General features: G+C 39.0%; 3 protein-coding genes across 14 annotated transcripts; 1 reads left to right on the top strand and 2 right to left on the bottom strand.

Annotated features, from left to right (window-relative positions):
- Nucleotides 1-27,473: 27,473 nt before the first annotated feature.
- Nucleotides 27,474-46,296, bottom strand: LOC110894576 (capping protein inhibiting regulator of actin dynamics-like). 12 transcript variants are annotated; one of them, XM_035975639.1, is made up of 10 exons: nucleotides 45,806-46,296; nucleotides 45,463-45,671; nucleotides 45,364-45,389; nucleotides 45,224-45,268; nucleotides 45,063-45,147; nucleotides 44,833-44,966; nucleotides 43,904-44,034; nucleotides 43,587-43,788; nucleotides 31,198-36,115; nucleotides 30,274-30,496 (listed from the first exon to the last, which is right to left on the bottom strand). In XM_035975639.1, exon 9 carries the CDS (start codon nucleotides 32,368-32,370, stop codon nucleotides 31,333-31,335), a length of 1,038 nt encoding a protein of 345 aa, XP_035831532.1. In that variant the 5' UTR covers nucleotides 32,371-36,115; nucleotides 43,587-43,788; nucleotides 43,904-44,034; nucleotides 44,833-44,966; nucleotides 45,063-45,147; nucleotides 45,224-45,268; nucleotides 45,364-45,389; nucleotides 45,463-45,671; nucleotides 45,806-46,296; the 3' UTR covers nucleotides 30,274-30,496; nucleotides 31,198-31,332. The 12 variants fall into 12 exon arrangements, 7 of the variants coding, with proteins under 7 accessions (XP_035831532.1, XP_035831530.1, XP_035831531.1 ...); XM_035975637.1 differs by lacking the exon at nucleotides 45,364-45,389 and adding an exon at nucleotides 44,632-44,759 and having other exon boundaries at nucleotides 43,904-44,040; nucleotides 45,806-46,295; XM_035975638.1 differs by lacking the exon at nucleotides 45,364-45,389 and adding an exon at nucleotides 44,632-44,759 and having other exon boundaries at nucleotides 45,806-46,295.
- A 6,672-nt stretch (nucleotides 46,297-52,968) lies between these two features.
- Nucleotides 52,969-54,884, top strand: LOC110894577 (F-box/LRR-repeat protein At3g58980). The gene is made up of 3 exons (XM_022141801.2): nucleotides 52,969-54,154; nucleotides 54,247-54,444; nucleotides 54,570-54,884. Exons 1-3 carry the CDS (start codon nucleotides 53,003-53,005, stop codon nucleotides 54,744-54,746), a joined length of 1,527 nt encoding a protein of 508 aa, XP_021997493.1. The 5' UTR covers nucleotides 52,969-53,002; the 3' UTR covers nucleotides 54,747-54,884.
- A 10,917-nt stretch (nucleotides 54,885-65,801) lies between these two features.
- Nucleotides 65,802-66,446, bottom strand: LOC118480208. Its single transcript, XM_035974932.1, has one exon. It carries the CDS (start codon nucleotides 66,444-66,446, stop codon nucleotides 65,802-65,804), a length of 645 nt encoding a protein of 214 aa, XP_035830825.1.
- Between the last annotated feature and the right edge of the window lie 5,643 nt (nucleotides 66,447-72,089).

The following is a 72,089-nucleotide window of genomic DNA, read 5'->3' as shown; positions in this document are numbered from 1 at the left end:
GGAATCAAGATATGAGCCACCACCTTCATAATTATGAGGAACCATGGTGTGAACAACCCACCTCATATGAGTACTATGAAGAACAAAATTACGACCCTTATCCATCATATGTTTACAATGAGGAACAATGGTACGAACCATCTACTTCATATGAGTACTATGAGGAACCAAGGATCGAACAACCGGATTCAAGCTTTGAGGATCTCGATCCTTTTTCTATCACCGAAGTGACCAACAGGATATTAGAAAAACTTAAAACTATCGAGCGATACATAAAAGAATCTCACGCAAGGGAAGATGATTCCCGTGCAAGAGAAGAATTAAATAAAGAAATGATAGTTGAAGAGTAAAAAATGGAAGAACAAATAAGTGAAAAACCGACACATGAGTTAAACAACGAAAGGGGTAAGGACGATAGCGTTAAAATTTAAGAAGAGTCTAATTTTGAAGAAATTAATCTCTTGTCACCTTCTTTTGAAAATCATTGTTTAGTTCCAACTCATGCTAAGTTTTTAAAAGAGTTAAACACTAACACTAAAATTGAAGAAATGGTAAGTATTAAGTTAACTAATGATCAAACATCGCTAATAAAAGAAGACCCTTTTGAAATTAACATTACACCGGTTCCATGTTTCTTTCAAAATTCATTTATTAGTAACGTCACAGTTGATAAAGACCTTTGTGTTAACATAATGCCTAATTACATTTTCAAAAATTAAGTATTAGTGATTTTTCTCCACTTCAAATACGCATTTTTCTATCCAATCGGAAAATAATAAAATCAATCGGTGTAGTTGAGGATGTCTTGGTTCAAAAAAAAAAATGGTAATCCCAACCGAATTTGTCATCCTTGATGACGCTCCTCTAATATTGGGACGACCTTTTGTAAAAACTCACGAAGCTTTGAAAAACCGGAAATTCAACAATCTACCTCTTCAATTGTCACACCCTGTCTTTTGCGGAAGCGTATGATGTGTGACTAGTTTGTTATCATTGCATTCAATCATAATAAACAACTACATGATTAAAACGATGTTCATCCATTCAGAAAATCTTGGGTTTTACAACACTTAATTACTTAAGTTTTAAAACAAAACCTTCATCTAGGTTACAATTCAACAAAAGTGGATGACATCTAAGCTTGTAGTCTACTTCTAGTTACGACACTTGCGCCCAAGATCCATCCTGTCACCTGAAATACATGTAATTTTGGAAAAACATCAACATAAAGTTGAGCGAGTTCATGCATTTTGCATACCATGTATGAAAACAGGGTATGTATCTTGTTTAAATAAAGTATTCTTGTATAAATCAAGTTTTCTTGTGTACACCACGTACTAATTGAATGTTTGTACAAAGACATTAAGGCATGTGAGGATATATGGAGCATTAGTGTTGGCTCTTTTAAGGCATGTGAGGACTTATGGAGCATTAGTGTTGGCTCCTTTACTGTGTCGATTACCCTCGACTGTGTCGATTAACCTCGACTGTGTCGATTACCCTCGACTGTGTCGATTTCCTTTGACTGTGTCGATTTCCCTCGACTGTGTCGATTAACCTCGACTGTGTCGATTACCCTCGACTGTGTCGATTACCCTCGACTGGGACTCCGAAGCACTACCAGGTACTAGTTTTGACCATGAGTTTCGGCTGTACCTGTTAGATCTAACCCTCGTCCTTAATTAATGAATGTTTTTAATGGCTTGGTACTAGTTTTCACCAAGACTTTATGGCATTTTTAGTATTAAGTCTATGCTCACATGATCTAGTATTTTCTAGGCATTTCTTAAAGCACATCATACTCGGTTCTCGTTCTCACCAAGTGTGCTTCTCGTATTTTTGTATTCTCAATTCGTATTGCACTCGGTACTCGTTCTCACCAAGAGTGCTTCTTGTATTTTTACCACTTAATATTTGTAACATGTATTTCACCCCCGAGAGTTATAAAACCAAAAACAGTTAGAGAAAAGGGGGAGCATGAACTCACAACTTTGCGTTCCTTGCGTCGTAAACTTCACCGGATTTTGCTTAGCTAGCATCGTGACCTAAACGTGTTTTATTAATGTTAGTCACTAGACTTGTGTCGCACAAGTACAATCACTATCTTTTGTATGTGTGTTCTTGTGTTAAAAATATTTTATATTTTTAACTATGTATCTTACTTATATTATTTTCTCAAAAATAAATATAAGTATCTTGTATTTTGCACTTTGCACCCGAATTATGTATTTTGTCTAAATATGTTGTATATGTATTTGCAAGTCCTAATATACTAGCACGTATTATACATACCACATACATTTAGCACAAGGTTTAGTAATCAAGAAATATATATATTTTTCCTCAGATAACATACTCGACATTTAGACACGCAAATTACAACTTACGTCATTTCAACTTAAATATCCAAAACTGGGCTGTTTTTGGGCATTTTAATAAAATAGTTAACTTATTCCAAAAATTTCCAAATTTTTACATAATATCTTAAACGATCAAACTTTTATTGTGTAAAAATATCGGGGTCCAGTTCATTGCCAATATTTTATAAAAAATCATTTTCCGGACTGCAAACAGATTCATTATTTTCTGACTGCAGCCCACGGAATAATTCACTAAAAATTCATTGTAAGTCGGATTGACGAAATTCTAGTGGGACAATTACTACGACATCAGTATCCATTTACAGTACCAGTTTCATGATCTAACTCTACACAGAACTCAAGTTATGACAGAAAACAGAACGTATATTTTCAGCAGAAAAACGCAGCTCTAGTTGCTGTTACAGAATGATACTTTAAAAATAGTAAACGAAGTCAAAAAATTATGATTCCAGTGCCATTAGAACCGTATTTCATAATACATAAATCTAGGCTTCAGAAAATACATTTTTCGTTGAGTTATGGTCCTGTTACAGCCAGTTAAAGTCGGCTGAAAATACAACTCAGCATGCTGTTTTTAGTTTAAAGGTTACTAAAACGCACGCATACGATCACCATTTGTCCTAATAACGATTTATATCGTAACATATATTATTTACAGCAGATTAGTGTTTGTATTACTCAGATTTATCATGTTATACACATATATCTTCTCTTCATCCACCTTTTAACACATCATGTTCAACATTTGTTCATGATCTTTAAAGTTTCTTAACTTTTATCATTCTTATCATCTATTAACCACCAAAGACAAGAACAAGATGAAGATTTAGAACACTTACTACTAGCTCAAGGCTAGGGGAGTTTCGAAGCGTAAAAGTGGTGGATAAAAGAAAATGAGAGTGGTCCTTCAACTTCCGAACGCACCAAGCTTGCTTGCATGAACTCTTACACCCTTGGATGCCTTTAGAATGGATGATGAGGCTTGTATGATGGTGGTGAGGGTGGTGCTTGGCTTCGGCCGAACTAGAGAAAGGAGGGAGAGAGAGTTGGTTGTTGAGTGTGAAGTGTAAAATGAAGATGGTGATCTAAAGGATTGTTTTTATAACCACCAACATAAGTTTGTCCAAGGGATCTTATGCTTCATTTGTACAAGACATAATCTAATATAAAAATCAAAGAATCATGTTGGTGAGTCCCCATGTTGTAACCGGCCCAACATAAGGGGGGGGGGGGTGCTAGTTGAGTTTTAACTTCAAGTTACAATTCTAGTTAGTTAAACTAGTTACATGTTAAGTGTTAATTTTAGTGTTAAGTGTGTTACTAATTATATTGTGTGTTAGGGTGTTTGGGGACCCTAACTAGCTCAGAAAAATAAAAGTAATGCTTCTAGCATTATTTTGGTGTTTCGGGTGATGTCCGGTTGTTCGGTTAGATTCCGGTTCGTTAAAGTGCTAAATTGCACCTTTTAGTGTCTTCTAAGTATCCTTTTGTAACACTTTCAATCCCCGACACTTAGGGAAGTATTCTAGATGATAAAACGTAAATTCTGCATAATATTTATGTGTTAAATGCTGATTTATTGTTGAATTAAATAAAATTCTGTACTTAAAGTGCGTTTCGGGTGCTTTTTAGTGCTTATTCTAGCTTCCGGAATGTTTATATGTTAACCCTTGTATGTACTTCTTGGGTTTTAGTGCATTCTTGACGTTGGACCTACACCTAGGCTCCAATTCTAATGTCTGACTGCTTTTGGCAGTTCTGTTGACATGATGTGTCTTACCGGTGAGTTTACTAATATTTTTGACGCAACGCTATCATAAGGTAATTCTTGTAGCATATATCATGCATGAATTCACTTGTATGGAATTCAGAAATTTATTTGTCTGGTAAACCAGATCATGCACAGTCATTTAAGCACAAATTACTGTTCATTTCGTGTATGGAATGTACGGAAAAGTGACGGTTGTCATAGTCTCCCCCCGTTAAAAGAATTTCGTCCCGAAATTCAAGCGATGCCATCGGTCGCAGGGGAGTTGGGAAACCAATATGGTCACTTAGATTCATGATTTGTCTTTATGTTCCCATGAAATCTCTGGGTCATGTCATGAATTATATCATACTCAATTAAATCTTCATGTCTTTTCTGTGTCTTGTGGACTCTTGGTCCAGAACCTCAACAGGTTTCTATAGTATTACGGACTCTTGGTCCAAAACCTCAACAAGTTTCTATAGTATTGTGGACTCTTGGTCCAAAACCTCAACAGGTTTCTATAGTATTGTGGACTCTTGGTCCAAAACCTCAACAGGTTTCTATAGTATTGTGGACTCTTGGTCCAAAACCTCAACAGGTTTCTGTCGTTTGTCATTGAGTGAATCTTATTTGTGGGAACAACGATTGTTCCTTGAGTCAGACTCCTTTAAAGACTAGACACATGAATGTGTCGCGATCACTACTAATCTTATCTGGGAGCTTCATCTTGTGAACAATGGTTCTGATCCCTACACCGGGGATTCAACCTTTTCATTTTCCAAATCACACTACGCCTTCTCTAGGCGAGGCTCTCGTTTTAGCCACACTTCTTGTCTCAAAATCTTACGATTTCCGCCGCTCATCGGCGTAATTTTTCTGTATCTTACGGGCTGTCTCGATATGATCACATATCTGAATGACCTTGCCTCTAGATTTTCCTGAACTAACGCGGGTCAGTAGATTGTTTATCTCCGGTCTCCGTCCAACATGACGGGGATTAACTTATTACGTTCCATCTAAAGCTTCACATGAAGCGGTTTAGACGTCGGTGTGATAAATACTGTTGTAGGAAGACTCCACTAAGGGTAAGTGAGTGTTTCCAACTTTTTATTGAAGTTTATCACAGAAGCACGTATCGTGTTCATACAGTCTGCATCGTTCAACAGCTCAGTTCATATTCGAGTTCTTACGATCATTGGTGTGCTGCATTCCTTGTGATCAGTAAAGATCGTGCAGCGTTTTCTTTCAAGTAATAACGTCCAGTTTGCGGCGCGCAATTACTGTATCTATCTCAAGGTCTCTTATCATGATTCCTTAGTCAATGTGTCGTGTATGCAATGTCATGGTCTTGTTGTATTGATGCGCAACCGAGACTTTGTCGAGAAACGTCACGTAATTGCTACTCTAGCTCCTTAGCTCTTGGTTGCAGGGTTGGCATGAATTTCGTTCTCCTCCACCACGTATCTTAAAGTTCTCACTTCGCGAATTTGAAATCCGCTTTTCGTCATCATGGCGCTTAATTGTTCTTTCTCTAAGAGTTGCAAGGTGTCACACCCCGATTTCCACGTGTCTCACCGGTGGGCCCGGTGGGGGATTACCGTGACGATGTTGGCAACAATATAGTCAAACCACACAATTATATAATGCACAGCGGAAGCATAAAATAAATATATAAACTTCAACCTTTGATCGTAATATCAAAATGTATTACAAGGGTTGAATATATCCACAGTGGATCGTAAATAATTATAAAGTATTGTTCCATCAGATACTGCAATCAAGCTTGCGAGGCTTATCCCGACGCTAGGGAGCTAATACCAGCCAATTACGTTTAGGTACCTGCACTTAATCTTTTTGGGGAAAATACGTCAGTTTACACTGGTAAATACATTCAACTGACACATTTGAAAATGTTTATTAAAATTGATTTGAATGCACAAGGCACAAACTCTTTTATAACTTGGGAAAATTATAATAATCTTGTGAACGTTTTACATGTTCTTTTATGCGTTCAGTAGCCCGGGTCGTGCCGGGTTAAAGATTTATAGACACACCACGTTCGCGTAAAACCGTAGTACAGAAACCAACGGCTACGTCTTTTAGTTTTAATGTCGACACTTTATACCGGGTGTACGCCTACACCGGGATGTCGATGGTCGTGGCCATTTCGTAAAATGATGCCGAGGATATCCGGGACAACGGTCATTAAACCCCCCAAAGGCTTTTAAGCAACAAAACTGTTTAAATGAGCCGATCATATTATTTAATTATCCACCTAAGCGATGGATGAATATAATGCTCAATCAAGCGGTATTAATATACCGTAACCCAAGCCCATATAGGGGAAATAAGTCAAAAGTATTTACCTTTGCAAGTATTAATCCTTAATTTAGATCAAGTCACCGATAGCTTTTACTGGGGCTCCTAATCTGGAACGAAGGTTTTAATTAACCTCTTAGAATCCTAACGGTCCTTGTATTAGCCGTAGCTTAAACCGGTTGATTCCGATATATAGATATGGTTAATTCGCACGAAAAGGCGAAAACCGAGAACGGAGTATGATTTGGACCCAACAAGTTTAGTGACTTGTTTTATATGGGTTTATAGTTCATACTCTGGATTTTGGGGTTCAAATAATATAATTTGACCCATATCGGCTATTGCACGAAAACTAGTTCCATGAGCCGTACCGTGTGCGCAAATAGGCGAAACGGTTAACTATGAGAGTCGTACGCTTATTTCCTAAGTCAATATGCCTTAAAAGTATTTTGGTATCAGTAGGATACCTTCCGTAATGCCCGTAACGAGTTTAGGTTTATATTATGCCCCGTAGGGGCTTTTCGGTCATTTTAAAGACTTTAAAAAGAGCTTTTCGAGTTCTACAGGAAATCTGAGTTTCCCGAACAGCTTATAAAGCTTAAAATACTTTATTTATTATTTAAAACCAGTGGCAATTGGAATCGGGTCAAAAGACCTTGTAGAACTCCCGTTTTGGCCAAAAAGGGCATATTCGGTATTTACCGAACCGTAGCCATAACTGCAGGTTATGAGCAAGGTAAAAATTATTAAAAATCTTTAAAATTCCCAAAATATTATTTTACCACAGTGGGTAAAAGTTTTGGTGACGAAAACTTGGGTTAGATGGGCGTTATGCTAATTGCGCCGTTAATTACAAAACTTTCTTAAAAGTGCGCCTTTTAGCATAACTCTCATTCTAGACCTCGGATTGACGTGAAACTTTAAGGACATGCTTATAATTTAATAAGAAAAGTTTTGGTCCGTTCACGTGTCCGAAATACTCGTTTTAATTTTAAAAGGCCGTTACGGTCAAATTTTAGGCGAATGACGGAATTGCGCAAAAGACTCGGATAACTCATGAACCGACCACAGAGGTTTATACCAACATGTGACCTGGTCCTAAGAGAGTCCTAAGGTATCTTTATACCTCACTAAAACGGGTCAGAACTGAAGTCAAAGCAAAAGTCAAACTTTTGCGACTTTCGGCTCCGAACCGGTTCTATATAGTAAATGATCGATTCAAACGAGCGCAAACAGGTTTATATACTTATTATCATGTTTTATGATTTTCAAAACAGGTTCCATAACATATACATTACAGATTATGCATAAATCGCTAAAATAGCTTTCTGTTGACTTTTTAACCGCGCGTTTGACTCGATATTTGACATAGTTAGAGTGGTGATCAGGGGGAACCATTTTAGAGGTTTATTGCCCACATAAATACCAACTCATAACCATTTTTGATTCGTCATAAGACTGAACCATTTGCAAGATATTGCAATGACAACCGTTAGTTACGACGGTTGCGTTTATGAGCTATAACTATGGAAATGTGAAACCAAAATGGTTATGAATGACTTACAGAAGTTGCTTCTTGCTTATAGAGCAGAAGAGAATGCTTGGGAGCACTTAGAATGATCAGTAGTTGTGTGTTTTGATGTTGTGAATGATATGAGCCAATGTAGCTTATTTATAGTGCTTAAGAGCCTTCAAGATCATTACACAACAAGCTACAATTGATCATGGATCATGGGCAGGTGTCCCTAAGTGGTATGGGTCGTGTAGGGGGCACCCATGCTCAATTAAATGGTTGTTTGATCGTTCAAAAGCTCCAAAAGCCAAGTAGTTACAACCATTCTGCATCTGGGCACTTTACGCGGCCCGCATGGGAGTTTCCATGCTTTTTAACGCGGGTCGCCTAAAGGTGAAGAAATCAGGCGAATTAGTGAGGAGGCTCGCGGCCCGCCTCAACTAATCCTTAACCTTCACGCGGGTCGCCTAAGGTTAAGAAATCAGGATTTTTAAATCTTTTTGTAATTATTACAGAATCTGGCCATTAATAACGAAATCTTTCGTAATGATTCGCCTGACCTTTCGGTTTTGAAGGGGTAACTTTGCGGTTTGGCCCTCGGTTATTTACCGATAGGGGCCTCGTGTTAATTACCCGCATTATTAAGTCCCCGGTTTATTTATTAATTATATTGGAAAGCCTTAACTTTCACTGTTGACGCTTTTAACCCTTCTTCTACGAATTCGATCGTAACTTTCTCGTTTCATATCGAAACTTCGCGAAATTCATATATATTATTTTACTGAGGGTATAATACCGTTACAAAGTCTTGGGAACGTTAAAGGGTCACTCAGAGGTGTTATTAAACATGTTGACACAGTTAACCCCTGTAGTTTGTAATCTCTCACTTTCTTCCGCGTTTTATTTTTGTACGATCTTTAATTTATTCGTTTGAAGGTTTAAGCATTATTTAGGGATACTATACAGTATATTTACCCTTGTTGACATTTATAACCCTCGAATTTATATACTTTCAAGGTTTGTCAAAATTAGTCCTTTATTTATTATAAATGCCACGTGTAAACAAATGACACGTGTTAACACATCATTGGACACAAAAATTCGAGGTGTTACACAAGGTAAATTGCAGCTGTTGCTCACGACCTTCCTTGGTTGTTGGCCATATGAGAACGTAGTCAATAAGTATATGGCTTATCTAGGTATGGCTTACGCGTTCGATTCATGAGGTCCATGAATATTGTTGATGCATGTGTTAAGCCAAATGGTACGACAAGGAACTCGTAACGTTCGAAGCGAGTCCTAAAGGTCGTTTTAGGGATATTTCCTTCTGGTATTCGCAGTTGAGGACATCCTGTCCTCAGGTTGATCCTTGAGTGGCAACTAGGATCTTACGATTTTGTCTGTTTCATGTCATCAGTCCTTGGCAAAGGATTCTGATTCTCAATTCTCTGGAATTTATGCAAAATGGAGTCTATCAACTTTCTCCTTGTGCCCTCAACTAAGGATGTTATGTCCTTAATTTCCTCTATCTAGCAGCTCTTGCAGTTATATCAGAGGTTCATGCTTCGCGGGTGAAGCTAGTCGGTATGGCGTCATTCGGCACTGGTGCTGCTCCTGGCACGCGATTTATCCTAAACACCTCTTGTCGCTACGGAGGGGCGGCAAGTCTTCTGAAAAGGCTACTAGGACTTCTTCCGTCACGGGGATGTTCTCAGGCTCTGCAGTCTACTCGGAGGCGTTTCTATGCCTCTTCGACCAATGAAGGATGTCGTAGATCTGCCGCCTTATGGGGTCTAGCATCCTTGCGCCTATTGCAGGAAAGTTGGGTTTCATCATTCGCAAGAGGGATGTGTCTGATTTCTCATATCGAACGACTTTAGCTGTATACCTGGATTTTCGATCCATGCTGACTATCATATTATGACTTCGCGAGTCAATGGTAACAGAAAGTTCCGGCCTTCTGAGTCCCTAAATACAATCCTTGATTGCTTTGACTGTTTAAACTAGCCTTCTATATGCCCATTTCTAAAGAATACAGGACGTGTATTTTACTCGAAACTAGGCCAAGCAGTTTCTTAAGTTCTAAGCATGCATGGTTAAAGTTGATGCCAGTGTTAATTAAAATTAGATGCATTAGGTTGGTTAATAGGGAACGTACCCGTAACCGCATCTGGATCCTAGTGTGCTTCACGAGTTTCAATCGTGAAAACCCTTCCTTGCTTGTTTCTTCTTTGGGCAATCTTTCCTATAATGCCTGCTTCACCACATTTGTAGCAACCGGGTATTCTCTTATTTCTTCCATCTGGGTCCTTCGCCCAACAGGCGTCCTTACTGTGCCCTTCTTTTCCACACTTTCCACACCTAGGCTTCAGACATCGACCTTTATGGTGAAAAGTGCATTCCTCGCACCTCGGCTTAGTTCCCGAGTAAATCTTATCACCAACCTTATTAGTGGTTCCAAAAGCTTTCCTGTCATGTGGCGGGTTCACTTTCTTTCTTTTGTTTGCTTTAGAGCTTCCATAGCTGACTTGGGTGCTCATCTTTAGATTTGAGGACTTCCTCTTCTTGTTGCCTGATGCCTCCACATGAGTCTCTTTCTTGTTACCCTCAGATTCTGAAAATTTTCCCGCACGTAGAGCCTCTTCAGTAAGCGTAACGCTTAAATCGATAGCCTCTGCGATGGTTGGAGGCCTTGAGGTAGTAACCAAGCTCCTAATTTTAGGTGCAAGTCCCCAAATGAATCGTTCAATCCTTTTGAATTCTGGTTTGACTAAGTAGGGGACGACCCTAGACAAGTCGTGAAATCGCTGGACATATTTAGAAATCTTCGGTCCGTCCATTTTCAAATTCCTGAACTCCACCTCAAGTTTCTGGATTTCAACCCTAGAACAGTATTTCTTCGCCATCATTTCTTTGAGCTCGTCCCAGCTCAGTGCATAAGCAGCATCTGCACCAAGGGTCTGAACCTGAAGGTTCCACCAGGAGAGTGCGCCATCTAGAAATAACCCTGAGATATAGGTAACACTCTGTTGGGGTGAACAGTTACTCATTCTTAGAACTGATTCAGTCTTCTCTGCCCAACGAACAAATGCAACGACACCTTCTGTGCCATCAAAATTCAAAGGCTTGCAGTCCAGGAACTGTTTATAGGTGCAGCCAGTTGAAGGGTTATTTCCAGTAGTGCCATTGCTGTGCTTAGAGCGAAGGGCTTCATGTCGTGCAATTGCCTGTGAGATGCGTTCTTGCAGCTCGACTTCTGTTCTTGGTAGCGTACTGGTGTTTGTGTCTCGCCTGGGCGGCATTCTCTTCTGCCAACATGGTATGAAGGAGGTTAGACAACATTCCGATTGTCTATGAGGTACATAGCACCATAAGCCAATAATGTAATCACCCAATTTCACATGTATATATAATCAATGTATGAGTGGGGAAACAATTATTGAGCCTTCACATAGTCTTGCCAACTTGGCTTATTGTTTGTAATAAAATGAACTTGAGGCTACATTGCCTTGCTCATTCAAGTTTTAGTTATTTCCTGCTACATTGGTTTTCTTAGGTCTTTAGCTTTACTGGTGCGTATATTTTCCCTTAGAGGGGGTTGCTCGTGTAGGTAGAAGTGTCAGTCACGAAGTAGGCTGAGACAGGCTTCCTACTTTCTAATGTGCTACAACACTGATCTATGTGTTGTTCTACCAGATGAAGGTGAGGACACCTATAGATTAATTTTGTGTGGTTTTCTTAGCCCGACACGCAGAGTCCACCAGGATTTCTGTGCACTACAAGTCGTTATTACGTGGGCCCCTGTAATAATAAATTGTCTAGCACAGTTACCCCAATTTTCTCTCGTCCAAGCAGATGATCGACCTAGGAGGGGACACTACTGTCCTTATACCTCTATCAGGGAATGGGACCATTGCGGTGGTCCACGCGCTAACACTCATTATCGTTACGCGCGTATAGGCACGATGATTAGATGGAATAGGAATAGAGAGGATTCCTAGTAGTTGGAGGGGTACCTTCGTGATGAATACTTCATCTTCCTTTTCTGGTCAAGTATGTCGTCAATCTTGCTTCACATAAGCCGCGGGGATCTCGTCCCGTTGATTAAGAATTCGTTCAAGGTTGCCGCCTTTGCCTCGTCATCATCACCGTAGTTAGGCACCTTCACGATCGAGAGGGAAGAGCAGCCATCTCCTACGGAAGCAAGCTCAGAATCTTGTTTGGTAATCACTCTAGCTATGAGCTTTGCAATGAACGCGAGGTCGGTAGCTTCATCGTGCGAGTTACGTATAGTAATAGGAGTCGGAGTCGAAAGTATCTTATTCACGTCAATAATCATTCCGTACACTTATTTGTATGTATGCATATCAATAACACATATGCTACATAGCATAATCAGGCAATTTAATGTATCATATCACGTATAACTCTCGTTTTTTTTTTGGGGGGGGGGGTCATTTTGTCTTTGGCAAGTCTAACTCGTGTAGACTATGCCTTAATTGGCATCTTATTTTAAGGGTATTCCTCACTAATATCCTTGCCTTGTCTCTTTTTGAAAAGTGTTTGACTCGTGGATCTAGACGCTTTCGTGAATGCAATGAAAACCTTTTTGTAAAACGTTTTCGTGAGAGAACTCTAGTGATTGTAGTCTAGACTCGAGAAAGAATCCTAGTTCACTACAATCGAAGCTCTGATACCAAACTGTCACACCCTGTCTTTTGCAGAAGCGTATGATGTGTGACTAGTTTGTTATCATTGCATTCAATCATAATAAACAACTACATGATTAAAACAATGTTCATCCATTCAGAAAATCTTGGGTTTTACAACACTTAATTACTTAAGTTTTAAAACAAAACCTTCATCTAGGTTACAATTCAACAAAAGTGGATGACATCTAAGCTTGTAGTCTACTTCTAGTTACGACACTTGCGCCCAAGATCCATCCTGTCACCTGAAATACATGTAATTTTGGAAAAACATCAACATAAAGTTGAGCGAGTTCATGCATTTTGCATACCATGTATGAAAACAGGGTACGTATCTTGTTTAAATAAAGTATTCTTGTATAAATAAAGTTTTCTTGTGTACACCACGTACTAATTGAATGTTTGTACAAAGACATTAAGGCATGTGAGGACATATGGAGCATTAGTGTTGGCTCCTTTAAGGTATGTGAGGACTTATGGAGCATTAGTGTTGGCTCCTTTACTATATCGATTACCCTCGACTGTGTCGATTAACCTCGACTGTGTCGATTACCCTCGACTGTGTCGATTAACCTCGACTGTGTCGATTACCCTCGACTGGGACTCCGAAGCACTACTAGGTACTAGTTTTGACCATGAGTGGGGTTCGGCCGTACCCGTTAGATCTAACCCTCGTCCCTAATTAATGAATGTTTTTAATGGCTTGGTACTAGTTTTCACCAAGACTTTATGGCATTTTTAGTATTAAATCTATGCTCACATGATCTAGTATTTTCTAGGCATTTCTTTAAGCACATCATACTCGGTTCTCGTTCTCACCAAGTGTGCTTCTCGTATTTTTGTATTCTCAATTCGTATTGCACTCGGTACTCGTTCTCACCAAGAGTGCTTCTTGTATTTTTACCACTTGTAAAAGTTGTAATATTTGTAACATGTATTTCACCCCCGAGAGTTATAAAACAAAAAACAGTTATAGAAAAGGGGGAGCATGAACTCACAACTTTGCGTTCCTTGCGTCGTAAACTTCACCAGATTTTGCTTAGCTAGCGTCGTGACCTAAACGTGTTTTTTATTAACGTTAGTCACTAGACTTGTGTCGCACAAGTACAGTCACTATCTTTTGTATGTGTGTTCTTGTGTTAAAAATATTTTATATTTTTAACTATGTATCTTACTTATATTATTTTCTCAAAAATAAATATAAGTATCTTGTATTTTGCACTTTGCACCCGAATTATGTATTTTGTCTAAATATGTTGTATATGTATTTGCAAGTCCTAATATACTAGCACGTATTATACATACCACATACATTTAGCACAAGGTTTAGTAATCAAGAAATATATATATTTTTCCTCAGATAACATACTCGACATTTAGACACGCAAATTACAACTTATGTCATTTCAACTTAAATATCCACAACTGGGCTGTTTTCGAGCATTTTAATAAAATAGTTAACTTATTCCAAAAATTTCCAAATTTTTACAGAATATCTTAAACGATCTATCTTTTATTGTGTAAAAATATCGGGGTCCAGTTCATTGCCAATATTTTATAAAAAATCATTTTCCGGACTGCAAACAGATTCATTATTTTCTGACTGCAGCCCACGGAATAATTCACTAAAAATTCATTGTAAGTCGGATTGACGAAATTCCAGTGGGAAAATTACTACGACATCAGTATCCATCTACAGTACCAGTTTCATGATCTAACTCTACACAGAACTCAAGTTATGATAGAAAACAGAACGTATATTTTCAGCAGAAAAACGCAGCTCTAGCTACTGTTACAGAATGATACTTTAAAAATATTAAACGAAGTCCAAAAATTATGATTCCAGTGCCATTAGAACCGTATTTCATAATACATAAATCTAGGCTTCAGAAAATACATTTTTCATTGAGTTATGGTCATGTTACAACCAGTTAAAGTCGGCTGAAAATACAACTCAGCATGCTGGTTTTAGTTTAAAGGTTACTAAAACGCACGCATACGATCACCATTTGTCCTAATAACGATTTATATCATAACATATATTATTTACAGCAGATTAGTGTTTGTATTACTCAGATTTATCATGTTTTACACATATATCTTCTCTTCATCCACCTTTTAACACATCATGTTCAACATTTGTTCATGATCTTTAAAGTTTCTTAACTTTTATCATTCTTATCATCTATTAACCACCAAAGACAAGAACAAGATGAAGATTTAGAACACTTACTACTAGCTCAAGGCTAGGGGAGTTTCGAAGTGTAAAAGTGGTGGATAAAAGAAAATGAGAGTGGTCCTTCAACTTCCGAATGCACCAAGCTTGCTTGCATGAACTCTTACACCCTTGGATGCCTTTAGAATGGATGATGAGGCTTGTATGATGGTGGTGAGAGTGGTGCTTGGCTTCGGCCGAACTAGAGAAAGGAGGGAGAGAGAGTTGGTTGTTGAGTATGAAGTGTAAAATGAAGATGGTGATCTAAAGGATTGTTTTTATAACCACCAACATAAGTTTGTCCAAGGGATCTTACGCTTCATTTGTACAAGACATAATCTAATATAAAAATCAAAGAATCATGTTAGTGACTCCCTATGTTGTAACCGGCCCAACATAAGGGGGGGGGGGTGCTAGTTGAGTTTTAACCTCAAGTTACAATTCTAGTTAGTTAAACTAGTTACATGTTAAGTGTTAATTTTAGTGTTAAGTGTGTTACTAATTATATAGTGTGTTAGGGTGTTTGGGGACCCTAACTAGCTCAGAAAAATAAAAGTAATGCTTCTAGCATTATTTTGGTGTTCTGGGTGATGTCCGGTTGTTCGGTTAGATATCAGTTCGTTAAAGTGCTAAATTGCACCTTTTAGTGTCTTTTAAGTATCCTTTTGTAACACTTTCAATCCCTGACACTTAGCGAAGTATTCTAGATGATAAAACGTAAATTCTGCATAATATTTATGTGTTAAATGCTGATTTATTGCTGAATTAAATAAAATTCTGCACTTAAAGTGCGTTTCGGGTGCTTTTTAGTGCTTATTCTAGCTACCGGAATGTTTATATGTTAACCCTTGTATGTACTTCTTGGGTTTTAGTGCATTCTTGACGTTGGACCTACACCTAGGCTCCAATTCTAATGTCTGACTGGTTTCGGCAGTTCTGTTGACATGATGTGTCTTACCGGTGAGTTTACTAATATTTTTGACGCAACGCTATCATAAGGTAATTCTTGTAGCATATATCATGCATGAATTCACTTGTATGGAATTCAGAAATTTATTTGTCTGGTAAACCAGATCATGCACAGTCATTTAAGCACAAATTATTGTTCATTTCATGTACGGAATGTACGGAAAAGTGACGGTTGTCACATCAATTAGGGGCATTCAAAAGGAGCATAGATCTTGAGCACTCAACGAAATATCCTTTTGGCAACAATGACCCCCTAATTGAAGATGAGGATGAGCCACCCGATACAAGTGAAAAGATTGACCACTTTGTTGAAGAAGAGGTCGCCATAGAACAAACTTTTAAGGTTCTTGATCAAAATGAGCAACCTAATAAGGAGTCTCCTAAAGAACCACCCCTTGAGCTCAAAGAACTTCCGAAAGGTTTAGAATATGCTTTTCTAGACAAAGATGGTAAATCACCTGTAATTATTTCGTCTAAATTAAGTAGTTTAGAAAAAGAAAAATTAATTAAACTTTTGAAAAAACACAAAAATGCGATTGCTTGGAAGGTTGTAGATGTTAAAGGAATAAGTCCTTCCATGTGCACGCACAAAATTCTAATGAACGATGACTACAAATCGGTAATACAACCAAAACGAAGAGTAAATCCAAATGTCCAAGAAGTGGTTAAAAAACGAGGTCATCAAATTACTTGACGCCGGATTTATTTATCCTATCTCCGATAGTCCCTGGGTAAGTCCCGTCCAAGTAGTTCCAAAGAAAGGAGGTATGACGGTAATAACTAATGAAAAGAATGAATTAATACCAACGAGAACCGTCACAGGATGGAGAGTATGTATAGACTATAGACGATTAAATGAAGCAACAAGGAAAGATCACTTTCCTTTGCCCTTCATTGATCAAATGTTAGTAAGATTATCCGGTCATAAATTTTATTGTTTCTTGGATGGTTTTTCAGGTTACTTTCAAATCCCGATAGCACCCGAAGACCAAGAAAAGACAACTTTCACATGTCCCTATGGAACTTTTGCTTATCGATGCATGCCATTTGGTCTATGCAATGCCCCCACAACATTCCAACGTTGCATGGTGGCCATCTTCCATAACATGATAGAAAAGCCAATGGAAGTCTTCATGGACGACTTTTCTATCTTTGGAGATTCATACGACCAATGCCTCGATAATCTTGAACGAATGCTATCCCAATGTGAGGAAACTAACCTTGCCCTTAATTGGGAAAAATGCCATTTCATGGTAACAGAGGGAATAGTACTCGGTCACAAAATCTCAAGCGAAGGAATGGAAGTTGATCGAGCAAAAATAGACACTATTTCTCGATTACCTCCACCATCCTCCGTTAGAGCAATCAGAAGTTTCTTAGGGCATGCCGGATTTTATAGACGGTTTATCAAAGACTTTTCAAAAATTTCAAGACCTCTAATAAAATTACTTGAAAAAGATGCGCCTTTCATCTTTGACAAGGATTGCAATCAAGCATTTCTTACACTCAAGAAAATGCTAGTCAATGCACCTATCATGATAGCACCTGATTGGAAATTACCTTTCGAAATCATGTGTGATGCAAGTGACTTTGCAGTTGGAGCAGTCTTGGGACAAAGAAAAGAAAAGCATTTTCACCCAATTTATTATGCTAGTAAAACACTTAACGATGCACAAGAGAATTACACAACAACTGAAAAAGAATTACTAGCTGTGATATTTGCTTTTGATAAATTTCGTTCTTATCTTGTTCTTTCTAAAACAATAGTCTATACAGATCATGTAGCCATTCGATACCTTTTCAAGTAACAAGACGCAAAACCCCGTTTGATCAGATGGATTCTACTCCTCCAAGAATTTGATATTGAAATCAAAGACACAAGAGGAGCATAAAACACAGCAGCAAATCATCTTTCGCGCTTAGAAGACCTAGCTTTGGAGGCAACTAGGGACGAGCAAATCAACGAAAAATTTCCAACTGAGTCCCTAGAAATGGTGGAATACAAGGAAGAACCATGGTATGCGGACTATGCTAATTACCTAGCTAGCGGTATAGTCGCAAAAGGATCGCCACATCACCAAAGAAAAAAGTTCTTTGCTAATGTAAAGCACTACTTTTGGGAAGATCCTTATCTTTTCAAAATGTGTGCCGACCAACTCATCTGAAGGTGCGTACATGGTAGTGAAGCAAGGAGGATTCTCCGCCATTGTCATGAAGGTCCATACGGAGGACATCATGGTGCCGCTAGTACCGCACGAAAGGTATTCGATTCAGGATTTTATTGGCCGACCATTTACAAAGACGCGCAAAGTCTTGTCAAGACATGTGATGCTTGCCAACGAGCATGTAATATTTCTTCCAAAAACGAAATGCCACAAAACGGCATTCTCGTTTGTGAAAATTTTGATGTGTGAGGACTCGACTTTATGGGACCTTTCCCGCCGTCAAAAGGAAACAAATATATACTTGTGGCAGTAGATTACTTGTCTAAATGGGCCGAGGCCAAGGCACTTCCAACAAATGATGGAAGAGTCGTGGTAAGATTTCTGAAAAAATTATTCTCTCATTTTGGAACACCTAAAGCATTAATAAGTGATAGAGGTACCCATTTTTGTAATCATCAACTTGAAAAAATCTTTACAAGATATGGGGTTTATCACCGGGTCTCAACAGCATATCACCCTCAAACAAACGGACAAGGCGAAGTGACTAATAGAGGTTTAAAACGAATACTTGAGAAAACCGTAGGATTAAATAAAAAGGAATGGGCTGATAAATTAGATGATGCTTTATGGGCTTTTCGAACTGCTTATAAAACAACAATAGGCACAACCCCATATAAGCTCGTCTATGGAAAAAAGTTGTCATTTGCCAGTAGAAATAGCTCACAAGGCCTACTGGGCAATAAAAAATGTAAACTTAGATTTAGAATTTGCCGGTAAAAATCGATTTTGTCAAATAAATGAATTAGACGAACTAAGGAATTATGCATATTCTAACTCCGAAATTTATAAGGAAAGAATGAAACAATTTGCATGACAAACACATTAAACCTAATGAATTTCGAGTAGGAGATCAAGTTCTATTGTTTAATTCACGACTTCGATTATTTCCGGGTAAACTAAAATCTAGGTGGTCAGGACCTTTTTCCATCACCCATATTTTTTCCTCACGGTGCAGTAGAAATTAAATCTCGGAATGGAATTCCATTCAAAGTCAATGGCCAACGGCTGAAACTCTATCAAGGATTCATTGAGGATGGGGAGGAAGAGATCTCGCTTCAAACGGTCGACGAGTAAAGGCATCAACATCATACCTGGTAAGTTACGAACAAGCGGATGAACATCGAAATTGGTAAGTCTTCTAACCAAGTTTTGGGAAAACAGGGCACTCACACGAGCACTAAAAAAAAACTTTGCTCGGCATGGGGCCATGTCCGTGCAACTGTCGGGATAAAACCCCTTTTTCATAACAGTTACATCATTCCACACGCCCCGTTTCCCCGCAAAACGCTCTGGTCCAGGCGATTTTCCGCAGATTTTCGACGTCTCCTCTCATTCTAACAACATCAAGGTATGATTCTATCATCATTAGTAGTTAGATTAGTTACTTGCATGTAGTTAAAACATCAAAAATTTGGGGAAAAATCTAGGGTTCTTGAAGTTCATCCGGATCGAACCTCAAATTTTTGCATGAATCTGTTAGCACTAGTATAGATTAGTGTTATGGAAAGTAAACCCACTTGTATTGTTGATAGATTTGCCCGATTTCTCACAAAAACCCCAAACCCTTGTTTTTGAACCGAAAAAGATAAAATCGAAGGGGTAAACGGGTTATTTTGGGAAAAACGGCACTTGGGGTTTCATTTTCGGGGGAAACCGCACATACTTGACAAAAAATTTTCAAGTTTTCGGGACCGGGTCGAAAAATGGAATTTTTGAGTAACAGATGCCTGGACACGGGGTCGTGCCCGCTGAGCACGGGGCCGTGTCCAGCCCACTGTTTTCAGTTTTCTCCGAAAAATTTCATTATTTCGTGCTAACTTTTGGTGTATTCTTTCAGATGTCGAAGAAGTTCACAAGATTCAACGCAAATGAGCTCGATGCTAGGGCCAGATATGGCATACTTCAAACAAGACCAAAAGAATACCCAAGACAAGTGTGCACGGATCTCTTAGCAATGGTGAACCAACTTGACCGGTTTAACAACCTCGTTACCGGCCCAATAAGGATTGCCCTAACCACTAGACTTCGTTCCGTCCATGAGTGCACTATGGAGTTCTATAGGACCTTCACTTTCAATTCAAGGTGCGACCCTTTCGACAATGATGGGGTGGCATTTCGATGTGGTGGAACGAAGTACTCGATCTCAATGGCACAATTCGGGGCAATAGTTGGGCTGTATACGGAGGAAGATTCGGGGAGTGAAGAGAACATAGGAGGGGTGCGAGATTTGGATGAGAACGAGCGCCAAGCCGCGTGGGCTCAGATCGATGAAGGGCACTACAACCCAAGCAGCACAAAAAGTACCAAGTTAAGGGACCCACTCTACCGATACATCCATAGGGTCCTCGGTTACTCTCTAAGCCAAAGGCATGATAGTGGTGGCGTTGTTGGGTTAAGAGATTTGATAGTTCTTCACTGCATTCATACCCGAAGGCACCTCGATGTTCCATTTCTCCTGCTCCGAAACATGCATCTGAACCGGCTAGCTCATGCACCAACCACTATCTTCTTCAGGGGGTGGGTGTACCGTCTCTTCAAGCACTTCGTGAACATACCTAGGTCTTTCGAAAGGAGCCCATGGTCGGGAAGAGTCGATGTACACATCTGCCGCTCCATGAACCTAATCTATGAGGCGGAAGACGGGTCAGTTAGCTTTCAGAGGATGCAAGGGCATGCATGGAACCCGCAAGAGGCGCTAGTCCTTCACGCTCCACAGTTTCAACAACCTCCCCACTACCAGTACCACCCTCACGGTGATCCGGGCCAATCCTCCTCACAAGGAGGTGGTTTTCCTAACTTTCAGAGTTTACATGATCTTTTGCAGGAAAACCTTATGTGCACCAGGAACACCTACAACCTCGCCAACAACACTTACAACCGGGTCGGAGCCATTGAAAGAAACATCTCCGATATCCAAGATGATATTGGAAGCATCCGGGAGTACATGGCGGGGCATGGAGGAGGAGGTGATGACGAGGGCAGTGATGAAGACATGGACTAGGCGGGTGAAGTAGGAGCAGGAGCAGGTGGTTGTTGATCCCACAGGTTAAACCCCCTTTTTCTATCAAACAATTTCTGGCCTGCGTGCCGAGTGTTAAACAATTTACTTTCCCTAACTTCTTTTTATTTTATTTTTAACTTGGTGGTTTGGATGTTGAACTTGGTAATCTAGGATGTTTGGTATTGTTTGGTGTGGTGTTTAATTGATAAAACAGGTACATACGAGGCTTAGAGTACTAAACTTTAGTACTACTAAAGCCAGGACAGGAAAACCGGAGCTAGAAACCTGTTTTTCAATCTTGCAGACTGTCTACACGGGGTCGTGTCCGGCCGACACGCCCCCGTGCCCACCTCCCAAACCTGCTGTTTGTTTAATTTCTGCAGATTTTTGCCAGACACGGGGTCGTGTCCAGCCAACACGCCCCCGTGTCCACCTTCTGTAAGTTTTCGTTACTGGCACCTAAACACGGGGTCGTGTCTATCCAACACGGGGTCGTGTCCAGGCCCCCAGTAACACAAAATTTTGCTTTTAACACCCTTTTACACATTCAATCAACTTAAAAATTTATTTTTGGGACACATTGAGGACAATTTGTAATTTAAGTGTGGGGGGGGGGATGCTAAAACCTTGAATCTTGCAAGTCCTAATTAACAAGCCTTACACAAAACTCTATTGGAACCGCTAATCACCCCAAATTTTTTCCAAAATTTTTTCATTTTCTTTTTACTTGTCTAGGTTTAAGTTGGGAATTTCAAGTTCTAACAAGGTTATATTTTTACAAATTTACAACCGATAGCGTCGTGATAAAAAGAACCAACATAAGAAAATTATGAAACGGCATGACAAGCTTAGTTAAAATTTGATTATATATACTTGATCACATAAAAACCCATTCCCACAAAAGTGAGTTTTGAGCCTTTATTGAGCATACAAATACATATCTTTACTCTAAATGCTCATTTTTCGTTTCTTGTGTGAATAGCCGCTTGGTTCTTACGACTCTAGAACTTGCCACAACAATGCATTCCCGGTCCTTACCAACTTAAACCCGAGTAAGTAAATGATGGAGGCATTAGGACTAACCCTTTTTCTTTCTACACCATTATTTTTCATTTTTTTTACCACCTACCCAAAAATCCCCCTAGTTAACCCCTTTGAGCTTAAACCTTTTCATTTCTTAACCCAAAAACAAACACCGTTTTAGTAATAAAGCTCGGTTTTTCTTATGACTTAAAAAAATGATGAAACCAAATAAACAAGCAAGTTCATCAAAATAAAATAAATTGTCAAAAATAAAAAGTCTTTCAAAAACCGATGCTTTTTACGCTTTTCGCCCTTTTACTAACCACTAACCCAACCACCCACCTTTAGCCCAAGCCTAAGCCTTCATCCAAAAAGTCCTCTTGATATTTACAAAGGTATATAGTTAAAAAGGAGGAGGATTGATTGCTTGGCAAGCTTATGGTAGGAGTAAGTTCCATGCCGTTCTCGAGTGATTCACTAAAAATACACCTTCGGCCGAGTATTGAGCGATCCCCCGTGAGGTATGTGAACTTGTATATAAATGGAATTTTAAAAGGCATGTTATGCCCTAATAAGTAATTTATCTTATGAAATGTTTTTAATAAATCATGACGAATAGGATTGTAAATAAATAAAAATAAAACTTAATAAAGAATCTTAGAAATCCCGACACTCTATGACAAGCCCAAAAACCTTCTCTTCTACCCATTCCATTTGGGAGTGAAAAAACCACATTATAAAGAGTTTTGCTTGAGGACAAGCAAAGATTCAAGTGTGGGGGTATTTGATGTGCACAAAATGCAACATATAAATTACATCAATTGTGGCATAAAACTAACCCTTTTTAGTAATAATGTTGGAAAAAGTGTGCTTTTGTCTTCCTTTTGTATTTTCAGGATTAAATGAGCACAAATGAACAAAAGAAGCAAAAAGGCAACTAAATCTAACACAAATACAAGAAAAGGAACAAACGTGGCATGCCCGACCTCCCGACAGCATCTTCCCAAGCAAAATAAGAAGACAGAAGACTGGACACGCCCCGTGCTCAGTGAGCATGGGGGCGTGCCCAAGTGTCAGCAGAAAAGACAAAGTTGTAGAAGCTTCCATCGCCCACCACGGGGCCGTGCTTAGCGGATACGGGGCCGTGGTCAACTATAAGATTCGCGGAATCCAGGCAAATCTTGATAGTACAGATATGCTTCTGCACACGGGGTCGTGCTCAGCGGATACGGGGGCGTGGTCAACTAATGCAGACAAACTGCATTTAATGAAGAAAGAGAGGAGGATGGACACGGGTCCGTGCCCGAGCTTCTGTTCATCCTATAAATAGGAGTGCTTGGAGCTCTTGCAACTCATCCCTTGGCACACCACCTCTCTCACACTTCACCCACCACCCACCACCATCACAACACCATCATCCACCACCATCATCCATTTTCCATCATAGAGTGTGTGAGTCGTCTCGGGATCCAAGATTGATCGTAAGAGTTCTTGACAATCAAAGGCCATGTTTGCCTAAGTCTCTTACATCAGTTGGTGAAGACAAGTGTTTAGTGTAATACTTTTTATTTTTAATCTTTTGCACTTTTTAATTGGTTTTGTATTAATGACTTTAATTACTAGTTTCTTATGTTGAAGGTGATTCTTCCTTATCATTTGTCCGTGGTGTCTTGGCATTATTTTACTGTCTATATAAAATAAAAGATTTTCACCATTCATATCTCCATGGTCTATATGGAGGTATGTTGGCTACCTGGTCGGGGGTTAAGGGAATGGTTTTGTAAGAGTCTTGCCATTGTTCTGTGTATAGATCCTGCAAAGGACCTGGGTCAAATTTAGTAGGACCTCCTTCAATACCCAACGGTATTGGATGGCGGGGGTCCAAACTCTTTGACCCCCTCATAAGTTAAACTACTATTAAAACTTTAACTCGGCTACTTAGGACTGTATCCTTGCTGACTCAGACTACTTAGCCGAGGGTAACGTCGCCTTCAAAAGAGGGCCTACCACATTATGCATTAATAACTTAATTAATTATCTTTCAATAATCCGACCCTTTAGGATTGTATCCTTGCTGACTCAAACTACTGGGTTGAGGGTAATGTCGCCTTCAAAAGAGGGGCCTACTACAATAACTAAGATAATCTCTTAAACAAGTGCAAAAGTGTGAAAATAATCAAAGGTTACACTACACACATGTCGGATCCAAGTGATTCATCTTGTATATCTGTTTTTACTTTTATTTTTATTTTCAGCATTTTAGTTAGTTTTATTTTTCTAGTTTAAAAACTTTTTTCTAACATTTTGATTTAATTAAACGTTGAGGATAAACCGGTACTAAAAGCTCTTGTCTCCTTGGACGACCTCGGTATCTTACCAACACTATACTACGTCCACGATGGGTTCACTTGCCCATATGTGTGTTTAGTGTATGCCTACACCCCATGCTTAGGTCGTGGCCACAGGTATAATGCCCACAAGGTTGATTCCTTTAAGTCGATTACCAGTTTTTACATAATGCAACTGTCAGGTATATGCCTACACCCCGTGCTTAGGTCGTGGCCATTTCTTTGAATGATGCCAAAGATATCCGAGACATGGTCATTTAACCCCCAAGGCCATACACCAAATAATACTGATTAAAACGGGTTATGTAAATACATTAATCATAATACGATTTAAATGACTACACACCCGACCATGCGGTATTATTATAATACCGTATCCCAAGCCCGTATAGGGAAAATAAGTTAAAAGTATTTACCTGAGCAAGTATAATTCACAAACAGCGATGGCAAATAGCTTTTACCGGGCTCCTAATCTGGAATGAAGGTTTTTAATAACCTATTAGATTCCTAACGGGTCTTTAATTAAGCCTAGACTTAGACCAGTTAGTTTTAAAAGAAGATGCGGTTCAAAACGCATAATTAAGCGAAGACCGGATTAGAATGTAGTTTAGACCTGACAAGCTTGTATACTTGTTTAATATCGGTAAACTAAACACATTCTGGATTTTGAGGTAAAAAAAATGATAAGGTTTGACCCGTTTCCGCTAATTTATGCAAACTAGTTACATAAACCGATTCGAACGCGAAAAGTGCGTAACGGGTAACCAAATTTGTCATGAACAGGTTTCCTAAGTTAATATGCCTTAAATACGTTGTGATATCAGTAGGATACCTTCCATTATGCCCAAAATGAATTTAAACTCAAATTATGCCCCGTTGGGGTATTTTGGTCATTTTAAAGCTTTAAAAGAGTTTAAATATAATCTGAGTTTTAGGTCTGATATAATCAGTAAAAATACTTACTTTAATAAGTTATATCAGTATGGTATTGCATATATGTGAAATTTATTAATTATAACCAAACTATGCACTGAAGGGGCATTTTGGTAATTTCACATAAGCTTTAAAGGCCAAAATTAGAATTCTGAGTTTAAGACTTTTTCCTACTATTTAATTATGAAAATTTACTTAAAACATCAGTAGGTATCAAACCTTATATGTTAGAAATAGTTTTAACTTATACTATGCGTTAAAAACGCGTAAAAAGGCGATTTTAAGCGATTTCCGGGTTTTATAAAAAAAAGCTGATATTTTTATCATTCCAGAAAGCTTAAAATGTTTTATTTATCATATAAAATCAGTAGCAAAAAGTTTGGTATGAAAATGTTATGTCAAACTCATTTTATAGGCCAAAAGGGCAAAACCGGCAATTACCGAATCAAAGCTAGAACCCTATGTTATGCTCAGCCTAAAAATAAATAAAAATCTTCAAAAATCCCAAAATATTATTTTACATCAGTAGGTAAAAAGTTTGGTATCAAAAATTGGGTTTAGATAGACTTTATGCTAATTACGTCATTTAATTAATAAAAAGCTTTCTAATTACGCTATTAAGCATAACTCCTAATCTAGACCTCAAACTGATGTGAAAATTTAGGGACATGTTTATATTTCAGTAATAAAGGTTCCCATTCTTTCATATTTTTAAAAATATTATTTTAAGGTCAAAAGGGCATAACGGTCAACATTTAGGCATATAACGAAAACATGCATATGAATCGAATAACTAATAAACCAAGTTGTATAATCACAGAGGGTTATACTAACATGTAACCTGGTCCTAATAAAGCTCTAAGGCATTTCTAAACTATGCTCTAATGGGTCAGAACTGAAAGTCAAAGCAAAAGTCCACTTATGCGACTTTCGGTTCCAAACCGAGCTTAGACTGAAAATTGTCGGGTTGAACATGCTTAGACATGTTCTAATATTAAATACCAAGTTATTTGAATGATAAAACAGGTTGTATGGCTTCTACATTGCTAATTATGTGTTTATTTGAAAATTAGCTTTCTGTTGACTTTTTAAGATCAAGTTTGACCTAACAATTGACCTACTTAGAGTGGGAATCAGAGAGTACCCTTTTAAGGGTTTATTACCCACATAATTACCAACTCAAAGCTACTCTTAATTCGAGAATTGATTGGACCATTAGTGATTAATCACTAAGTCAAACCTTAATTACGACGATTTGACTTTAGGCCGTTAAGCTAAGTAAAACTGAATTAAGAAATGTTAAGGACACTTACTGAAGTCCTATGCACGACAAATGATCTCTAGGAATTGGTCTTGAGCTCCAGGAACCTCCAGAAAGTGAGTTTGAAAGTTTTCAAGTGAAGTGCCCAAGTGTTGCAACAAGGGTCTTCTTATATAGTGAATTTAATTCCTCAAGATCATGACAAACAAGTCTATGCATGATCCCTGATCAACACAAGTGTCCCTAGTGCATGTAATACCATTGGGGCAGCCCCTGATATGTAAAACAAGCCATCTAAGTTGGTTAACAGGTTGAATTGGCAGCTGCCAGACATTTTCTGTCGCTGGCTGTTTTGGGCGGCCCGCGTAAGACCCATACATGGTCTACGCGGCCGGTATGGTTCCCGGCTTCAGGTTAAACAAGTTTCTGAAATTACATTTCAGCCCCTGGTCCTTTTAAAAGTGGTTTTATCTTCCTAATTTGCACTTTTAACCCACCAAATTGATTTCTAAGGACCTTACGACATAACCAAACTTTGTTAAGTCCTTGGTTAGTTTTATGTTCACCCGAAAAGCCTTAACTTTCAACGTTGACGCTTTTAACCCCTCATATACGAATGTTATCATAACTTTCTCATACTTTATCGAAACCTTGTGAAATTTTTATCACTTATTCTAGTGAGCATAATTAATCGTTATAAAGCTTCGGGTTTGCTAAAAGGTTACTCAGAGTGTAGGATCATTTTCAGACCCGAACAAGTCGATCAGAAGAGTTTTTCACCAAAACAAGAGGCGGAAACAAGTGTTTCGGTGTTATTTCAACTGTATTCACTTTAACTTGTAGATTTTATTGATATAAAAGCCTTTTACAAGCACGACGACACTTTGGCAGCACTTCGTTGCAAACCGGAAGATTAAGATAATGATTTCGCTCCAAACTAACCTATTTATAGGTGAACAGGTTCCGCTTGAATATGACACGTTCATTTCAAGCGGAATCACAACAACAAATTCGAGCGGAATCAACAAAAATATTTCGAGCGGAATCAGAGTATTTGAGATTTCGCTTGAAATGACAAGAGGTCATTTCAAGCGGAATCACCTACAATTACCACTATCTTGATTCCCGAGCCCTAAACTACCTATTTCTATACAAGACTCGATACAAGACGAAGTCGACAGACGGATGCACCAACAAACTACCCCTCTGATGTTGACGGAGTCTTCAGTGTCGAGTCTTAGGTTTTCAAACCTTCAATCTTTATCAGTCTTTGTGCTTCTCTTCGAAATATTCTCCATTGTAAGCATCCTTACTCAATCTCTATCTTGATGTCTTCAGACTCCCCCTTTCAATGTGCTGGGATCGTAGTCTGGAAATCACCATCTGCTCAGATATCGGAATCTGGCTTTGGACAATCTTCATATCTGCAAATTCTCTAACACACATAAGTTTCTCAAAGATTAAATCTTTAATATTTAGAAACCATTTGCAAGAAATATTCAAAATGATTTATTTTCTGAAAACCTCTTGAAAAAATACAATCATTTTCACACACTCTTTATCCAAACCTGTTCATCAAGTTTAGCACTTGGAATTTTGAACGTCAGTTTTTCAACATCAGTTATCGAAAATCTTATTGGATTTTTCAAAATTTATGCTAAAACACACTGAAAATCTTTTTGGATTTTTAACGAATATAAGTGTAGTAAAGAAATATTTACAGACAATATTTTTGTGAGTTTGTGCAAGAGGATCATATCAATTTTTGAGACAAATCACTAACACCGTTAAGCTTCAAACATTTTAAATTCTAAACAATTCACCTAGATTGTCAGTATACTGATCCACTTTAAATTTTCACACAAATTTCAACTGTTCCGAGATACGAAATTAATGTCTTAAGGACTTAAACTTATTCGCGTGTCCCACCACTTGAATATACTCCCGTATCCAGATCCCAATATTCAGTCTTACAGGTGAGTATACCTAGATGATATCTGTAAAGGGGTTAAATTGTGAGGGCCGTGAGAGCTCAGGTCAGAACTTCCGTTCAGCAGAGAGATGACGGCTTCGACTTTTGGTGTGTCCCCTTTAGAGGATCTTTTCTTCAACAGCAATGATTATCAATTTTATTGTTTAATCATTTTTGCTGAGGGCTGCGCTGTATTTCAAGCATTTTACAAAGTATTATATGGGGACTAGGTCAGAATTTCCATTCAGCAGAAGTCCCGGGATAATACCCCAGATATCACTAAGTATAAAGACCTAGTATCTCAGAAAGAGGGACCTTTCAAACAAGATTTTGGGGGTTACCCATATATCCAAGAAATGTTCCCCACGAGATAAGCAAGTCTGAATTTAGGTTTATATCTCATCACAATTTACTAAATGTGTAAAAACCAACTGACACATCTGCAGTGAGATTGTTTATCACATTTAAACATTCCATATCTTTAGCATGTTGTGATAGTCTACTGATGTACTATCATTTCCTCTTTTATGCAACAAAAACTCATTTTTCATTTTACCATGTTTTTGGCTTTTTCAAATTTTCTAATGTTTTTGGATTTTCTAAAAATTTTTAAAATCTTACTCCCCCTAAAATTCAAACACATTTAACGAAAATTTAAAACAAACTATACAAGAACATGACAACTGATATCAAATGGCCTCAATTCTCCATCCACTTGGCATAAACAATCAGAACTCCCCCTCACAACAAACTATTTTCCTATTATGATTTCAAAACACTTAAGTTTGTTTTAATCAAAATGGTTTTTCTGGAAAATTAGTTTTGTTGATTTTACCATTTGTAGGAAATGGGGTAATATCATCACATTGTTTGCCAATCTTTTGAATGATAGTTAACTCAAAATCAACTTAATGACCTTGATTAACCACTAGTAAAATCAAAAACCAATCACTTGTAAACATGCTTTTCAACCAATTATCACTTGTTGGTTGAATTCTCAAGATGCCGATTCCTGCTCCACACTTACCAACCTGGGAGTTCCGGCAATTCATACTTCTCAAATTTAAATTTTCAAAAACATTTTCAAGAATGATGCCGATTCATGCTCCACGATTACCAACTTGGGAGCTCCGGCAAGTCAGGTTTTTACTCTTTGAAAAATATATCCACCCAAGCCTGACCTTCCTTGGGTGTAACAACATCTTTTTCACCATTACTTTCAACAGACTTGTGAACATTCATTTTGGAAGCATAAAATTCTTTTACTCCTTTGGCCTTACCATTGACCATTTTTCCAAAAATGTGGTTCACATTACCGTTGAAAGCTTTTTCAACATCAAACTTATTCTTTTTAGAATAAAATTGATTTGAAATTTCAATTTTCCCAACTTTCTTCTTAAAATTTTCAGCTCGCAGAAGTGGAAAATTCACATCATCCACAGTCGGAACTGATTTCTCAACCTTTTCTTCAACACGTGGCTCCTCTGATTTTGTGGAATCAGATTCATCACCAGAACTGTTTCCTGAACCCTTAACCACCCATTTTTTGTTTTTCAGATTTTCTTTTCTTTTCACCACATTCTTTGAACATTCACCAACCTCAAAGGTTGAATTTTCAAAGCCTGTAAATTTTTTAGTTAAAAGTTCAGTTTTCTCAACCACTTTATCTTTCAGTTTACCAGAGACTCCCTGTTTTGTCTGTATTGCCTTTGGACAATTCCTGGCTATATGACCGATTGTTTTACACTGGAAACAGGTTCTTGTCTCTATAGTCTTCTGAGCACCACTTTTCTTCATGTCCTCTTGCTTCTTTGCAAGGAATTCTTCGTTTGTCTGCTTTCTGAAAGCTTGTTCCTTTTCAGCCTCTGTCGTTTTTCCTGAAACAAACATAGTTTTTGGTTTATAAACTTTTTCATTTTTGTAATTTTTCGGTTGATTAAAACCAAGACCTTTCTTTTTGAAATTACCATTATGGTTTGGTTTCTTTTGAAAACTATAACCACAATTGTAACCCATTTTCTTGTTAATTCTTTGTTGATCTCTTGAAGTGTATTGTTTAGGTTTTCCAGAAAGATTTAAATCTTTTATTTCAGAAATATTAATTTCTGTGATTTTGAAAACCTTTTTAATCATTTCAATTTTAACACTTCTTATTGGAAAAATCTCATCAGAATATAATTGTCAGAATCTTTCAAAGTATATGCTACTTTGACCGGTTCGTCATTCAAATTAGATTTTGATAACAAAAACTCCTTATCATAAACCCGTTTGTCCTTTTTGATTGTAGACTTTGACGTATCGGACCCAGACTTTGACTCGGATTTGGACTCCGGTTTTGACTCCTCAATGTCATCTTTATCCAACACCTAATCGACTACACTTTTTATCAACTTTGACTCATGATCAGTGTCAGACGATGTAAAAGTGACATTAATATTTTCTGGCCAATTATCCGACGAACCAGACTCCCACTGTAAATTTGTTGCCTTTTAGACTCTTTCGAAGTTTGGATTTCGAGGAGAATATCCATTTTCGACCGGGGGCGGACATCTATTGTAGACAACAGTTGGTTTCTTACTAGAAATTTCCACTTCATCCTCTTCTTTTGTCTCGGACTTCTTTTCTTCTGAAGTCTTCTCATCCTCAAACGTCTTCAATTTTTCCACAATCGGATAAATTCTATCAACAACAAAAGTAGAACATGAGTAACTTTTCAATAAATTGTTGACTCTTTCAGTTTCAATTCTTTGTAGGTTGCCAACTTCAATTCAAGCTCAGCACACTTCTCTGTGTTGTAGTTAACGTTGTCAAGCTGTCTCATGTATGCTCCTTTGAGTGTATTCAATGCTACAGCTTGTTCACTATTCGACTCGGTGTACTTATTAATCTCTCTGTTCAAAGTATTATATGATTCTTTCAGCCTTTTTATGTTGTGTAGCAGCTCATTGTTTTGTTTGATCAAAGAATCACAATTCATACACTTCTCTGGAACTTTTACTGCTTCAGCATCAGTTTTGATCTCAAACTCCGAAACTTCTTTGATTCTTCTTCTCACTTGAACTTCTTCTTTTCTTTTCTTTTTCTCAGCTTCAGCTTTTCTTCTTTCTTCTTCTTCTTCTTCAATTTTTCTCCATTTCTCCTCTTCAGCTTCCCTGATTTTTCTGTATTTTTCAGCCCAATATTCATCAGTAACATTAGCAACAAAAGCTTTAGCATTTAACATCTCTTTGGCCATGAATTCTTGGTCTGGGCAATAATTGTCCCAACTGAAATCTTCAGGCAATCTTTCATCATCTTGATCTGCCAAACACACTTTACTATCCGTTGAAATGTATTTATCCCAGCTGAAACCACTGTCCTTGCCCTGATTAACCAGACATGCTCTCTTTGAGTCTTCAATTTCTTTTCTACCATGTGCAGTTTGTGCCTGTTGTTGTTGATGTGGCTGATGTGTAACTTGATGATAAATCGCCCTTTTGTAGTAGTCGTTGTTTCCGAAAGGATTTTGAGCTCCACTCGCTTCTCGATTTGTGCATTCTCTCTTGAAATGCCCCCTTTCCCAACAACGAAAACAAGTAACTTTAGACTTATCAAAACCTAAAGTTAAAACATGTGCCTCGCGAAAATCATCTCTGCCTGTAATTTGTTTAAACTTTTCAGCCCTTCTCAACACACTAGTCATGCACCATTTTATATCCATCAATTCCATTTCCTCGGCATCAATTTGATCGTAATCCTTTTTCGTGAGCATTGGATTCCCAATCCTCCCTGCAACTAAGCCTCCATAGGATTCAAGCACTGTTACCAACAAAGACGTGTGACTTTTAGCAACTTCCTCAGTATAATTCTGATCATTTTCAAGTTTTAAGGCAATGTTGCATTGAAGAACTTTGCCACTCTTTGTTGTAGAAAACTGTGGATCAAATGTTGGAAATGAAGAAAATCCTGTTGTGCTGCTTGATCCCTGAGATGAACTTTCAGAAGAACCTTTCGCATTAAAAGCAGTTTCAATCTTTGGAGAGAAATTTGTCTTTTCACTAACACCACTTTTAAAGTACAAGCCGATGTCTTGTTCTCCATCTTAGTTCTTCATCCTGGCAATCTTCCTTTGCTCCATCTCTTGAGCCTCCAGATGTTTAATAAACTCACCCAGTGTTACCTTTTTATATTCTTTTCTGTTGTTTCTCAACATCATCAGATACGTTCCCCAAATATCATGTGGTAACGCATCTGCAAGTTTCTCAATCAGCTCATCTGTATCCTTTTTGATGCCCAATTTCGTCATATTTTTCACCAAGTTACAATATCTTTCAATAATCTGCTTGGTGTTTTTTGATTTCAAACCACGAAATAGATCAAATTCTTTCTTCATGAGTGACATCTTGTTCTTGAGCATATCATCACTTCCCAGAAATTTTGCTTCCAATTCATTCCAGATCGAATATGCACTTCCATCATGTTGAAGCAGAACCAAAATGTCCTCTTTAATCGCTCGCTGTAACAGACTCACCATCAATTTCTCATCTCTATACTTCTTTTTATCATCAGCACTCATTTCCCTGATTGGCATTATCTGATTACCGTTCTTTGTTGGCCTTTCATATGGAACTTCAGTATGTTCCCATGCATCCAAGTGATAAGCCTCAACCCAATTGCCAAAATGTTCGGACCACCCATTATAATCATCAATATCCAAAAGCTTAGGTGGTTTCTGTGATGTCCCCGTTTCATTCTCAAGCAATGTACTCTGTGTAATGTTCATTGGACCAGCAAAGGCGTTATAAAACTCGTTCTCCATGATTCAATTATCAAAAAGTCACAATTTTCTAATTTTAAGCGAAATATCCCATTCAAGCGAAATAGCAAGAACACTTTCAAGTGAGATCTCTTTTAAAGCGGAATCAACGACAACACTCTTTCAAGTGGGATAGGCACTTGAAGCGGAATCACAAAGTAAGTTCAAGCGGAATAGGATTTGAAGCGGAATCACCAAGTTCTTTCAAGCGGAATCACTGAATTCAAGTGGAAACAGCCAAAAAACTTCAAGCGGAACCACGATTTCAAACAGAATCAGCAAGAAATGCTGCTGATGTCATCATTTACACGCTGATTTTCAAGCGGAATAGCAAAAATATCAAGTTTTAGTTTGATTTTAATTCTGAAACTTTCCAGGATTTGTTAAACCATGATTGCGCGTGATATGTGAAAAATTGAGCCAATTTTACCGTGGAAAAATTTTCAATTTTGAAGAAGAAGGTGTAGAAAACAGAAAACACAGCTGAAATGGCAAGAACTCTTCCTCCTGAGCTCTGATACCACTTGTAGGATCGTTTTCAAACCTGAACGAGTCGATCAGAAGAGTTTTTCACCAAAACAAGAGGCGGAAACAAGTGTTTCAGTGTTATTTCAACTGTATTCACTTTAACTTGTCGATTTTATTGATATAAAAGCCTTTTACAATCATGACGACACTTCGGCAGCACTTCATTGCAAACCGGAAGATTAAGATAATGATTTCGCTCTAAACTAACCTATTTATAGGTGAACAGGTTCCGCTTGAACATGACACGTTCATTTCAAGCGGAATCACAACAACAAATTCGAGCGGAATCAACAGAAATATTTCGAGCGGAATCAGAGTATTTGAGATTTCGCTTGAAATGACAAGAAGTCATTTCAAGCGGAATCACCTACAAGACTCGATACAAGACGAAGTCGACAGACGGATGCACCAACACAGAGGTATAAATTAATCATGTTGACACATTTAACCCCTGCAGTTTGTAATCTCTCACTTTCTTCCACAATTGGCTTCGTATGATCCATAATTCATTCGTTTAAGGGTATAAACATCGTGTAGGGTTATTGAAAGGTATATTTATCCATTGTTGACACCTTGAATCCTTTTACATAGGTAGATTCTTTGTTTGTCAACTTTAGTCCCTCAAAGTTAATCTTTTACACGTTTAAAGCCCATGACACGTGTCGATATTATATTAGACATGAATTTTCGAGGTGTTACAGTTCAGAACCTGGAGATACAAAATCAATAATACTCGTTTGTAGAAGTGAGTGATAAGTCTCTCTTATATCATATATCAAAAGGGCTGACTGCGTATTACCTTGGCACAATCGGGTATATAACATATAAAAGATGGGGCGCGTTCATGTCAAATTCCAAATATAGACCAGGCAATAGGCTGTAAGAGTTTTTGAGATAAAAGCTTATGGGCTAATGGAATATGTCTTACAAAGATGGCTCTCTAATCTTTAACTCTCGACTTTTAGTCAATTCCACAATCCGCGAATATGCATCCTTACACCCGCGTATTATCACTCGACTTTTTGGTTTTGGTTGAATGGTGCCACATCATATTTGAAATTGATAAGCATTGGTGGATAAGCATAATTGGAAAAACACAGAAATTTAAGGGAAATACATTACCATTGTAGATTTGAGAAGATCTGCAACTTGCAACTGGTTGTTGTGAGCCCTTAGAAACCATTACTTGTATTTACAATAAATTTTGTATATATACATTTGCCGCCACCTAAACAAGCCACCCGTACAATCACAAGGATAGCTAAGTCACGATAAGATCAAGATGTAACATCAATTTCGATTATCTCACAACGTAAACTTTTTTAGATCGGTTTAAACTTCAAAGAACTGAAAAGAAGATAGCGTCAAATGGCAACTGGAGTTTTGTAGGATCGTTTTCCGACCCGAATGAGTCGATCAGAAGAGTTTTATCCAAAACAAGAGGCGGAAACTAATGTTTTGGTGCAATCTCAGCCGTATTCACTTTAATCTTGTTGTTATATTGATGAACAATCAGTTTACAAGCCTGACAACACTTCGGCAGCACTTCGTGGCTCACCGGAAGACAACAACTGAACTAACTTCTTGATTTCGCTCCAAGTGACACTATACATAGTAGTGCCTATTCCGCTTGAACTGAACATGTAGTGTTCAAGCGGAATCACAACTTAACAGCTCAAGCGAAATCACAAACTAACCTAGTTCGAGCGGAATCAGCATGTTATGTGATTTCGCTTGAAATGACAAGATGTCATTTCAAGCGGAATCACTCATAATTACATGAATCTTGGATTCCGTGCACTATTCTCACTAACCCTAAGCAAGACTCGATACAAGACGTAGGCGACAAACGGATGCACCAACAAACTCCCCCTCGGATGTTGACGGAGTCTTCAGTGTCGAGTCTTCGATTGTCAACCTTCAGTCTTTATCAGTCTTTGAACTTCTCTCCGAAGTGTTCTCCATTGTAAGCATCCTTACTCGAATTTTATCATCAACAAACTCCTCTCCCTCGGATGTTGAATCTTTAAAATTCATCATCAATCTCCGAATTAGAACCTGGCACTTTGTCCATCAGACTCCCCCTCTCAATCTGCTGGGATCGTAGTCTGGAAATCACAGATTCAAAATTCATTCCAAGATCGTGACCTGGCTCTCTTCCAGCTCAGGTTATCTGCACAATCTCTACCCAACACATAAGTTTCTCTAAGATTAAATCTTTAAAAATTTAGAAACTATTGTGGTAAACAATCAAAACGAGTTGTTCTATGAAATCTTCTTTTGAAAAGAACACTCATTTTCACACACTCTTTATCCAAATCTGTCCATCAAGTTTAGCACTTGGAATTTTGAACGTCAGCTCTTCAACATCAATTGTCAAAAATCTTTTTGGATTTTTCAAAATTTTATGCTAAAACACACTGAAATCTTTTTGGATTTTTGAATAAAATAAAAAAATGCAGTAAAGAAACTATTTACAGACAATATTTTTGTGAATTTGTGCAAGAGGATCATATCAATTTTTGAGACAAGTCACTAACACCATTAAGCTTTAAACATTTTAAGTTCTAAACAATTCACCAAGACTGTCAGTATATTGGTCCACTTAAATTTTCACACAATTTTCAACTGTTCCGAGATACGTGATTAGTGTCTTAAGAACTTAAACTTATTCGCGTGTCCCACCACTTGAATATACTCCCGTATCCAGATCCCAATATTCGGTCTTACAGGTGAGTATACCTAGATGATATCTGTAAAGGGGTTATATTGCGAGGGCCGTGAGAGCTCAGGTTGATACTTCCGTATACGCAGAGAGATGACGGCTTCGACTTTTGGTGTGTCCCCTTTAGAGGATCTTTTCTTCAACATCAATGATTATCAATTTTATTGTTTAATCATTTTGCTGAGGGCTGCACTATTTTTCAAGCATTTTGCAAAGTATTATACGGGGACTAGGTCAGAATTTCCATTCAGCAGAAGTCCTGGGATAATACCCCAGATATCACTAAGTATAAAGACCTAGTATCTCAGAAAGAGGGACCTTTCAAACAAGATTTCGGGGGTTACCCATATATCCAAGAAATGTTCCCCACGAGATAAGCAAGTTTGAATTTAGGTTTATATCTCGTCACAATCTACTAAATGTGTAAAAACCTACTGACACATCCACAGCAAGATTGTTTATCACATTTAAACATTTCATATCTTTAGCGTGTTGTGATTGTCCACTGATGTACTATCATTTCCACTTTTATGCGACAAAAACTCATTTTTCATTTTTTCATGTTTTTGGCTTTTTCAAATTTTCTAATGTGTTTGGATTTTCTAAAAATTTCTTACTCCCCCTAAAATTCAAAAACATTTAAAGAAATTTAAAACAAACTGTACAAGAACATGACAACTGATATCGAATTGCCTCAATTCTCCATCCACTTGGCATAAACAATCAGAACTCCCCCTCACAACAAACTATTTTCCCATTATGATTTCAAAACACTTAAGTTTGTTTTAATCAAAATGGTTTTTCCAGAAAATTAGTTTTGTTGATTTTACCATTTGTAGGTTTGGGGGTCATTTCATCACATTGTTTACCAAACTTTTGAATGATAGTTAAATCAAGTTCAACTTAATGACCTTGATTAACCACTTGTAGAATCGATGGTTGAACCACTTGTAATTCTCAACCACTTGTAAGATCAGCTATGTAACATTTTCAACCAGTTACCATATGTTGGTTGAAATCTCAAGGTGCCGATTCCTACTCCACACTTACCAACCTGGGAGTTCCAGCAAGTCACACTTTTTCAAAATTCAATTTTCAAAAACTTTTTAGAATGATGCCGATTCATGCTCCGCGATTACCAACTTGGGAGCTCCGGCAAGTCAGATTTCTATTCTTTGAAGAATATATCCACCCAAGCCTGACCTTCCTTGGGTGTAACTTTTTCAGTCTCATTTGGGGTTCCATCTTTCCTTTTTGATTGATAAAACTCTTTTACCCCTTTAGCCTTCCCCTCAATCATTTTTCCAAAAAAAAATTTCACTGCAGGGTTAAAGGCTTTTTCACTATCCAATTCTTTCTTTTTAGGAAAGAATTGATTTGAAATTTTGACTTTCCCAATTCTAGATTTCAAATTTTTAGCATTCAGTGGTGGAAAATTCACATCATCCACTGTTAAAACTGATTTCTCATTTTTTTCCTTCAACACATGGCTCCTCTGGTTTTGTGGAACCAGATTCATCACCAGAACTATTTCCTGAACCCTTAACAACCCATTTTTGATTTTTTCACATTTTCTTGTCTTTTTAAAACATTCTTTGAACATTCTCCCACCTCAAAGGTTGAATTTTGAAAGCCTTCAAATTTTTTGGTTGTCAGTTCGGTTTTCTCAACAACTTTCTCTTTCAGTTTACCAGAGACTCCCTGTTTTTTCTGTATTGCCTTTGGACAATTCCTGACAATATGACCAACTGTTTTACACTGAAAACAGGTTCTCGTCTCTGTAGGCTTTTGAGCAACTCTATTCTTCATGTCTTCTTGCTTCTTGGCAAGGAATTCTTGATTTGTTTGCCTTCTGAAAGCTTGCTCCTTTTCAGCTTCTGTCGTTGTTCCTAAAACAAACACAGTTTTTGGTTTATAAACTTTTTCATTTTTATAATTTTTCGGTTGATTATATCCAAGACCTTTCTTTTTGAGATTACCACTACGGTTTGGTTTCTTTTGAAAAACATAACCACAATTGTAACCCATTTTCTTGTTAATTTTTTGTTGAACTCTTGAAGTGTATTGTTTAGGTTTTCCAGAAAGATTTATATCTTTTATTTCAGAAATATTAATTTCTGTGATTTTGAAAACCTTTTTAATCATTTCGATTTTAACACTTCTTATTGGAAAAATCTCATTAGAATATAATTTGTCAGAATTTTTCAAAGTATATGCTACTTTGACCGGTTCGTCATTCAAATTAGATTTCGATAGTAAAAACTCCTTATCATAAACCCATTTGTCCTTTTTGATTGTCTCCTTTGACGTATCGGACTCAGACTTTGACTCGAGTTTGGACTCCGGTTTTGACTCCTCTATGTCATCTTTGTCTAACACCTGATCGACCACACTTTTTATCAACTTGGACTCATGATCAGTATCAGACGATGTGAACGTGACATCAATATTTTCTATAAGTTATCTGACGACACAGACTCTCACTGTAAGTTAATTGCCTTTTCGACTCTTTCGGAATTTGGATTTCGAGGTGAATATCCATTTTCGACCGGGGGTGGACATTTATTGTAGACCACACTTGGTTTCTCACCAAAAATTTTCACTTCATCATCTTCTTTTGTCTTGGACTTCTTTTCTTCTAAAGTCTTCTCTTCCTCAAACGTCTTCAATTTCTCCACAATCGGATAAATCCTGTCAACAACAAATGTAGAACATGAGTAGCTTTTTAATAAATTGTTAACTCTCTCAGTTTCTATTCTTTGTGTTGCCAGCTTCAATTCCAGCTCAGCACACTTCCCTGTGTAATAGTTGACGTCATCAAGCTGTCTAATGTAAGCTCCTTTGAGTGTATTCATTGCTACAGCTTGTTCACTGTTTGATTCTGTGTACTTGTTAATTTCTCTGTTCATTGTATCATATGATTCTTTCAATCTCTTTATGTTGTGTAGCAACTCATTGTTCTGCTTGATTAAAGAATCACATTTCATACATTTCTCTGGAACTTTGATAGGTTCAGCATCAACTTTAATTTCGAATTCCGGAACATCTTTGACTGTTCTTTTTGCTTGGAAAAACTCATTTCTTTTCTTTTTCTCGGCTTCAGCTTCAGCTTTTAACCTTTCTTCTTCTTCTTCCTCTTCTTCAATTTTTCTCCATTTTTCTTCTTCAGCTTCCCTGACCTTTCTGTATTTTGCAGCCCAATATTCATCATAAGCATTAGCAACAAAGGCTTTAACATTTGACATCTCTTTGGACATCTCTTTGGCCATGAACTCTTGGTCTGGGCAAAAATTGTCCCAATTAAAACCTTCAGGCAACTTTTCATCTTCTTGATCTGCCAAACACACTTTGCTGTCTGTTGGAATGTATTTATCCCAACTGAAACCACCATCCTTGCCCTGATTAACCAGACATACTCTTTTTGAATCTTCAAGCACATTTATACCATGTGCAGTTTGTGCTTGATGCGGTGCCTGTTGTTGTTGATGTGGCTGATGTGTAACTTGATGATAAATCGCTTTTTTGTAGTAGTCGTTGTTTCCGAAAGGATTTTGAGCTCCACTCGCTTCTCGATTTGTGCACTCTCTCTTGAAATGTCCCTTTTCCCTGCAACGAAAACAAGTAACTTTAGACTTATCAAAACCTAAAGTTGAAACATGTGCCTCGCGAAAATCATCTCTGCCTGTAGTTTGTTTAAACTTTTCAGCCCTTCTCAACACACTAGCCATGCACCATTTTATATCCATCAATTCCATTTCCTCGGCATCAATTTGATCGTAATCCTCTTTCGTGAGCATTGGATTCCCGATCCTCCCTGCAACTAAGCCTCCATAGGATTCAAGCACGGTCACTAACAAAGACATGTGACTTTTTGCAACTTCCTCAGTATAATTCTGATCATTCTCAAGCTTTAAGGCAATGTTGTATTGGAGAACTTTGCCATTCTTTGTCGTAGAAAACTGTGGATCATATGTTGGAAATGAAGAGAATCCTGTTGTGCTGCTTGATCCCTGAGATGGTTTTTCAGAAGAACCTTTTGCATTATAAGTTGTTTCAACCTTTGGAGAAAGATTTGTCTTTTCACTAACACCACTCTTGAAATACAAGCCGATATTCTGCTCTCCATCATAGTTCTTCATCCGAGCAATCTTCCTCTGCTCCATCTCTTGAGCTTCCAGATGTTTGATGAACTCACCTAGTGTTAAGTTTTTATATTCCTTCCGATTGTTTCTCAACATCATCAGGAATGTTCCCCAAGTATCATGTGGTAACGCATCAGCAAGTTTCTCAATCAGCTCATCAGTATCCTTTTTGATCCCTAATTTCGTCATATTTCTCACCAAGTTACAGTATCTCTCAATAATTTCCTTGGTGTTTTCAGATTTCAACCCACGGAATAGATCAAATTCTTTCTTCATGAGTGACATTTTGTTTTTAAGCACATCATCACTACCAATAGATTTTGCTTCCAATTCAGTCCAGATCGAATAAGCACTTCCATCATGTTGAAGCAAAATCAAAATGTCCTTTTTAATTTCTTGCTGAAGCAGACTCACCATCAATTTTTCATCTCTATACTTCTTTTTCTCTTCAGCATTCATTTCTCTAATTGTTAACTGAATACCATTCCTTGTGGGCCTTTCATATGGGACTTCAGTGTGTTCCCAAGAATCCAAGTGATAAGCTTCAACCCAATTTCCAAAATGTTCGGACCAACCATTGTAATCATCAATATCCAAGAGCTTAGGCGGTTTCTGTGATGTCCCAGTTCATTTTCAAGCAAAGCATTCTGTGTAATTGTAATAGGACTAGCAAAGGCATTATAGAACTCGTTGTCCATTGTTCAATTTTCAAAAGTTCACAACTGTTCAATTTCAAGCGAAATAGCAAGATTACATATTCAAGCGAGATCAGATTTTGGAGCGGAATCACTATGGAAATTCAAGCGGAATCAACTTTTAAACAGATCACGTCGATTCAAGCGGAATCAGTCAAGGTTTCAAGCGGAACCCTTTTTCGAGCGGAATTAACTTCTAGCTTTCAAGCGGAATCCCGGTTTTGAAGCGGAATCAACAACTACGATTTCAAGCGAAATCAATAATCAAGTTGATTCAAGCGGAATCAACAACAATCTCAAGCGGAATCTGATTTTCGAGCGAAATTAACAGACTTTTCAAGCGAAACCCTAGTTTCTCAAGCGGAATCACTAAGAAATGCTGCTGACGTCATCAATTACAAACCAGATTTCAAGCGGAACCTCAAAATATCAACTTTAGGTCGATTTTACTTCTGAAACTTTCAAGGATTTATCAAAACATGATTGCGAATGTTATGTGTGAAACTGAGTCGATTTTACCGTGAAAAAATTTTGATTTTTAAGAAGAAGATGAAGAAAATCAGAAAACACAGCTGAAATGGCAAGAACTCTTCCTCCTGAGCTCTGATACCACTTGTAGGATCGTTTTCCGACCCGAACGAGTCGATCAGAAGAGTTTTATCCAAAACAAGAGGCGGAAACTAATGTTTTGGTGCAATCTCAGCCGTATTCACTTTAATCTTGTTGTTATATTGATGAACAATCAGTTTACAAGCCTGACAACACTTTGCCAGCACTTCGTGGCTCACCAGAAGAAAACAACTGAACTAACTTCTTGATTTCGCTCCAAGTGACGCTATATATAGTAGTGCTTATTCCGCTTGAACTGAACATGTAGTGTTCAAGCGGAATCACAACTTAACAGCTCAAGCGAAATCACAAACTAACCTAGTTCGAGCGGAATCAACATGTTATGTGATTTCGCTTGAAATGACAAGATGTCATTTCAAGCGGAATCACTCACAATTACATGAATCTTGCATTCCGTGCACTATTCTCACTAACCCTAAGCAAGACTCGATACAAGAAATAGGCGACAGACGGATGCACCAACAAGTTTCAAATGCCTACCAAAGAGTAGAATCCCAAAATAGATCCATCTAGAATATTGTTGCCATGGGATCCCAATATATAGATTCAAGGCTTTGGATGATTCAAAAAAATAATTCTACGAACAATAAATATAAAAGGATCGTATCTTTGGTTCAAAAAGTACTCTTAGTGAAAATGTAGATATCATACCACTGTAACTCCAATTAAAGTGGCCAGCAGGCTTTTTCGGTTGTACATCAATAATTTATATACCGGTTTATTTATAGCTATTTTTGGCATAGGGGTGAGACATATAAAAAATTATATGAGCACCTTGCACCTCGGTGCCCTATAATTTATATACTGGTTTATTTATAGCTATTTTTGGCGTAGGGGTGAGACATATAAAAAATTATACGAGCACCTTGCATCTCGGTACCCTTCTCGCTTTCTAAAACCAAGTTTGTGGCACTCTCCTAGATTTAAATAGTCGAAAAATAAACAAATAAAAAAACTAAACTTGATTGCAAGTAGAATACATTCGGTGCATCTTAAAGTAAATGAGGATACATAGATGGCTTTATATACAATAAATAATTAATATATATATTTACACATAGTATAGACGTGTTTAAAAGTGTATGAACTATGAATAGAAAAAACAAAGTGTGAACTCTGAGTATTCCAATCCAGCATAGAAAACTGATGAAAACAATTAGGGGATAAAATCAACAACGCAACGCCAAAAGCACTTAACTTAAATATTCAAAAGAAGGCAAGTAAGCACAACTGCTTCCTAGACTGTAAATTTCTTAGAGCTGCAATGAAGATTTTTATTTTTCATTTCGTTTTAGTTTTTATGTACAGCATGATGTATCTTTAATTTCAGTTTTTGTTAACTGTATAACATTTGTAGTCTTCATGCATAAAATACTCTGTATATGTAAATTATGTTGTTTTCTTCAAAAGATGTATGTTTTTTGTTCATCAGGATTCCAACCTCAAGCATACCTGAATATCAACTAAAGTGGAAGTAGATGTGGTTGGTGTTGAATGTTGATGACTCCAATGACTCTAGTGCAGGGCTGGAACCCCGAGTCAAAGAAAAATCGCCAGTTTCGTCTCTGCGTTAGTATTCGATGACACACATCTGAATGCTAGTTTACTATCAACATATTTAGCACCACAAGAATAACATAACTCACGCCCGCACCTACACAACAGCAAGAAAGATAACGGGTCAAAAAAAGTTACAAATGTTTAAAATAAGGGATACAAAAATATTGTTTCTGTAATCAAGTTGGCATGTCATGTGATAGAAACCACACATTGATTCGATCATCCTTTCGCACATCTGGCAATGCCTCCATTTGTTGTTTTCCACAGGGTCATCATAGAGCCGCCTCTGTGGTGGGCAGCCCTGAAGCTGATCATCACGGTTTAAAGACAAATGCTAAACCTGTTACTATCACCATTAAGTTATATATGAATAAGGTCTGTAATTACATTCAACGGATTTTTATCAACAGAATTTATGAAACCAGTTCAAAGCAAGGATAGTTTATCATGAAAAATTGCGAACAAATAAACTCAGCTTTAATTTATATATAGAAAATGTAGTTGTTACAGTGATACAATGTTATAGATAACCCTGCAAGAATACTAATGAGCATAGTTCAGAGCCTTTAGCTACTCGCCTACCCTTCGACTTTCTCAATACGGCATATTAAAACACCTTTACTTAAAAATTAAATATTTTACTCAAGAAACCTTTTTTTTAATTCAACTATCTTAAACTGATAATCGATTTGAACATAATTAACCTAAAAACTAATAATTTATAGTAATCTAATTTTCAGTGGCTAGAACACCCGTATCTTCATCAATGACAGACTTTCTAATTGCAAATTTTATACCAACATCACTCTATATGTAACAATTATCAGAGATTTCGTCTAATTAAAGTTAGCTACTTTCAACAACAGTATGCACAAACACATGTAATGGATATACATACTAAAAGCCCTAATATGAATCAAAACTTAATTTAGCATACCTCAGTTGTTCGCACTCGAACTCCAACACAGAGTGTTTACAACTGAACAATTTCTTATTAAAAACACGTGGCACTAATAGGAAAAGAGAGTAGACTCATTGAATTGCCGCTCAAAATCGCACGTGGCACTAAATAGTTAAAACATCGGTATAAGATTTAGGGTTTATAAATTCCAAGAGAAATCTGAGACAATAGGAGTACCTGCCCTTTCGTCAGATAGGCCGTTGGAAACTCATCGGTATTCGGAACAATTGGTTCAAACACCAACAAACACACACCAAAATATATCTTTTAGCGTAAATAATCTTCAATTTTCTACTTTTAAAGCCATTTTCCTATCAATTAAGAAAACGAACCACAAATTATTTCATAACATTATAACAAAAAAAAAAAGCTGCATAGTTGCTAATCGATTTAAAAGATTGCAATACCTTTGTAACCCTTGTTCTTAATATCTTGCAATACCTTTGGTGTGTATGCATATCCTGCAACATAAAAGATACCTTCTTGGTCGATCTGAAAGAAGAAAACCCATTTCAGTAAAAACATAAACTTGTTGCTATTTTTTGAAGCCGGGATTACATGATGATACCTAGTGCAATGTACCCATAAGAACCAGCAGTGGCAGACATGCATTCTGAGGTTAAAAAAATTCACCAGAAAACCATAAAAATCATAAACATTTCAAAAATTAATCTTGAAACAGAGGATTTCGAAGCAAAAAAGACATACCCTTTGCATATATTAATGCGTACGATCTATATAAAGTTTCAAAATCAACCAATCAATGAAACATAACACAATTTGAAACTATATAAATCGATAATTTACCTGTGTGAAACCCAAGAGTCATTAATCCTTTGCCTATAAAATTCAGAGCATGACACCACCATCGACAACCGAAGCCGCTGGTGCAGCCCCCCTACAGCGCCAACCCCAATCTCTCTTCTATCGAACCCTTTCTCTCTTTAAATTATGCATCAATCAATCTCTCTCTACAATGTCCATTTATCATAAGAATTCGATGGGATCTTCAAGATCTGAAAGCAAGATGAATACATTGGATTACATCATCAAAGATTAAGATAAAGATACTGGATGAGAGTTTTTGCGTTTGAAATTTAGGGTTTTCTGAACAGCGAAGAAGAAAAACTACAGAGAAGAAGAGTCTAACCTTGATCTTGAATGTCTGATTCATTGTCTTCGCATAGGAAGAGAATTACCGAAAGATCAAATATAAAATCCAATCAAATCAATGAAAACATTTTAACAAAAAGAAACCCTAATCTGAACAAATCGATGTAACAAATCTGAATAAAAAACCCTAATCTGAACAAATCGATGTAACAAATCTGAACCAAAAAACCCTAATCTAAACAAATCGATGTAACAAATCTGAACAAAAAAACCCTAATCTGAACTAATTTGAACTAAACGTATTCTGAATAAAAAATATCACAAAACGTTGTATTGATTCATGAAGAAAACATGCCTGGAGAGTAAACTGTATTGATTAATCAATAATTATCCTCGTCTTCATCTTGTCTTCAACAGCAATAATCAATAATGAAGCATCAAGATCGGCAAAGAAGAGCGACATGTGCGAGAGAGAACAAAGAAATTTGATGGTGTCTGTAGGTGGGATAAAACCAATAATTGAGACCTGATAGCCTTTATATGATCCGAATAGTGAAAGTCGGTGCCTTCGAAACCCAAAAGTCCGATCCGAATAATTCCGGATCTCGCGTCCATTGTGAATCCGTTTGTGTGTTGAGAAATCAGAATGGATTCCCTCCTAAACTCACAATCCACCTTCACAATAACTTGCCACATCATCAAAAAGCTCCAAATTCACATGCCACATGGCCCAAATCCATCTCTTTTATATATGCATATATATATATATATATATATATATATATATATATATATATATATATATATATATATATATATATATAGGGTGGGGTTCGGCTAGAAAGTCCAAATTTCCTAAAAAGTGTAAAAAGTCATAAAACACTCTAATATCAGCCATAAAACACACCTAAAATCCACAAATAACAGAGTGAAAATTACTAAAACACCATATTCAAACCATAATAGTTCATAAAAACTTAAAACACACAATCGTAGAACTATAAATATAAAACACAACATGCTAATCAACATAAAACACAATAATATTTGTTATTTGATAATCAGAGCCTTATCATCCAAAACACAAAACACAACACACATATATGATGTTTTATTAATCTTCATTTTGTTATTTGTGGGTTTTTGGTGTGTTTTATGGTTGACAATTTGGTGTTTTATGACTTTCTACACTTTTTAGGAAATTTGGACTTTCTAGCCAACTCCTAGCCTATATATATATATATATATATATATATATATATATATATATATATATATATATATATATATATATATATATATATATATAGGGCAATGCTACACAATAAACCCTTTATTTTTAGAAAACTTTGAAAACTCATTACTTGGCCAAGATTCATCCACATGTGCATCAAGAAGCTATTAACTCTTATAGCATATAAGGGTATATGTGTAATTTTATCATAAAAGATCTTTTCTACTTTGAATTGACCAATATCATTTATTGCCTTTCACATCACTTGTACAACCCTCATTCCTTTTACCTTTTTTATAAACTAATAAAGAAATTTTCACTTGTTCTTCATCTTCTTAATATCTTCATGTACGAGGTCCACCATTAAAGAACCATGGAGCTTCACTCCCACTACTTATTCTACGAGAATCAACACAAGATGTTAGATCGATCAATCCCTGATGAAGAACGTGGTTTTGTGATGAAGATATTGATATATGAAGTCAGATCCACGTGAAAACCCCTTCCAGATCTTGTTCCATTCCCGTTTAGATCTCGTTTGTCCACATGTTTCATAATGTTGTTACAGATCTGGATATTTGTGAGTTTTTTTCACTTTTTTAGTTTATATAAAATATGATTTGTATATGTTGTTTCAGATCTTGATATTTGTGATTTTTTTACACTCTTTTAGTTTTATGCAACATATGTTTTCATATATGTTTGATTCTGGGTATTTCGTATGGATTTTTCTGATTTTGTGGAGTTTATGTTAGTTGATAACTTGAGCATGTAGGTATGAACTTTTGAAAGATGATTATAATTTACAGTTCTATTATTCACACTTAAATATTGAACCAATAAAATATTGAATTTAAAAATGATATAGGTATGGACTTTATAAGATGATATTCAACGTATGGCTCCATTTTTATACTTAAAATATCAAAAATTATTCATAAAACCTGGTTGTTAATAGGTTTTTGGGTAATGGCTGTTTTAGAGATGAAACATGATTATTTTTTTTTTTTGTTAAAATGGTTCTTAAAAGGGGTAAATGTTTATGTAATTTGCAGGTTTTTATTTTTGTGTTAAAAAGTTATGCTTGGTTTGCATATGAACTGATTTTTGGCTGTGTTGTGATGTTATTTGAGAAAAAGATTGCAATTTAGCTAAAAAGTTGTGATGTTGTTTAAGAAAAAGATTTTCTGGCTATGAATGTGTTAATAGTTATGTCTAGTTAGCGACTTAACGGTTATCTTATCTTTTTGTTATTAGGATGGTGACGGATACAAGGGAAACAAGATCCAATTCTCGGGACCGTTGGTTTCGTCAAACGTGGATCAGATGCTTAAGGATCATGACCATGTTTATGTTACAGCACAACACAACTAACACGTGTTATAGTTTGAACTTCAGGACATGCATGTGTTACATGTGACATGAAACCCATGTACAACGTAACACGTGTTAGTGCTATGTATTTTTGTTTACTAGTAATATGTAATGTGAGACTCTTCTTGTTTTCTCTAGTACACGATGTTAAAACGGTCTAGACTTAACACATTTTCTGTTGGAGGCGCCCGTACTTGTACCTCTACTGTTACAGTTACTATTGAAGTTTATGCATCCATTCTGGAAGTCTTAACACATGTTATAATAGAGGCTTAACACACGTTATATCAGGTTTACTCTGTTGTTATTAAGTTACTATTGGAGTTTATTCATCCATTATGGAAGTCTTTACACATGTTATAATAGATGCTTAACACACGTTATACATTTCAGTCGCTTAACACATGTTACAGTATGTATATACACATCATGGTGTTTTGGAAACCAATAGCTTATACATGACACCATGTTAGGTTAAACCAAGATTATAACAGAGGGTTAACACATTTTATCCCAGGTATACGGTGTTACGATATTAACTTGTATGTTCCATATTAACTTGTACACGTGTTTACTATCAGTATATGCACATCATAGTGTTTTGCAAACCACTTTCATATACATGAATACAAGTCGGGTTACAACAAGATTATAATGGTGGAGGCGCCCGTATTTGTACCTCTACTGTTACAATTACTATTGAAGTTTATTCATCCATTCTGGAAGTCTTAACACATGTTATAATAGAGGCTTAACACACGTTATATCAGGTTTACTATGTTGTTGTTAAGTTACTATTGGAGTTTATTCATCCATTATGGAAGTCTTAACACATATTATAATAGATGCTTAACACACGTTATACATTTTCAGTCACTTTAACACATGTTACAGTATGTATATACACATCATGGTGTTTTGGAAACCACTAGCTTATACATGACACCATGTTAGGTTAAACCAAGATTATAACAGAGGCTTAACACATTTTATCCCAGGTATACGGTGTTACGATATTAACTTGTATGTTCCATATTAACTTGTTCACGTGTTACGATCAGTATATGCACATCATGGTGTTTTGCAAACCACTTTCATATACATGAATACAAGTCGGGTTATAATGGATGCTTACATGTTATCATATGTATACAAGTGGGCTTACAACAAGATTACGATATTAACTAAGCTCCCCATTAAACTCATCGCCCCCGTCGATTGTTTTCACCTTTGTCACATGTTAAGCAATTACATGTTCCGAACAGACAAATTGTAACACATGTTAGATCAGTATATACACATCATGGTGTTTTGTAAACCACTAGCTTATACATGAATACATGTTAGGTTATAAAAATATTATAACAGAGGCTTAACACATGTTATACATTCCAAAATGTGCAAAACAAATGACCTGTTTCATATTATATATTCCAAAATTACCGGTACATGTGTTACCATAAATGGCTCGTTTCATATTACACATTACATCATGGTGTTTTGTTACAGCATGAACCACCAACACATGTTATAAATGAACGAAGACTTCTTTCCCAAAGGATGTGACTTATTCAATGTCCCTACATTAACGTCGCCTACATCCATCCAGCTTGTCAATTCAATATCTTTTATGGATCTGTTTCTGTAAATCAACACACGTTATATATCATTCTAACAGGTGCTTAACACATGTTATGGGTCTGTCTCTGTAAATCAAGCAACCCAACAAAAAAACAATTATCGTTAAGATCAAAAGCCCCAAACAAGCAACCAAACCAACAAAAAACCCGTTCAAAATCTCATCCTAAAGTTTTGGATTTATTTAAAATACATGAACATTAACCATTACTAGAACACGCATTAACTTCGCCTACATCCATCAAGCTTGTCAATTGAATATCTTTATGGGTTTGTTTCTGTAAATCAACACACGTTATATAACATTCTAACAGGGGGCTTAACACATGTTATGGGCCTGAGTCTGTGAATCAAGCAACCAAACAAAAAAAAACACTTACTGTTCAGATCATAAACCCAAACAAGCAACCCAAACCAACAAAAGAACAGCTACTGTTAAGATCAAAAGCCCCTAACAAGCAACCAAACCAACAAAAAACTCGTTCAAAATCTCATCCTAAAGTTTTGATTTATTTAAAATACATGAACATTAACCATGGATACCCCATTAACCATTACTAAAACACTTTCAGCACACAAAAACATATTAACAACCATTTCAACAAAAATCAAGTGTGAAATGATATTCCAACAACACTTACCGGATCTATAACCGTTCGATGAACACGAAGAAGATCTTCAAATCTTCTTCTCACACACACACTCGTGCGTGTGTCTTTGTGATAAAGATTGTTGTTTCTCTATCTAAAACATCAACTTTCTCTCTCTAAAAACATTCTTCTTGTCATCGTTCTTCTCACACACACACTCGTGCGTGTGTCTTTGTGATTTTTCAGACCAGATGATGCTGAAATTATCTTCAAATGAAGATCACTATTGAAGGATCACCATTGAAGACCATGAGGCTTTTCTCTTTCACATGATGAAGAAAGACGAGAGAGACAATAGTGTTTTGAAAGATTTGACTAGAAGAAAGAGGAGAGAGATGATGATACTAGTACTACACAAGTGGGTTTTGTCATTTCCAATACCAAAAAGTCTTCCAAAGTTCAATTTGCACTACCCAAAATGCCCTTCCAGCTGTACTAATGGGTTTTATAAGATTTCTTTTAAATATAATTCTTACCAAAATTATGAGAGCCATTGATCAAGTTAGATGAAAGATAATCAATGGATGACAATGAGTTTGCATAGTTTTCTAAAAAAGATAAAGTTTTCTATAGAGCCCAACCCTCTATATATATATATATATATAGATTCTATTACTATGAGTAAAATCTATTAGATTATCAATATCTTATATGTGTCATGATAAAATTTCAAAAGAGAAAATTAAATAATATAAATCAATTTCTAAAGAAGGATTTGATTGACAAATAAGTTTTTTTTTTCCTAGTTTAAAGCTGACCCATTTAACTAGGTTACGCTACAATCTAGATGTGATCAAAACAACTTTTTTCTATGATAATAAATTTGTTAGTCCGGGCTATTATTAAAAGTATCTTGATGCTCTTAATGCTAAGTTAATTTACAAGTATTAGAAAATAAATGGTGTAATAAAGACATCACGAAGTAAAGTTAAAAAGTAGTAAAAATTGATTATTGATTAATTACTACATTAACTAAATTATGTGAATAAACCATGAAAAGCAATCAGTTTATGTCAGTTTAATATAAATAAATTAATAACCAAAAAGGTGTTTATTTTTAACAGCAATAATCAAAAGCTATTGACAAAATGATTGTTCTTCTGATTTTCACCATATTGTTAAATGTGGAATGGAGATTATGTTAATAGAAACGGAGGTTAGATGGTTACCTGATTTAGTTGGTAGAAGGTGGATTGAGAATCGACACTCGTGTACACACCAAGCATCCACATAATCGCCTTGTTTAAGGATTAAGGTCGCCATGGATTTTTTTCGGTAGATTCCAAAGACTCCAAAACCCTATGGAAAACATGCCTCGGTCCTCCGCCTCTCATCCCAATTAGTTCAAACGCATCGGCTTATCGCCCTTCGGGTTAGTCGGGTTTGGGTTATTCGGGTTCGGGTTAGTTCGGGTCGGGTTATTCGGTTTTCGGGTTTAGATGTAAACTGAAATAAATGGTTTTTTTTAATACAAAATATCATCAAAATTCATATTGTTACCTTAAAAATATGATCAAATTTCAAAGATTAGTTGGTAATATGATATTATAATATTTAAAAGTCACAAAACTTAGTGTTCCATCTATTAAAGACTTTAAATCTAAACACTTTTATAAGAAAACAAACAATAAATGTTCGGGGTTTTTTTTTCGGGTTTTTCGGGTCGGGTAGTTCGGGTTTTTGGCCTGGAAAAGTGACCCGATAACCGAACCATTTAAAGTTCGGGTTGGTCGGGTTCGGGTTTTTTGGGTATTCACTAATTCGGTTTCCGGTGGCTTTGAATTCGGGTCGGGTTTCGGGTTTTAGATAAAAATGAACAATCCTATATAAGAGTACAAAACTTGGGAAGAAAGCTAATCTATTTTTGGTATTGATAACATAATATGTTTATAATAATTAAAAAATATTAAATTAAAAAGTATATATAAATACGACATTATATTCTCCAAGTGAAAAAAGGTTTCTGTTTAAGAGAGATCGATCATCTCCTGCAAAGCGATAAAGGTGAGTACTCTAATCTCCCCACAATGTCAATTTGATCTTTGTTCTGGATGATTATCATTCACGGTTTGTATAATTCTTTCAATTTCGTTTCCTTTTCATGTGGATATTGTTTACAGCATCGTTAGTTAAGCTAAAATTATGTTTATATCGAGATTTAATGTATGCTTCGATAATGAGTTTGGTCTTTGCACACCACATGTTTGATAAAATGCCACATAGAGCACCACACTGTTATGAATTATAGTTTCATTATCATTGTCTCTATATTCAGAGAATTTTATACTTGTTCTTTCAGTTTTTGTTGGAAACCCTAGCTGCTACTGGAATTGGAGAGATGGATCGGATTTCACACCTTCCTGAATCTATTGTCCATCACATACTCTCCTTTCTTAAGAAAACTCCTGCAGAGCTTGTTCGAATGAGTGTATTGTCCAAGTCCTGGTTTAATCTAACCGCCTCTTTCCCCTGTTTAGATTTCAATATCGATTGTTTTAGCACTCGAGAAAGTTTTTTCAAGTATGTTGAGTATACCACCTCTAGATTTTGCCATCATAATCTCACTGCACACAAGTTATTGCTCTATACAGAAATCCAGGAGCCTGCAGAGTTAGATGTTGTTAACAGATGCCTTGAATTAGTTCTTAAGAATGGCGTCAGAGAGTTGGTGATAAGTTTTACCTACTCATCATTAGATTTTCCAAAGTACCGTTTGCCTAACATACTCTTATCTGTTTCCGTATTAGAATCTTTGACCATACTTGGCTGTGACTTGCCTTCTTCATTGATGCTTGATGCTATCAACTTTAAATCTTTGATCCAGTTGGAACTTACATTGGTCCCCTTAAATGATGAAGTGATCACGTATCTCGCCACTAGTTGTCCTCTTCTACAAGTACTCGATATTGGCATTTGTAGTGGTTTTAAAAAAGTTTGTGTTTATGGCCATCAACATCTTCAAGAACTTAGAATTACATATGACACTCCACTTGAGAGAATAGATATCGAAGCTCCAAATCTATCTAGTCTTAGGATAGAAGATGACGATGATATAGGGGCACCACAAATGAACTTGGCTTTATGCAAAAACCTAACAACAGTGTCTTACTTTGGGTATCTTTCACCAAACTTGAGTTTTACTGACTTTGTATCCAGTTTCCCCTTCGTTGAAAATTTGTATTTGGCTATTCATTATAATTGCAACACCCTCAAGTTGTCAAGCCCTTCCTTAAGGACATTCATGTTAGATTCAATGTGTGATTTCGAAGACATTGAGTTCAGTACACCCAATTTAGTTTTCTTTTCTTACCCTTGTGGTTCTTATTCTACCTGGCCTATGGCAATGCATTCAACCCATTTGAAAGCATCTATGCAATGTTATCCCAATCGTTATACATCCGGACTTTGGTTCCAGAAGTTAAGGCGACTTTTGGACAAGCAAAATGGGTTCAAAGTTTTGAACTTGTATATTGATGCTTTACATAGTCAGGTTAGTGTCTTTGATAAATCATTACCTTGTTGTGAACAATCATATAAATTAATGTCTCAACAAAGTGTATACTCTCTCCGCTTGTCTTGCAGACCTTCACAAAGTTAGAGAAGCTAAAGGCGATTGAATTGCCACCTTATGAACTGGAGCATGTTGAGCTAAAACTAGACACCAGTGAAGAATCATCAGCTCATGTTGCTTTTGTAAATGCTGTACTTTGGTGTTGCCGTCCTCGTTCTCTAACTTTAAGATCATCCGTTCCTTTTGAAGAACAAAGTGATGTTGTCAAGGTGAGACTTATTATTTGATGACTTATTCAGTATTCTTTATTGCACTTCAACGTTGTTTAGATCCTGTTTATATACCACAATTATGTAGTGTTATTATCTTTTTTCTATTTGTTATTTTTCTGCAGTTTACATACAAGAAACTGCTTGAACAAGAAGATCAAGGCCATACCAAAATTCAGATCGTGTCGCCTTCCTCTTCCGAAGCCCAAAAGCACTTGATGGACTTGAAGTCGTTGTCAATGGCGTCACCTCGTGAAGGAAAAACAATTAGCTTCATAAAGGAAGAAGGTACACCTTTTTAATGAGCTAATTTAGAAGTCTTATCAGTCAAGACTAAGGTAGGGAAGTTATTAGTGAAAACTGATAAATTCTACTTTTTGATATTTAATATGTAGTGATGCTTTGAATCATGACTATTTACTTTGAGAGCTTTTGCTTCATTACTGATTGTTCAGATTACATAGCTCCAGGTCTTATTTTATGGTTTTTGCTTGGCCCGGCAAAACACGCAAGTTGGTTGGGTAACAGTTTAAATGGATCAATTAGAAAAATAAAAGTTTCAAATGACTAATATGATAATTATAGCAGTCATATCTAATAATTAGCTTCTTGTGCAGCCATTGCTTTCTTGCAAATTATATTTTATATCTCTGTTAGGTTTAAAATGCTTTCTCAACATTATATGCTACATGTTACCACTAAATACTTTTTTTGCCTTGTTGTGTCCCAAATTTGAGCCTTTATTGTCTTTCCTTTAACCAGTTTTTGAAATTATATTTTGGTTTTTGAAAACCATCAAAAATGATATTGGCCAGACAAAAAGAAGAATACAGGTCATTGGCCAAAGAATTGAACAAAAAGGCGTGGTTAATAGAACGCTCCGGAGGTTTTTTTTTTGAAAAAAAAAATGCCCAGGGGGCGGTCTAGGGGCGTGGGGGCGTTTTTTTTTATTTGGGGAAAACCCCCAAAACACCCAGCTATGGGTGATCTAAGATCTTGTGTAGTGAGGCTTGAAGATCAAGTCCCTCGTTTGGGTATTATGTGACATCTGGCACTAAGCTCCTCCTTCAAGATCAAGCCCCTCCACCAGCCCCTCCACCGATGTTTTCACAATCACGCCAACACCAATTTTGATCGAATCACGTCCCGAGGGCCGGTGTACGGGGCGTGATCTTTGCCACTTCACGCCCAATCACATGACCACTATGCAGGGCCGGTAAACGTTTTTTGAGGCTCTAAGCAAACTACAAATGTGGGGCCCCTTTGAACTGGTATAAGGAAAACATCGATTATGCTTTCTGCATTCCCAGTCTCCATTGCAAGCACAATATCTGATGAAACAGTGTTTAACCAAGGGAGGTTAATTCACTGGTCTCGTCAAGTAGGGTTAATCCTTTCTTTCCGAGGATCGGTGGCTGGACCGTCAGCTGGGCTGTCTCCTGCACAAGGAAAACACACCGTGACTCGTAACAAGGAGAAAGGGGTGGGGGTGCTCCTTGTTACCACTGTCCGGCGTGAGAATCAGTAATTTGCTTGGGAAGCAAAGTTTGTGATAGTAGTAGTTGTGAGAGAGTTGTCAAAAGATACCTGAAACCTAGTTTGGGATGGGTATTTATAGCCGAGGAGTGAAGGAGGATGGCTGAGTTGACAGACTGACGACGCGTTGCCCTTCTGCAGGTGTGTCAGGCTTGTCGGCTGTGGAGATGAAGCCACGTTCTACTGCGGTGTCAGTCTGTTGCTTACGTATGGGCTGACGGACGACTGTCATTGACTTGCACTGTAGTGTCAGTCCCACTTGCCTCGTGGACAGGATGCAGTGCTGCGCCGTATCGCTACCTGCGGTAACCGCTGTTATTTCCGCGTTCCCACTCTGGCAAAGACTGTGGGATGCGGTGCTAGGCCGCATCGCCGCTTATGGTGACTGTTGTTGTTGTCCAGATTCCTTGTCATGACTAAAGTGTTCATAGGATGCGGTGCTAGGCCGCATCTCTCTGCGTACACCAGTTTTCATACACAAGGTAAGGAGATATTCATAGGATGCGGTGCCAGGCCGCATCGCTCATGCCTATCTTCATTTTCCCATCACTTGACAGATTGGATTCGACAGCTGTGTTCGCGCGTGCCCGCACAGACACAGATAAGTTCATGCTGGTGGGGGTTTTTGATAAGGGTAATGGTCACTCGCGGTCGTGCTGACGCGAGATCTGGGACCGACCCCTTCAAGTCCCCCCAGTATAGTGTTGCTTTCTCATGCAAGTTGCATGTGGGAGGAGTACTGAACTATAATGTCTAGAAGGTAGTTCGTAGTTTGGAGAAGATTCTAGGCCATGTAGATGGCTCCTGCTTCTAGAAAATCAAGCTGGGGATCTGGTAGAGTCGTGTGACGTCTCTTCCGTACCGGTGAGCAAGTTCCGTCTGATGCGGAATTCTCAGCCGAGGACTTTGATCCGGTAGCATGGTCTACCTTTTTCTGATGTCATCAGGGTTAGTTCCACCTGTTGGTGTGTCGAACCAACCTCTGAGATCGTGACTGAACATGTTCGCAGGGTTCGAGCCAACCTTTGAGACGGTGACGGAATATGTTCGCGCTCGCAACTCTAGTTGTAACCTCTGCGGTAGCTGATGCAATGTTGTAAGTACCTTGCTCTCGCTTTATGTTTATCAACTGGACATGCAACGATGATCTCTTTTTTGTGGGATGTTCATGTTCTTCCAGTTAGCTCTCAAGTAACCGCACGCCCTTTGCGGCTACCTCGTTCCTTTGCATTGTTGGTCATGTTTGATCGAACAATGTGGGGTACTTGCGTCATTGTTCGCCGTGTTTGGTCGAACACTGTGAATCTAGATAATGGTCAATAAACATGGTCATAGGCATGGTTCTGCCCACCATTGTTTATTCTATGCAGCGCATAGGTGGGCAAACAGAGTCATAAGCAGACTTGTTACCACTGTTGCTTGGCTTGTTGCTCAAGGAGATCACCTTAGATACTTAGGAATCTGGGTGAAACTCGTTCGCATTCGTTCTATAGCCACTTTCCTTCACACTTAGCTGGAAAGCAGTTTTTCTGGAAGTAGCTTTGCTTAACCGCGTGATTGCTTAGTTGTGGCTCTTTCGTAGCTACCGTTCGCATAGGTGCGATTCGCCGCAGCTACTCATGAGTGTCTGCGGTTTGCAGTAGAAGACTCGCTTTAAAGAGGAAATCTCGTTGATGTGGTTCTTGAAGGATCAGGAGTCAGGGTTGCTGATGTGCGGTTGCCCATCAAACTTATCCTTTTCCCTAACGAGAAGATGTTTGCGTACCCTCTGTGGTTGTGAATCGGATGCGAGGGATTTGAAGCTTGAATAACTTCAAGGTGATGCTGTTTTATTGTTACTGGGAAGCGGTTTTCGCAGTTCAAAAAACAACGCTGTTTCTGAGTATCTGACACACCTGTACGAGATCGTGTGTGTCATCTCCGCATATTCCACGTGTGCTCATGGGTTCATGCGGATATTGATTTATCCCCTTTACATAATGTAAATATATTTTTCTTCTATTTTTTGAGGGGATGTAAAAAACGACATGCGGTTTAAATTATGGTTTTGGGGAACCATAAAAAACCGCATGCCGCGTACATGAGGGTTATCTTCATTTGTAGCTTTTTGCAAATGTTGTAAACCGCACGTGCGAGTTGGTGGAAGTTGGTGAGATTTGCCTGACATGTGCTGAAATTAAAGGACGTTTGCACTGACCGAGACAATCACTGCACTGTAGCAGGAGTGTAAAGGTCGCTTTTGTAAGGCGCGTGGGCGGCCACTCGCGCGTGGTAATCGTCAGCAGAACCGTCGCTTTACACGTGTCGCTGCATGGTTTGTTCTTTTGTCCCACGACCTTTCGGTTTCTGTTCCGCATTTATTGCGGTTACTATAAAAGGGGAAACCCCGTTTGTGGTTTCCCCTCACTTCTTCAAAATTTCAAAAAATTTCCGGTGAGAGAAAAGGAGTTTCTTTCGTGTTCTCCGATAAACTTGTTTGATATTCCGGTGAGGTTTCTGAGTTTCTGTACTCATCTTTTTCTTTCTGTCTTTTACATTGCAATGGCTGAACCATCTAATCCCCATGGTGCTGAGGGTGAAAATCCAGACCCTTCGTCGCCGGTGGCGGTAGAGGAGGAAGAAGGTGGTGGTGCCACCGGCGGGGGTTTACCAGTGGTTTACCAGTGTTGAAGTGGTCGAAGGGTTAGTTTGACACCCTGATGACCAGTATTCAGATACCCCAAGAGTAAGGGTTCATCTACCCACAGGAAGGTGACACCGGTGCCGATGCTCTGGCCGGTTATGTCACCATGTGGGCCGATTTCTTTCTTGACGGCAACATCCGACTGCCGTTGACGGTGTTTGTTGCCGAAGTCTTGGAGTGGTATAAACTCAATATTTCCAAAATGAGCCCATTTGGGATGATTCGGGTTCGTAATTTTGAGTACACCTTTCGTGCTCTTGATATGGAACCCAAAGTTGAAAACTTCCGGTGGTTCTACCAGTTGACGGTGAATACCGGTTTCTTTTCTTTTGGTCAGCAACATGGTAGCCCAAGCTGATGACCCCTCCCAAGGGTATTACGAAATGGAAGACCAAATTCTTCTACATCAAGGCTGCTACGGTCGTCGCGAAGATGACCTTTCGGAATGTGAATGAGACAATCTTAGCGGAAAGCATTGACGTTCACCGTGGGCTACTTCCCAAAGCTGTGGAATATTGAGTTCAAGAAGCTGGACAACTCGCAGTTGTGAGTGCTGCGGATGATGCTGACCAGGCCCAATAGGAAAGCGAGGCCCGTATTGCGGGAGAAAAGTGGTGGTAAGTGCTTTTCCTATTGTGCGGTTTTTCTTACTTAGGTGTTTGCTGATTTGTAAGTGTACTATCAGAGGATGCTGCCCTGTGGAGGATATTTGATCCGGATTTCAAGGGCAAGGTTCAGATACTTGTGGTCGCGGAGGTTGAAGAAGGTTTCAACTTGACCATCCGCGACAACTTCCGCATTCCTGATCGTGATGCGATGAAGGCACCATTGCCGCAAGGCAAAGATATAGTCTATAATTTTCTTACTTGCTTTGTAAAGAAGTTCACCTTGCTGATTTGCTTGTTTGATGATTTAAACATAGGTGATCTTGGGGCCCTAGGAGATTTTGATGTGAAGGGCGCGCCCAAGAAGCAGGTGGAAAAAACTACGCGGTTTCGCTAGAGGAAAAAACCTGAGCCTACTGTTGTTCCTTCTTTGGTGCCGCAAGCGACAGGTATCTCTTGTTCTCGTTTCCGTAGATACACCGATTACATGGTAGTGTCTGACACCCTTGAGGGTTTGGGTGTTCCAGGTGATGGTGCGGCTGTAGGTGGATCCTCTGCGGTTTCTAAGCATGCTGATGAGAAGAAGAAAAGGAAGGCTGAGGAGAAGGCAGCTAGTGCCGGTGAGCGGAAACGCTCGAGGTTGCAAACGAAACGGACAGCTGCTGTCTCGCAGCCGAAACCTGCGGTTGTGTCTGGTAAGTGAATCATAACCTTTATAAGTGTTTGTCATTGTAACTTGTAATTGATAGTTATTTTTGCTTTGTTCGCAGAACCGCAAGATGAAGGTTTCGGCTTGTTTGATGCTCCTCTTTCCCCTACGCATGACGCGGTTGCGGATGTGGGGTTGACAAAGAGTTTACAATAAACCCTTCTGTCAAAGTGCTTACTGAGCCTTCTGTGCAAGCAGATGATGTTGGGGAGAAGACCGCGGATCGAATTTTTGATACGGTGGACTCTCATGATAATCTGATCTCCCCGGAGGATAATCTGAATTTGAAGTTTGCTGATGTTGAGAAGCAAAAATCTCCTGCTGTCGAGAAGGCTTCCGGGTCCGCCTCTGGGGGTACGGATTTTGAAGGTCCCTCCATTCAACCTGGGGAGTCTGAATTGGAGTTTTACTACCGTACTTATACGGAAGACCGGAGTGTGAACTGCCATCGTCCCCCTTAGAGCGTTATGCAAGGGGATGATATTTCAAATAATCCCTCCGCTTGTAAGGAGATTTTGTGTGGTTTGGGCACCCCGTATGAGGTTCTTAGGGCCCGCGGTTTGCCTCCTGAGCACCGGATCAAACAACTCTCATCCATGCTTGTTGGGAGTTCCATAATGGCGAATGCCATTATGGAAGACTACAAGGTGCTGGGGCGCAAGTAGGAGGAAAATGCTCGCTTGCGGGCCGAGGCTGAAGTGTTGGTGAGAGCTGCTCGGGAGGGTGCGGAGCAGCTTGAAAAGGAGAAGGCTGCTTTTGAGCAGTATAAGCAGACTGAGGAGTGGGCTGCAACTGCCGGCCTTAAACAGGTTCGTACTCTTGCCAAGTTACTTTCTAATGAGCGCAAGAGTTGGAAAGAATCACTTTCTGATGAGCGCAAGAGTTGGAAAGAATTTTGGGCAAAACAGAATGAAAAGTTGTTTCGTGTTCGCCAGGAGGTCACTAATCTCAAAGCAGCGAATGTTGCTTTGATGAAGGAGAAGACCGCAGCTGAGGCGGTTGCCAAAGAGGCCAAGGAGGCGGAGTCCCGCGATGTCAAGGCTCTTGAAGAGGCAAATACTGACCGCAACAATTTAAACAAGACTGTTGAGGGCCTCCAGGTATGAGTTGATTTTGCTCTTGAATTTGTATCTTTCTTTCACAAGTATGTTTGATTATCCTTGTATACTTGTGTTTTCTTTATTGTTGAAAGGCTGAAGTGCACACCCGGGTGACCATTATTGCGGAGGTCACTGCTCGCGCGGGCAAGGGAGGCTGTTGAGGCTAGGGATAGGCTGGTTTCTTCATTTGATCAGCTTAAGGCATATCGCGATTGGATGCGTGATCATGGTATCGGGCATGTAAGTACCCGGTGTCTTTGCTGTCGTTTAGGTTTGCCTTTGCTAACCTTATTGCTTGTATGTTTGCAGATTGTTCGGACCATTCTTGACACGCCTGAGAACGCAGCTGCTGTAGGCGAGCTTAGAGTGCGTGCGCGAGAGGCTGGTTTTAAGGCTGGTTACAACCGATGCATTAGCCATATGAACCTCTTATCTCAAGGCAAATTTACTGATGAACGGTCTGGGTTTTATGGTGTGGATACTGAAACGCGGCTTGCTGCAGCTGTTGAAGCGTACAACAACTTGTCCCTTTCCGCCCTTAATGATATTGATAATTGCTTGGATGCGAAAGATTATGTGGACCGCTTGCGGTTGTTGTTCAGTAATCCTGAAGAGGAGAAAGAGACCGTTGGTAGTGACAAGGGTGATGCGGGTACCAGTGGTACAAAGAAAGATTAGGTTGTCCTGCGTGTCCTTTTTGATTTCCTCCTTGATGTAAATGTTTAAAAACTTTATGTAAATTTCTTGTGCACCGCGTCGGTGTAGAAATTTTTTGAATATAAAGTTTAATCGTTTTGTTCAATTTGTACAAGTGTTTTTTTTTATTACTTGCATGTTTGAACGTGTATGAGTTAATGTTATTGTGAATAGCATTAAGTCTGAATTTGCCTTTTGCATATCTAGGTGATATGCAAGTATGTGCGGCTCAAAGTATGTAAAAAAAATCTTTTACTTTCTTTGTGTGAGCGCGTATATGGATGACTCTGTTGGCTGTAAAGCGCAGTTGAGTATACTCTATACCTTTGTCGTATGAGTATTAGTCAATTCCTGTTTTCATCCCGTTAAGGTTTAGGAATTGTGTAGGTTTTGTGAAAACCGTATGTGCGTATCCAGCCGGATAGACACTTAACATTTTGCCTCTACTGACCTATTACAATATTTGTGTGTGGTTACCACTTTGTGTGGGTATCGCGAATGAAGATTTTGCCAATCTGTTTTTCAGACACCGCAAAGTGGAACACACATTTGTAATAGAAAGAAACAAACAATATTGCATTGAATCGTTCATTTATTTATTTGCAAATGGCCTGCGGCCCGATAGGTTACATGGAAAATGTAAAAACATGGCTTACATGTAACAGCGTCGAAGCTGTTATGCATTCCATGTGCGTGCGATAGGTTCGCCTTCTAATGTTTGTAGTTTATACGCGCCTTTGCCCAGGACCTCTCGGATGAGGTAGGGTCCTTCCCACTTGTGGGCAAGTTTCCCTGTGCGTTCCGCGTTAGATGCTTCATTGTCGCGAAGGACGTAGTCTCTCGGGTTGAAGGTGCAAACGCGAACGCGTGTATTGTAGTACTTCTCTAGCTTGGTTTTGTACTTGGACTCGTGATTGCTGCGTTTTCACGCCTTTCCTCTAGGAGGTCCAAGTCAAGCCTTCGCTCGTCATTATTGTCGATTTTGTTGACAGCCAACATCCGAGGTGAAGGAAGACCTACTTCTGCGGGGATCACCGCCTCAGAGCCATAGACCAGGCTGAAGGGTGTCTCACCGTTAATTGTCTTTGGGTTAGTTCTGTGAGCCCACAAGATACTAAGGAGTTTATCGATCCAGCCGCGTCTGGCTGTTTCCAATCGTGCCTTGATGCCTTAGACTAAACTTTTATTGATACTCTCTACTTGGCCGTTCCTTTACGTATGTGCCACCGATGAGAATATGTGTTCAATATTTAGTTACTTTAGCCATTTTTGAAATTCTTCGGCGGCAAAGTTGGTGCCGTTGTCGGTAATGATGTACATTGGTAAACCGAAACGGCAGATGATGTGTTCACAAAAAATTTTCGTGTTATCATAGCGATGGTGGAGGCAAGCGGTTTTGCTTCCACCCATTTTGTGAAATAGTCGATAGCCACTATGATAAACTTTACTACACCTGGTGCGTCTGGAAATGATCCCACCACATCGATTGCCCATTTTTGGAATGGCCATGCGGTGGTGACGGGGATCAGGTTGTTCTTGGGGCGCAAGGTTTTGGGAGCGTGCCGCTGACAATTGAAACACTTGCGCAAGACCTTGACCGCGTACAGGTGCATGCCAGGCCAGTAGTACCCAGCATTCATGATTTTAGCCACCACCATACGTGGGCCCGCGTGTATGCCACAGATTCCGTCGTGTATCTCTCTGATTAGGTATGTGGCATCTTGGGGGTCGACGCACCGTATGAGTGGCCTCAGGTATGATTTTCGGTATAAAATATCGTCTCCCATTTGATAATGACACGCTTTGTATTGCAACTTGCGTGCCTCTGCCTTGCTTTCGGGAGTAACATCTGATTGCAAGTATGCAATGATTGGTGTCATCCAGGATGTTGTGCCGTACTGGATGACGTTGACTTGGCGCAGGGGTACTGAGAGATTTTGCAGAATCTCGATTCGTATCTCATTTGCCAAGTGTTGGAAACTGGTGTATACTAATTTTGAAAGTGCATCCGTAGGTTTGTTTTCAATCCTGTTGATATGGCGGATATTAAAGGATGTGAATTTTGCCTTCAGTTGTAGGGCTTGTTCGAGATAGAGGATCATGATATCCCCTTTTGCGGCATAATCGCCGCGTACTTGCCCTGCAACGAGTAGTGAATCGACGTGTGCTTGCAGGTGTTGGACGCCGAGTTTGACTGTCAAACGCAGCCCTGCCAGTAGAGCCTCATACTCTGCCTCATTATTGGTGCTTTTGAAATCGAGGCGGATTGCATAGGTGAGCTCTTGGCCATCGGGGCTGACGACCCGCACCTGTACCATCCTTGTTAGATGCACCATCGGTAAATAGTGCCTAAGTATCCATTGTGGATGGTGGTGGTGCAGGGTTTTGTTTTTCTTCGCATTCTTGGATGCGATTCGCCGGTTCCTCATCAATGAGATCCGCTAGAACTTGGCTTTTAATCGCGGGGCGCGGTTTGTAGGTTAATGTGTGTGCGCCTAGTTCAATGGCCCATTTTGCTAACCTCCCAGAGATGTCGGGTTTGGAGAGGATCGGCCTGATCCTGTAATTGGCTAATACGGTGATGACGTGATTTGCAAAGTAACGTCGTAGCCGTCCTGATGCGTGTACGGGTGCGAGTACTAATTTCTCCATAATGGAGTACCTTGTCTCTGGGTCGTTGAGCATTTTGCTGATGTAGTAGATGGGTGTTTGAACTCCCTCCCGTTCCACTATTAGTACCGTGCCTACCGCGTTGTCTGTGGCAGATAGGTACAAGATAAGTGGTTCTTTCTTGCAGGGTGCTGTTAGAGTTGGGAGTTATATCAAACAATCTTTCATCTCACGGAAAGCGTTTTCAGCCTCTGCGGTCCACTGGAACTGTTCCTTTTTTAAGCGGTTCCGCAGAGTTTTGATGAAAGGATAATACTTAGCTGCGTGATTGGCTAGAAATCTGTTGAGTGCGGCTAGTCTTCCAGCTAGTTGTTGCATTTCTTTCATCGTGGAAGGCGATGGCATGCGCTCGATCGCCTAAACTTTTTCCGGGTTCACCTTTAATCCATCTTTAGTTACAATGAATCCAAGGAATTTGCATTCTTCCATTCCAAACGAGCATTTCACTGAGTTGAGCTTCATGTTGACGCTACGCAGAGTCTGGAACGTTCTTTCAATATCGGTGAGCATGGTATTCTCTTCCATGCTCATGTCGACGAGGTCGTCCATGTAGATCTCGACACTTTTGCTGATTTGATCATCGAAAGTGTCGTTCATCAATTTTTGATAGGTTGCGCCTGCGTTGCGCAACCCAAACGACATTTTTGTATAACAGTAATTCTCGGTAGGGGTGCGGAATGACGTTTTATCTTCGTCCTCGATTGCCATTTGTAATTGGTGGTAACCTTTGTAGCAATCGAGGAAGCATTTCCATCGAAACGGGGCGAGGTTATCGACTTTCTCGTCGATTTCAGGAAGTGCGTAACAGTCTTTGTGCAGGCTTTGTTGAGATCTTTATAATCGACGCACATGCGCCAGCCCCCGTTTGGTTTTTCTACATTGCCTGGGTTGGACAACCAAGTCTGGTATTTAACTTCCCGCAGGATGCCTGCGGAGAGCAGTTCCTTGACCTGCTCATTTATCGCCTCGTTCTTTGCGGACCAAAGGTGGCGTTGGCCTTGGATCACTGGCTTGATACCTGGTAAGGTATTCAAGAAATGTTGCGTGACTTCGCGTGGCACCCCTGTCATGTCTGCGGGCATCCACGCGAAAATATATTGATTCCTGAAGAGTAGCTGCTTCAGGCGCGCTTTGATGTTGTTAGTTAAGACATGACCCAACGTGACCGTTTGTTCTGGGTGCCTTGCATTAAGGACCCATTTTTCCGGTTGGGTGTTGGGGGTGAGCCTTGCTGTCTTTGTCGGACGCAACTCGTCCGTGGTCATGACTTCTCTGCAGGTGTATATTATCGCGACCCCTATCTCGGTTGGGAAACCGATGGCAGAGTGGGGCACGGATGTAATCATGTTGAAATCGCCTTACAATTCTCGCCCGAGAAGTACATCGTATCTGGAGGCGTGAGGTAAAACCATGAAATTTACCTCTTCTATTCTTGTGTGCCTCCCGTTGGTGAGGTGCACAGGGAAAGTAATTTGGCCCAGGGGGAATACGGTTTCTCCCGCAAATACGGCCAGAGGGTAATCTACCGGCTGCAACCGATCTTTGTCTTCTGGATCAAACTGGTTGAAGCACTGCTCATCTATAATGTCGGAAGTACTGCCCGGGTCGACGAATAATCGCTCTGTACAGTAATGAGCCAGGTAGCCTGTAATGACGACGGTGCGCCTATCGCGCGGTCCGCCTCGGACTTTTGGAAAGATAACTTGTTCATCTCTCCAGTCATTGTCCAGTCTTCGTGCCGCCTTGCGCGGCCTTCTACGTCCTCCATTTATCTTGTGGGTTGAGGCCACGTACATGGTCCGTTTACCCGTGGAGGTGCCCTCGTTGTGGGGGGTGATGCGCTTTGTTTGTTTTTGCGCAGCTGGCAACAGATGTTGCAGCTTCTCCTCTTTCGGGGCTTGCTCAATCTCCAGTCGGAGACTGATGCAATTGTTTGTTGTGTGGCTCGTGACCTTGTGATATTCACAATAAAGTGTGAGATCTTGATTCTTCTTTGACTTCATTGGTTGTGCTGGTCGCAAGAATTGCGCGTCCGTGAGGAGGACGTCGCTTGGCGACTGGTTAATCTCGGTCCAGTTACGGTCCCGAGATTCCTTCTTTGATGCCCGGTTTTCGCGTTGGGCATTGATTGTTGCCCTTGCGTCGGGCTGTTAACTACGCGGGACGTAAGGTTTGAAATCGTTGCCGCGATTCCATGTGTCCCGGTTGCGCTTGTTATTGCGCTTGGAGTCTTGGCGGGAGGGTTGGTCTTCCGCTTGCAGCTGCGCCTTGACAGTGTGCGGTTTGAGGGACCGCTGGGTTTGGGCGTACGTCTTGACCGCGGCCATGACGTTGTCCCACCTTTCTGGCAAACCGTCCTTGCTTGAGATGGTCATAACCATTTCATCGTCCTTGACGGCCCGGATGAAATGGTTGCGTGCCATTTGATCTGCTACGCCGCCGATCTCGAGACACTCTTTATTGTAGCGGATGACAAACGATTCCAGAGTTTCATTTGCTCCGCGCCAGATATTCATGACGTCCATGGAATCGCGTTTGTGACGTCGCTGCTGGCTGAAGTGTGCAAGGAATCGTGCTTATAAGTCTTCAAATGAAGCCAGTGATCCCACTGGCAAAGAATCGAACCAAGCCCTCGCCAGACCTGTGAGGGTCTGGGGGAAAAATGACACCAAGTGGCTTCATCCCACTTGTCGTTACACCCCGCGCCGGTTAATGTCACACCCCCAAATCCACCCGCGGAGTATCACCGCCTGGAAGCGTGACTGACCAGGATCAAGCCACAAATCATACTGAACAATGTAAATAGTAAATGTAATTCAACCAAACAATATGAAAGGTGTCCCAAAACAAAAGTAAAGTTTCAATGTTTAGCGGAAGCATAAATGTAAACCCCAACATAAGTAATAAGTTTGAAATGTCATAAATGCTTAACATGGCATCCACGATCCATGTCCACAACGACCGCGCCTCCCTGTGCAAGCTCCATGAGTACCTAACGACCTGCAAGGCATGTAACAACGAGTCAACAACAAAGTTGAGCGAGTTCACAGTTGGTTGTTTAGTTATAGTATTCGTTTCGTAAACCGTATGCTCATTTGTAAAACCATGTATCGTATTAATTCGTATCGCGGTCTCCCAGACATGTTTGCGAAGATTAGTGGGGGTTTCCCAAGTATCCTAGACTAGTTGTATTTGTATTTGTATCGCGGTCTCCCAGACATGTTTGCGAAGATTAGTATTCGTATTGCGGTCTCACAGACATGTGTGCGAAGATTAATGTTCGTATCGCGGCCTCCCAGACATGTGTGCAAAGATTAGTGGGGGCTTCCCATGTGTTACTAGTCTAGTTGTATCTATAGGTGTCCTTCCCCTAACTAGGATAGTAGTACATATTCCAGTAGCGATAAAAGTACAAGTATCATTCAATCCCATTCCCAACCCCGGGAATTCCATGCCTTGGTAAGAATGTGAACTCACCTTGGTTTGCTCGGTATGCTAAACTATGTGCTCGCAAGTAATCAATCAAGTCCTATAGTATGCACGTATATTCAATCAGTACATGTTGGTAAAGTTTCACATGTAATCTAGATAACTAAGTGTACTAGATGGTTAACATCATGTAACGTGCAAACAGTTAATCAAGTTCACATAATTCACACTTCTCATAGTAGATTTCCCAGTCTCCTCTAACAAGAGTATTCATTAACAGTCAGGGTAAGTTTAACAACATTAATAAACCAACAGAGTTAATTAACCAATAGTGTTGCATACTAACAGAGTTAATAACTAACGGAATTAATCATCTTAACTTAGCTGAGTTAATAGAGTTAACATGCTTGACTGAGTTAACCCATTTAACCTACTTAACATAGTTGGCATACTTAGCATAGTTAACATAACCTAGTTAACCTACATAACATACTTGCCATAGTAAATGCTTAACAGAGTTAACCATCTAACCGAAATAAATAAGTTAACTGAATTTACGGAGCTAACAATATTAATAACTTGGCCGATTTAAACGTCACAGCATTCAACAAAAACACGTATGTGGCGAAAACACCTGGGGCGAAAACACTAGTGCCGAAATCCCCTATATTGGCGAAAACACCCTTGGTTTTCGTCGGGCATAAGGTGTTTTTGTCTGACTCTTGTGTCTTCATGGTCCCTGTGTTTCCGCTGGTAACATCATCATCAACAGCAGTTATGAACAATCCTAGCAATCATATAACAGTTACATCTCTTGCAACATACAATTATTCAATATTAGCAGGTTGATATAATCATTCACTGCATGCATACAATAGAACCATATCATTCATTCCCTTAAAACCTTCAAATATATTTATACATCATTGATTCAAACATGAGCAGCAGGCATAACAATATTGTTTTTACTTGTACAGATCATCGATAGTTTATCTACTGTGAGGATACCCATATTAAATCAAACATCATACACACATACATCCGATTTAAATCAATTAATCAATTAAAGATTAACACTAACCGTGATGATCGAGACAGTAACTTGATCGCTCTAACACAAGATTGCCGTCGGGTTCAAAGAAAACGAGAGAGAGGGAGAGGTGATTAGGGTTTTCTAATTGCTGTTCTCGCGTACAGGTCAAGTACAAACCTTTTAACTAATCACTACTGAGCCAAAGCCCATTTGGTTTTCGTTGGCCACATGTGGACGAAAACACATGAAGTGTTTTCGTGAGTGGGTGGGTGATTTCGGCTGGGGTGATTTCATGAGTGGGGGTTTTCGGCTAGAGGGTTTCACATTGACAACAATACGCATACTTATATATTGCTCATACAACCATAGATTAACAAACATACAAACATATATCAACAAATACACTTATGTTGCACATCAAATATACATATCAATCACAATACGATTTAACGTATTACAAACGTGTACAGTTGTGAAACAAACAAGTCGTGTAAGCAAACAACTTAAACAATTAAGGTGCAATTAATGCGAAGATGGAATCTTGGAAACTCGAGTTGTCACAGTTAAAATGTTCATGTGGTCGTCTGGGGCGGCCGACCCATTATATTTCCCAATTGTTAGTGGGAATTTAGTCGTTGTAACATCGGCGTGGGCAATCTCCGGCACAAACTTTGAGTTTTGGGCCGCAAATTTTGGCCTGTAGGGTTGGCTTTGGTGGCGCTTTGCAGCACGGAGGTATGTAGTGCAGAGTTTAGTGGGAGGAACATAATTGCGTCCTCCTGGTCTGCTGTTGGTTGTGTGGGATTCCCCGTAATATGTATGGTCGTCCGGGCCGGTACGACCATACCCTTCGTTATGGGACTGTGGTCCCAGGCGGCTGTGGATACCGGAGCCGCGATGGGCTGTAGACTGTCGCCTAGTTTCGCCATTAGGGCCTAGGCGGCTCTGTATAGGGCCCTGCGACGGGACACGTATGAGGAATCTTCCTCATCAAGTTTGCGGACCTCGTAGTAAGAAGAACCGCGGTCTTCGTGCCTACTATGAGAGGCTGGGTGTGTGGGGATCCTACTGTCGTATTGCAAGATACAACCCGCAGGTGTATATGGTGCGGGTGTGGGACCGCCAAGGATTTGCGCATCAGCGCAAGCTTTATTGTATGCTGCGGCCAGCATAGTTTGTTGTTTCAAATACTAGGCATGAAGGTCCATGCCTGGGGGTATCACAGAAGCATACTGTGAAAGATCTGGTGTGAATGCGGGGGGAGTGCCCCCTGCTGCAGATGTGCCTACGTGGCCAATATTTTGGGCTGGGGGAGTAGTCCCTGTAGGCCCTGGGTTTGCGGGGTTTAGGTTTTCCCCGGTTGCGTTGTTTAGACGATCAGACATGATCTCAAGAAAGAAAGAGATGCGAAAAAAGAAGTGCTAAGAGTAGCGGTGGGCGCCAATGATGAAACAGTGTTTAACCAAGGGAGGTTAATTCACTAGTCTCGTCAAGTAGGGTTAATCCCTTCTTTTCGAGGATCGGTGGCTGGACCGTCAGCTGGGCTGTCTCCTGCACAAGAAAAACACACCGTGACTCGTAACACGGAGAAAGGGGTGGGGGGTGCTCCTTGTTACCACTCTCCGGCGTGAGAATCAGTAATTTGCTTGGGAAGCAAAGTGTGTGATAGTAGTAGTTGTGAGAGAGTTGTCAAGACATACCTCAAACCTGGTTTGGGATGGGTATTTATAGCCGAGGAGTGAAGGAGGATGGCTGAGTTGACAGACTGACGACGCGTCGCCCTTCTGCAGGTGTGTCAGGTTTATCGGCTGTGGAGATGAAGCCACGTCCTACTGCGGTGTCAGTCTGTTGCTTTCGTATGGGCTGACAGGCGACTGTCATTGGTGCCACTTGCACTGCAGTGTCAGTCCCACTTGCCTCGTGGGCAGGATGCAATGTTGCGCCGTATTGCTGCATGCGGTAACTGTTGTTGTTTCCGCGTTCCCACTCTGGAAAAGACTGTGGGATGCGGTGCTAGGCCGTATCGCCGCTTATGGTGACTGTTGCTGTTGTCCAGATTCCTTGTCATGACTAAAGTGTTCATAGGATGCGGTGCTAGGCCGCATCTCTATGCGTACACCCGTTTTCATACACAAGGTAAGGAGATATTCATAGGATGCGGTGCCAGGCCGCATCGCTCATGCCTATCTTCATTTCCCATCACTTGACAGATTGGATTCGACAGCTGTGTTCACGCGTGCCTGCACGGACAAAGATAAGTTCTTGCTGGTGGGGGTTTTTGATAAGGGTAATGGTCACTCGCGGTCGTGCTGACGCGAGATCTGGGACCATACCCCTTCAATATCAAAATTCAAAGATTCAAAGTATCAATTAAGGATTTAGGGAAAACATCAACGAAGGATTTAGGGAAAACAGTGATTAAGTGAGTGCAATATATAGAGATTACTTGCAATATATAGAGATTACTATAAAATAGTTAACCAACCTGGATTGTCCCTGCGACACCACTAATTTCCCCAAATTTTGCCTTTATTTTCTCCCTAATCGGCGACGTCATTGAGCTTAATGAGCATGTGCGACATTACAATTAGAGAGAATTGTGATGACGACCTTAAATACGAATTTCATATTGCATGTAGTTGGAATTGGGTCTCTTTAATTTTAAAATTGGTTTTTCAGTTTTGCCTTGCCATAAACATAGGTTTTGTTTTGTTCATTTAGGTTTATACAATAATACAAAAATGCTATAAAGATTTTTTAAAAATTGGGGGCCCTTATTGTTTTGGAAACTCTAGGTTGTTGCCTCGGTACAGCCTGGCCAAGGGTGTTCAAGATCGGATTATCCGGTTTTCAGATATCGAAAAATTTTGAATAGTGAATATTGATATTAATATTCGGATATCCAAACGGATATCCGAATTTATAAAAAAAATCAAAAAATTGTTTTATGCATAGATTTAAACTAAACTTATATTCGAGTTTTCTAAATTTCCAACAATGAAAATAAAAAAAACATTCATAAATCTACACCCTAATCTGATTATTTACTATTTCTTTACTATATTTTAAACTATATATAGTGCTCATATAATATATATTTAAAAAAAATAGTTTTCGGATATCGGATAATCCGATTATCCGAAATTTATTAAAATCAATATCCGAACCCAAATCCAAAAATTCA

Source organism: Helianthus annuus, chromosome 7 (assembly GCF_002127325.2).
Source record: "Helianthus annuus cultivar XRQ/B chromosome 7, HanXRQr2.0-SUNRISE, whole genome shotgun sequence".
Taxonomy (NCBI): domain Eukaryota; kingdom Viridiplantae; phylum Streptophyta; class Magnoliopsida; order Asterales; family Asteraceae; genus Helianthus; species Helianthus annuus.
This window is presented reverse-complemented; position numbering and strand designations above follow the sequence as displayed.

Excerpts from the sequence above, each read along its gene's own strand:
- LOC110894576 (XM_035975639.1), bottom strand. The coding sequence starts at position 32,370 with ATGCTCACGAAAAAGGATTACGATCAAATTGATGCCGAGGAAATGGAA.
- LOC110894577 (XM_022141801.2), top strand. The coding sequence starts at position 53,003 with ATGGATCGGATTTCACACCTTCCTGAATCTATTGTCCATCACATACTC. Across the intron at positions 54,155-54,246 it reads TTGATGCTTTACATAGTCAG|ACCTTCACAAAGTTAGAGAA; the intron begins GTTAGTGTCTTT and ends CTTGTCTTGCAG. Across the intron at positions 54,445-54,569 it reads AACAAAGTGATGTTGTCAAG|TTTACATACAAGAAACTGCT; the intron begins GTGAGACTTATT and ends ATTTTTCTGCAG.
- LOC118480208 (XM_035974932.1), bottom strand. The coding sequence starts at position 66,446 with ATGAAGTCAAAGAAGAATCAAGATCTCACACTTTATTGTGAATATCAC.